Source organism: Mchenga conophoros, linkage group LG15 (assembly GCF_057382185.1).
Source record: "Mchenga conophoros isolate Kocher_MC1m ecotype Shallow Benthic linkage group LG15, M_conophoros_male_GT1.1, whole genome shotgun sequence".
Taxonomy (NCBI): Eukaryota; Metazoa; Chordata; class Actinopteri; order Cichliformes; family Cichlidae; genus Mchenga; species Mchenga conophoros.
Window position 1 is genome coordinate 42,475,232 of NC_140540.1, and position 71,403 is coordinate 42,546,634.

A 71,403-nucleotide genomic window follows, 5' to 3' on the forward strand; every position below is an offset into this window, starting at 1 on the left:
TACTGACCTTACTTTGAGTTTGATTCCATAAAAAGTGACAAAAACATTAGTGTCCGCTGTGCGTGGGAAGAAAACTTCTTTTTACAGCGAAAAAACCCCTAAACTTCCAAGCAAGCACCGAGTAGCTACGACGTAATGGGAAACTCACAGAGAAACTCGCGGATTCTTCCACTGACCGCGGCACACCTGCACCAGGGTAACCCTCCGCCTACCCCACTCCTGCTTTACAGGTGAAAATAGAGCAACAGGAGCGCTGAGTCTTTGACTTTATTTATTTTCTGCTGTGTTTTACTTGCATCTATTTGAAAGACTGAGTGTAAACACACACAAAAAATATATTTTATGTGCTGGAATGTGCAGAAAATAGGTTTAAATATTAAACAAATTTCTTCCAGTCACAGAATGTTGCATATAATTAAATTTTTGCTTGATGCATAAAGTTAAAAGGTTAAAACTGATAAAAACAAGTTTTAAAAAGAGACTTTTCCATTTGATTACATTTTGTACGATGGATTATGTAGAAAAAGTAGAATTGGGCTGAAAGATCTATCGCTTTATCACCTATTCAGGTTGTAAATCGTGTTTTTAAAAAGTAACTAAGTAACTAATTACTTTTGAAAATAAGTAATCAGTAAAATAACGGGATTATTTTTTGGGGGAAGTAATCAGTAATTAGTTACTGATTACTTTTTCAAGTAACTTGACCAACACTGGTTATGAGTAAAAAAAAAGGGTGATTTTATTGAGTGACAAGAAGCACAACCCCAGGGTGAACCCAAGCCAAAATAATAAACAAAACCAACCAAGTCCTGTCAGTGAAAACTAACTAAATCCTAAGAAAAAACAAAACAAACAAATGACAATAGCCCCCTTGCTTCCTAGCCCAGAAACAGGAGAAAAAGTGGCTCACCCCTTCAGCTTAAACACACGCCTTTGGCGGCTCTCAAAGAGCACGCATACACATATAAAGGATTACACAACGAATTTGGAAGCCAGGACCAGGTATGAGTCTGCTGTCAAATCGGTTCACTGTCGCACTCACTCGCTTCTCTCTCCCGGAAGCTGTCAGAGCGGCTTTAAACCCTGGTCACATGGTCATGCTTATCCAATCTGCAGCCCGGTGCTCTTCCTGAGAGGAATAACCTGCAGAGACTCTTAAACATAGTAAAAAACACAAAACAGCAGCTACACAAACATCTTATGGCCTCGGGCCGTGACAGCCTGATTTCCACTTACGAGGACATTACACTGCCACTGTTCTAACGAAATTTAAAGAGAATGTCCTAATATGTGTGGATATCAAGATCATTCTTTGTTTTTACATTCACCAGGTCCCAATTAGCCCAAATAGCAAAGAGAAATTAAAAATGTATGTCATGAAAGAGTCATCCTCACTCCTCTTAGAAATGAGCTCATTTACAATATAAAAGGTTTGTCATTAAAAACAGCTTTCAGTGCACATGTCTGTGTGCATGTTTCCATGTGAGTGCAGCGTGTTTTCCACATGCCTTGACACGCTTCTTGTGTATTTGTAATATTTCTGGTAGCAGCTGTTTATCATTCCAGGCTGGAGTGTGTGTGGTGGAGGTTTCCAGTAACTACTGGTGACTCAGGACTGGAACAGTCGGTTTTCATGGTAAACGGGCTGGTTCTCAGAACTCTTTTCCACTCTATCTGAGCACTCAAAGCATTTTATACAACTAACACATTCACCCACTCACACAAGCACATTTTTCTAAACTGTTTAGTGCTTACTGTCATTGGAGAGTGTCTTGCCCAAGGATATTTGGCATGCAAACTGGTGGAGCCTGGGATCGAACTGCCAACCTTCCAGTTAGTGGCTGTAGCTCAGGTGGTGCTCTACCACCTGAGCTACAGCCACTCCGCTTTTTGTGGAGCGTTTAGTTGGAGCATCACAAGAACTTTGTTTTGGCTACAATAGGAGTTTCACATTCACCGCCAAAGCAGCAGCCCCCACACCATGCAGGTTGAATCATTCCAGCCCCTCTGTGATGCTGCTTTCCCTTCGCCAGCTACGGGAGTAAAAGTTGTTCAGTCTCCCGCCTGTCTCCATGTCCATCCCGCAGCAGACAAGTGCTGCATTTTCCTCACCGCAACCGGTGGCTGCTTCCAGCCATAGCAGCGCCAGGCTCCACGACCACGGCTTCCAGGAGGAGGCGACGTCCACGTCGCCACCACAGCTTACAGCAGCATGAGCTATGAAGAGACTGTTCATGTTCATGAAGTGAATAAGACTGAGAATTTACCCGCCAAGTCTCCCTCGGACTGTCACAGTATGCAGCACTGTATGAATTTGTGAAGAGGACCCAAAATGCAGACATCAAGGAAAGTGTAACAAAACTTGAATGTTAACAAAAAGTGAGCTGTTTAATAGGCGGATAAAAAACATTACAAAACAAAAGGCACACGGACACTGGAGGAAAGCTAACAGAACTAAACTGGGAAAACTGAATGCTGACCACAAAATACAAAGAGCAAAACCTTAAACGTAGAAAATCCTGGCAACATGGAGACATGAAAACACGATGACCACAACAACAAACACACAAACATGAACCACACACACACTCATCTTCATCTCCATCTTTATTACAGAGTGAACCTGAAGCAGAAACAAGCAGGAACGAGCAGGAGATCATACAGGAAACAGGAGCTTTTTTACACAGTTTGGTTCTAGTGCAGGAGCTGTAATACAGAAATGAAGCACATCGTCACAGTCTGGTAACCTGACAGCAGACAGATTAAATATGCTGATAATGAACAAAAAAAAAACAACCTTTGTTTCTTTCTGAGTTTCAAAATAAAGTTTCCTGGAAAGAGCATGTGGATATTTGGCAAAAACATTACAGAAAACAAGAATTTCTGCCAGAGACAGAAAGTTCTTCCTAATATTTTGTTGTTAATGTGATGTTTGTGCGTCATTCGCCAGTTTGAACCCAGAATTTCCTGTTAATTGTTTCCAGCTTGTTGGACAGAAACGCGTCCACAGATTTCAGGGTTGTCTCTGAAGGTGAAAAATGTTTTTCTCCATCATGTTTCCACCTCCAATTCATATAAAGTGGAAAAAAACAACTTTTTTTTTACTGCCTTCAGGTGATCCTGTGAGTTTCAGGTTCTTCAGGTCATCTCTCAGGCGAGTTTCAGCCCTCAGCTCTGACTGTCAGGACAAACAACTACATGACTGAAGGTTTGTGGATGCTCACTCTACATAATCCAGTGTTCCTCTGACCTGTGAACTTCGGTTAGGTGGTGAAGGATCTGAGCCAGGCTCAGCGAGTAGCTGTTCCTGACACTGACCTGCTGATGTTTGAGCCTTCATTCATTTTCTATGTAAGAGAGTTATAATACATCTAGGAGGTCATGGCTTTCACATTCAGTGCATTATGTTGGAGTATTTAATACACAGAGTGTGTCAGAAACAGGTGAAACCTCAGTGAGTTAAAGCAGCTGATCGGAGCAGCGCTGACACGTTTAGTCATGCTGTCCACAAACCTTAGTGCTGTCTTTGTTTTGATTACTTAGAAACAGCAGAGCATGAAGAAAAGTCTTTTTTTATAGATACAAATGATTACCTGATGGCCAGAACGTCTTTCTGTCACCAGTCGATCCAATAACATACGACGTGTCAGATAGGTGTTAGGATGCATTCCCGAGTCCTAAAAAGCTTCTAATGACGCAAAAAGCATTCCCAAGAGACATTGGCCATTAGGTCAATAACCCATCCAGGAATCACAGCTGGTGCGGTTCACCTGGCTCAAGCTGGAAAAGACTGCAGCTAGCACTAGCAGATGGAGGAACCGACTGCAGGTCCTGAACGAGTTGAGCCAGCCCAGTCCATTAAAACTGCTAAAGCACGTACACCCTAACCTGGTGCAGGTCTGAAGGCATACTCGTCGTTGCTGTAGTAGTTCCTCTGGATGAAGTTAGGTGTGCCACCAACAGGGGTAGGTGGAAGTTATTTACAAGTCTTTGAATGAGTCCTGGAGGGCTCTGAAGTTCACATCGGGCTGTCCGTGGTCATTGCTGAATACTCGGTTTCTGAGACATGCGAGGCATCGATGAGCCTGGTGAGCCCGGTCTTGGTGGAGTACTTGAAGATGAAGGCCTTCATGAGGTCATAGCGGTAGTTCCTGTTCAGGGAGTTGTACAGGATGGGGTTGACACAGCAATGGACCAGCGAGAAGCACTGTGTTAGGTGCAGCGACACGTCCAGGAAGTTCTCCAGCCGGCAGCTAAAGGGCAGGAGATTCAGCAGGGACAGGGTGTCCAGCAGGAGGACAGTGTGGAATGGCAGCCAGCACACCAGGAAGACTACAATGTACGTGAGGATGATCCGCCGGCTGACGCGCCGCTCCTGGTCTGAGGTGGGAGGGATGGCCGTTGCAAGGAGTAGGTAGAAGATGGTGATGACAGGGAAGGGGATGGCGAAGCCGAGCGCAAAGAAGCTCAGCTGGATGCCCACCATCCACTCCTTCGGGTTGCTGGGCGGGTACACTGGACGGCAGATGGCGCCATCATAGTGCGCTGACTTCACCGCCTGCAGGAAGTAGGTGTCTGGGATGGAGGCCACCAGCGCCATCATCCAAACCAGAACACAGATCAGCCGGCGCACCACCTTCTTCCTGCGGCTGTCGGGGGTGTCGCCAAACAGCGTGACGGACAAGTAGCGGTCGACACTCATGCAGGCAAGGAAGAAGATGCTGCTGAAGAGGTTAACGCTGAAGACCAGGTGAGTAAGTTTACAGACGGATTCTCCAAACGGCCACTGACCGCCCTTCAGCAATGAGGTCACCCAGATCGGCAGCGTGGCCACGACGCACAGGTCAGCTATGGCCAGGTTCAAGATGTACAGGTGTGTCTCATAGCGGTTCATGTCGGATCGCAGGTTGACCCAGACCACCAGGGCATTGGCGGCGAGGCCCACCAGGAAGATGAAGATGTAGAGGACGGAGAGGGTGTGAAGGAAGGCGGTTTGGTTGACGGTGCCCGAACACCTCAGCGCCTCCACGTGGGACAGGTTATGGTCAGCGGAGGTCAGGTTCAGCTCCTCCCACAGCTCAATGAGCTCAGAGAGGTCGTTAGCACTCAGACTCATGGCGACGAGGTTACACCTGGAAAACAGGGAAAGTCAGAAATATTAAATAAAAAACAAAGATGTATTTTTGATAAAAATACATTTAAATTAATGCACTGAATAAATTTCACATAATAAAAATAATAATAAATAATATGAAAATGTCATAATGAATAAATAAACCCCCAAACAACATAATTCATAAAATGTAAAAACTGTGTATTTGACTATGTGAAAGTAAAGTTTTCTGAAAGTATTCAAATTTCAAATTAAAATCTTGATGTCCATTCAGCCCACGGACCTCAGGCTTGTTTATAAGAGCAGTGTTTCCCACCAAACTCCATTCAAACATTCTTTAATTTAAGAATTTTCTTTGCGCTCCCAAATAAAGATTAAAGCGGACAAAGCTGAACGGGAGGTCGTATCAGGCGTATTGATTACAAGCAGGTTCAGGACTCCTGCTCACAAACTGTGGCTCTCCGTCAACTCGACCACACAACGAGAACACCAGCAGCTGGACAGACAGACGGAAGTCAGAGCAGGTCAAACATCCAGACTTCATTAACAAATTGAAGTGACTGAACCAACAATAACGTCAGTGTGTGATCAATAACATGTGAATGAGCTGAGAGGTCTGAAGGTTTTACTGCTGCGTTCTTTTTCCTGCTCCCGCTTGAGCAGAAAAAAGATAACCACGTCTTCCTGTTTTAACCCTCGGGAAATTCATCAGGTGCAAAATCACTAACTGAAGATCGATAAGTTTGATTTGGCAGTGAACACAGATTTAACACAGGAAATAATAAAAGACTAATATTGGAAACAAGACACATGCTGATTATTTGCATCAATAATCTGTTCTTCTGCTGCGAGTGAAACTCTCACCAAACTCCATTAAAAAATTCTCAGATTTAAGGGTTCTTTGACTTTTGGATGTTTGGGAGGGAATAAAACCTATAAGATATCAGCTTATTCCTGACAAAATGTTAGTGAAAATCAAAAACCTGTCATATTTTATTAGTTAAAAAGTCATTATGAATAAATGGTCTTAAACGTCTCATTCTTCTGCCTCTAAAACTCCTACATCATAACATCGAAAGCTTTACTTTCTCATTTTAGTTCATTTTAATCAGATCAACATTACTATGAATAATTCTTCCTGTGGATTCAGAGCATATTTTAAGATTAAAACTGATCTTTATGAGTCCACGTTTGTTTTGAGAACATTAAAACCAGAGAAGAAGAAGAAAACTGAGCCCTCAGACAGCAGACGGAGGATGAAAAGGAGGAGGAGTGTTTTATTGCTGCTGCACATAAAAACTCTGTAGGGTGCTTTAGACTGAAAGGTCATGACCTTCAAAATCAAATTTTACCGCAGCGCTGTGACAAAGAGTCAATTAGCTCGCCAATAAAACTCTAACCGGTGTCTTTTAGACAGAAAGTCTCAGATTTTACCAAAAAAAAAGCATCTAAGAGCTGAGCTCAGCACCAGTCCCCACACACACACACACACACACACACACACACACACACACACAGCTGATAATTATAATGAAGACAGCGGGCCTCGGTAGGCTTTAATGCATTACAGTAAATATGAGCTCTTTATCATGTGACTTACACACAGGTGTGCATACAGTAAGCACCAGCTTTGATGCTTTAAAAGAGTGGAAGCCAACAAGGCTCAGCGCAGCTGTTTGAAACATCTGGATGAACCTCCAGCCACAGACACACTGTTACATCTGTAATAAGTGACAGCGTGTCTGTGTAATAAAGCAACGTGGGTCACACCTGTGTTTACCTGCCGGGCTCGTGCTGAGTCCTCATACATACAGTCAGCACGGAGCTCCATTCAAAGGAAATCCAGGTCCCTGAACGCAGGGTGAGCCACCAGTCAGAGGGCCATAAATTGGCCTCAGCGCCCTCAGAGCCAGAGTCCGTTCAAAAATCCCCTACGGTTCGTTTGGAGTTTGAGGCATTTCAGCATGAAGTGTGAGGCCTGAGCGCTCGCACCGCCCCCTTTGTAACTCGGCTCAGGCGCCGTGGACACAGCTTTGCACGGACCCACTCTTTAACCCTTTAATCCCCGGATCTTCCTACTGCAGGCGCAGATCTCACTAAGATCCACGACAGTTCACGTGCCTGCGCGCTGAAATCATCTCACCTGCAGGCACGTGCACGCTACAAAAACAGCTCATGTTGGCGCGTGCACACGTTAGCTACCTGTGTGCACGCGCGCTGAGCTGACTGAGTACTGCGGGTTAAAAATGCGTTAAAACGTCCGCTAAGTAAAGTTTGCTGGTAAACACAAACTGCCTAATGCAAACACGAGTGTTCGCAAACGGACAAGCTGCGTGCCGAAGGCACGGCGCGACTCCAGCGGCTCGTGGGAACTTTCAGCCGTCCGCATGCATGAGACCGTGCACGTGCCCGCACAACTAAACTTAAATAGGACATTTTTTAAACCGAGTCTGGCTAAGCCGCTGCAGAAATAAGCTTTTCCGATCAGCTTTAGTGGAGCACAAACTGGAGCAATAACGAACTCCATTTGAAAAAACGCCTGATTTAAGAATTGTTTGCTCGATGGTGAAAAGTAAAGTAGAGATATTTAAGAAGACTGATGACAGGCTTCCTGTCGGCGCAGAGTCCGCTCTGCTTCATTGCCCGTTCATCTCTGAGTCACACCTGATGCTATAAACAGCTTTTACCTGTATCCCTAACCTGTAAAAACATCTCTTTTCCCAGCGGACCCTGGAGCAGACATCAGCCTGAACGCTGCACAACTTACAGCACAAGAAGGGCGGCTCGGTCCGGATCAGTCCGGATCCACGGCGGGTCAGAGGGCACAGAGTCCGGCAGAGGGTCGCAGGCGGTCTCCCCGGGTCCCCCCACACTGCGGTTTAAATGAGAGAAGAAGAAACGCCCACAGAGGCAGCCCCACTCTGCGTGATTTATTACAGCTTCAGCTGCGGAACAATGAAACTGCGGAGGCGTGAGAGAAAGCGCCAAAAACAAAGAGGAACGGAGGAAAGGAAGAAGGAACGCCACTAAACTTAAATAGTACATTTTTTAAACCGAGTCTGGCTAAACGTGACAGCCGCTGCAGAAATAAGCATCAGGAAGAAATAAAACATCCACTATTAAAACTGGTCAAATAAAATATAACAAAATAAATAAATTCATTACAAATAAATGCATAACAATCTTGTTTTTATTAAAAGTGAGGTTAAATTTCATAAAACATGTTTAAAATTGAATACTATCCAAGAACTACATGGTAATATTAAAAAATAAAATAGATATGATTGTATTCTTTCAGTATCATCAATAATTTACCGCATATTTATTCGTCTTTTATTTTCACATGTTAAATGAACCTCATTAATAAAGCTCTGATGGCGTCTGTAGCTTGGACCATCAGTCACAGAGGCCTGTGGGCTTCGAACCTCTCAGCAGTCCCCCCTCTGCTGTGTTGGCTCAAACCTGAAGGCCTTCCCTGATAAACATGTCTGCACGCAGCAGGTGTTTCTCTAAAACCTGTTCACTCCTGTCAGCACTAGCCTTTCCAGATGTGCCAGCTGTCAGCACCATCAGCAGCATCTAACACTGATCCCTGCACACAGAGATTCCTCCAGATTTTCTGTCTGTGGATGAAATGACATTCTACAGATGATGAAACTGAAACTGTTCTATCTAAGATGCTCTTCTTATACCCAATCACAGTATGGACCTGCTACCAAATAACCTTTTCAGCTGCTAAATGTTTCTACAGCTGTTTCTCCTTCGTCCCACCTACTTTTACAAGTTTATGTTGCCTGGTTACAACTTTCTGAGACATTTTTCAGCCACCAAGCTCAGTTTTCTTTGTTCTAATGTGAATAAAATGTTCTCTGTTATTCATGTTTGAAACGTTTCACAACTTTTTCAGGACTGAGTTGAAAAACACCAAATTAAACCAGGTTCTGTGTGAACCACAGTGTGGAGTGATGTGGGTCAGAATTTCAAAGTAAAGTCCAGACTGTATTTTAAAGATGGCTATCACTCATAGACTCTGAGCTGTACTCAGACACATCCAAATAAAGTCCAAGAACTTCACCAAAACGGAGCTTCAGACATTCAGGCTGTTATTGTGAAGGAGCTAACACTGTTGCAGCTTTAAAAGTGAAGGATTTTAAAATAAAACCACAGGCCCTGGTGTGCTGTGGTGTTAAAGGCATCTGAGGCAGGTTTGAGTGTAAACTCTACAAACAGGAAGCCAAACAATGAACACAGCTGAGTATTTGAATTCACAAACTTTATTCATAAAAATAGTGGGCTTCCTCCTCCTCGTCTTCCTCCGCTCCCTCAGAGGAACAAACACCGAGGATTCCCACAGACGAGGAGGAGGAAGGGGGGGCTCCCGGGCCTGCTGGTCACTGTGGCAACAGGCCGAGGTCTTCAGGTATCCAGATTCCAGGGCTCAGTTTGACCACAGGAGCTTAGCGAGCCCTGTCTGACCTTTGACCTGCAGCACACTGCTCATGTCAGCAGCAGCAGTTTGACCAAACACAGCCAATTAACTGTAGCTATAGACAGCAGCAGGAAGGTCATGCCCCCAATAATCAATGATCAATAATCATCAGTCATCATGAAAATAAATACAAATATTTACAGAAAGAAGAAGAAGTAAAACATTTAAAAACATAAAACAGATAACAATAAAGAAATAATAGAAAAATAATTATTTATAAATGTATAATGAATCAAATAACGTAAAGTAAAACAAATAAATAAAAAATAACTGACAAAAAGTCAATAAAACCACGAGAAAAACACAAAATAAATATAAATATTCAGGAACTTTAAAAATAAATAAAACAAACACAGAAAACAGAATAAATAAAATGACAATTAAAATAAGATGATAATAAAAATACTTTACTACTATGATTAATAAGAACAACAATAACAATAATAATTTTAGTCATGATGATGATGATGATGCTGTGCGAGGTCGCCTCAGGCTGTCTCGGATGTTTTTTGTTTATTATTGTGATTTTATCGTCCAGCTGCACGCCGTCCTTTGCAGGAAATTGACGTCTCCCAACAGGAAGTGCTCATTCAGCTGCACCTGGGGCACTTCCTGCCTTGTCCTGAGAAAATGAAGCTTCACACACACACACACACACACACACACACACACACTTCCTGTGTGAGACAGGAAGTGGAACAGAAGTGCACACAGAGCTGCCACAGACTCACCTGACCTCACCTGTTTGCCTCTGACCCACCAAGATGCTAACAAATACTTATTATACCACTACTAGTACTCAGTACCAGTACTTCACACAGTGCTAACAGCACCACAGGTACTACTGCTGCTGCTGATCACCACTTGCACTCGTGTATATATCATGTATATATCTATCTATCTACTTAGCACTTTTAATTCTTATTCTCATTTTTATTTTCATGTCTATTTAAGCTTAATTTATAACAGTATTTATAACAGTATGTTTGCACTGCTTTATTACCTATTCAGGTTGTAAATTACGTTTTTAAAAAGTAACTACCGTATTTCCAGGACTACAAAGCGCACCTAAATATTAGCCGCACAAGCTAAAATCAGGGGAAAATCCTGTTTTGTACATACATTAGCCGCACCTGACCAAAAGCCGCAGGTGTTTCAATGTTGACTTATCATATGTAAGAGAATATGCACAAAGGGAATTGTCAGGAAAGAGATGGCTGTTTGGAGACATCACTTTTATTAATATTTTGAAAAACAAGTTATGGGTACATATTTGCACATGTAGTACATAACAATAACCTACAGCACACCAGAACAATAGATTCGGCCTACCTTTTAGGCTCAGGTGCAGTGACACAGCTTTAACAAGAAGAAAAGTCAGTCATTCACCACCATCTTTCTCTTCTTCCTACGCACTAAAACCACCAAAGTCCTCTTCTCCAGTGTCGGATACAAACAGGCTCATGATGGCTTCGTCATCCACTCTTCTTCTCTCCTTCGTTGTCACTTTCAAAACCAAAGAAATCCTCATTGTCAGTGTCAGAGTCGAACACCCTCAGAAGGGCCGTGGCGGTGTCCTCCTCTCCATCATGCAGCAGTCCAGCCCTTCAAAATCCGTTGGTGATCGTGGATGTTTTCACACTTTTCCACGCTGTCAGAATCTACCGGTGGAGTTGGGCATAACTTGCTTTTTGGGCATAACTTGCAAGTTTATCGCCGCTCATCATCCACGACTCCCGCTGAACGCGTAGCGCTACTTTGAAGTTTGTTTTTCGCGCTACTTCGTACGGCACTACGTTGCCTGGCGGACGGACATGTGACTAACATACCACTCTTGAACCCCGATCCTTCCGCCAGGCAACGTAGTGCCGTACAACAGCGGAACACACAAAACAAATCGTCTTACGATATGACAAAAATCACGGACAATCCATAGAAAAGCCGCACCTGACTAAAAGCCGCAGGGTTCAAAGCTTGTGCAAAAAGTAGCGGCTTATAGCCCGACATTTACGGTAAGTACTTTTGAAAGCAAGTAATCAGAAAAGTAATGGGATTACTTTTGGGGCAGTAATCAGTGATTAGTTACTGATTACTTTTTTCAAGTAACTTGACCAACACTGCCCGTGAAAGTAGAAAAGCTCTATATAAGAATCGGTCCATTTACCATTTCATTGAGAGGAACTACAGTTAAAACTCACCAGTCACAGAGTGTCCCTGACTGCACACTGAGAGGTGAGACAGGCAGACCGCCATTACTGTGTCAGAGAGGCATCTCAGTGGATCGGACTCACGGAGCTCTGTGGGTGGTGTGGATGCCACCCAAGTGGGATACATTCATCCTCTCAGGGCTCCTCACTGTGTCAGCTCAGGATCTGTGGGACGGAGAACAGTCGTGTTTCAGGTCCAGACACATCCTGAAGGAGAGTGATTTAATCAGAGAGTCAGATGAGGAGAACAGAGGAGGAGTTCAGAGCCCTGCTCCAGTAAACAGCTTCCACAAACTCAGAGTCAACAGTCAACAATCAACATAAACGAACTCTGGTTGATGTTGATTGTTGACTTTCTCCTGTGGAGACCTCTGTGTGGTAGGACTGTTTCATTTTCTCATACATGTTTCAGTGATTCCACTGACTCCCTCCTCTCATGCTGACAGGGTGTCTCGGTCCTGTTAGACACTTTGTTTTCTTCACTCTGCTGATTTTTCTCCACCAGACTGTGAGTCATTTTTCATGCTGGCCTCTATGCTGAGGAATGCTCATGTGAGTTTATCTCAGACATCACAGTCAGAGTTCATGTCACAGCAGTTCCATAGTTCAGCGAAGCACACGGAGACACGAGGCAGCCACCCCCCGTTTAAGACAACAAGATTACAAGCAGCTGTGGATCAGAGGACTTGGAGGACTCGAAAGACTGCGGTCGACCTCAGCAGTCTTCAGGAAACCAGGTCTCGGTGTCACTGCGGTAAGTCTCTGATGATTCTCTATCGGTCCGTTAGCATCAGACTGTGAACCAGGACAGAAATATTAACCATGAAAGCCTGAAATTTTCAATTATTAAATGTATCCTTTGGGACAGATGCATGAAAAATGTTGGAGTACTGAAAGCGTCCAGCACTCTTGCAAAGTCCCAGGTGTGAGCAAACGCACTAATAAAAAACTTCATACTGTAGAAGATACCTAGTGAAATCATTTTGAAATATTTATATTTCTCAGTGGTGCAAAAATAAAGAATACTTTGTTTACTCGGATACTTTGTTACTTTGTTGGATGGAGCAAATATGACCATCTGTACCACAGAGATCATCAGCACATAGTCTGATCCCAGATTCCAGATGACACTCTGACTCTGAAAATAATCTTGGTAAATAAGTGCATGTGTGTACATATTTGTGCATATCCTTCATGTTTTATTTGGGAATATTAATGAATTGTAGCTCATTGAATTATCACGAATGTGGATTTTTTATGAATATGCCTCTGATATGTTTTAATGTCTCTCACATTACAGCTCCGCATTCACTTTGATGCTGAGAGCAGAGAAAATGTCAGATCTTTATCTTTGTTCCTTATCAGATATATTTATGCTCCAACATACGCCCCTCTGACTCCGCCCCTCGTCTGTCGCTTCCTGGTTCACACAGCTGATGATCACATGAGAGCGCTTCACTCTGCAGCAGACCATCTTCATCTATGACGCTCTTATCTTCAGTCTGTCAACGGTGTGGGACAAAGATGCCACCATCGTGGTTTGATCTGTTCCTCTGATTGGATCACAGAAGTTCATTCCTGTTATGTTTCAGGCTCAGACTGTGATCCTCCAATCACAGCACTCTGATATGACGATGTGATCTTCACTGTGGCGTGCTTCTGTCACCGCTCTTCTTTTTTCCTAGCTCCTTACTGCCGTTCCTGCCCCCCTTTCTGTATTGTCAGGACTCAGGATCACTGCTGGGAGTCTCTGATCATTCAGCTCTCATTTTGAACAGCAGCAAACCAAGCTCAGTGCTCACTGAGACCACAGACTGCTGACACTTTACCATAAACAACACTCCAGCTGTCAAACATGAGAGGCTAAAGTGAACTTTATCAGAAAACCACTCAGATCTGAAGTTTCACTTCCAGAAATGAAGCAGCAGTAAAACAGTAATGCTGAGGACAATCAGCATGGACATGTTTGATCAAAGAGTCCCTGAAACATCATAGACAGATGTTCACGTTAAACGTTATAAATGAAGGGTTGGAGTGGCGACCTTTGGCTTTGTGGATATGTTACCTTCCTGATGAAGCCCTTTCTGTTATTGTTGATGTGAACAGTCACATTATCCCAGCACACAGTCAATATTCATCATAATGAATCCAGATCAGGCTTTCCAAACATCACAGGACAGATCCAGAACAGGCGCAGCAAAAATAGGTACACCGTTTGCTTTACTTGAACACATTTCATTGATCTTAAACTGAAAGCAGGTTAAACCACTCTTCTCCTGACATATCTGAGGGTTTCTTCTGCGATAACCTAATTATTATGGAGACCGGGATCTCTCTTTCCAGACTATGGTTCCAGTTAACATACTACCAAAGCTTCTCGGGTAATTCAAATTTGAGAGGTTTGCAGATTCCTGCTGTTTCTGGATTGTTTTTCCGCCTCGTGTCAGATTATTTAAATCTTTGAATTTTCATTTGCTGGGAACGTCTAGCAGAAGCCCCAGTCCGCGAGGTCTTCAACGCACACCTCCGGCAGAGCTTCAATAGCATTCCGAGGGAGACTGGGGACATTGAGTCTGAATGGACCATGTTGTGGTTGCTCCATTTTCCTTTTGTTTTGCTTTGTTCATTTGTCTCTTTTAATTCTATTTTTTTGTACATTTTCAAAATGTTCAAAATAAAGATTCAATCAATCAATCAAACCATGTTCAGCGTCTCCATTGCCGAAGCTGCTGCATTGAGCTGCAGCTGGAAGGTGGTTGGTGCCTGTCGTGGTGGTAACACCCGAACCAAATGGTGGACACCAGAGGTGAAGGGAGCCACCAGGCTGAAGAAGGAGTCCTATTGGGCTTAGCTAGCCTGTGGGACTTTGGAGGCAGCTGACAGGTACCGACAGGCCTAGCAGAATGCGGCTCGGGCAGTGGCTGAAGCAAAAACTCAGGTGTGGGAGGAGTTCAGAGAGGCCATGGAAAAAGACTTTCAGACTGCCTCGAAGAGATTCTGGCAAACCGTCAGGAGTCTCAGGAGGGGAAAGCGGTGCTCTACCTGCACTGTGTATAGTTGGCTGAGAGCTGCTGACTTTGACTGAGAAAATTGCGGTGGAAGGAATACTTCGAGGACCTCTTTAATCCCACTGACAATCCCACCTCATCCGAGGAGGAAGCAGAGTCTGGGGATGATGGGGATGACCCGCCAATTCCCGGCCCCGGATAAAGCTGTCATGGTCCTGGGTCGTGTGACCCAGTGTGTTATGCTTAGCCTATTTTGATGTTTATTATTTTAGGTTCTCTAAGGTAGTCCAGCCATTTGTATATATCACCCCTGCATTACGTCTCCCTTGCCCTTCGTGTGTTTATGTCTGTGTGTCTTGTACTGTCAAGTTCATGCTGTCAGTTATGTCACCTCCCCCTGTACTATGTCTCCCCGGGTCATGTCTCATGTTTCCTGTTTTACTTTGAAGGCCTGCATTCACTGTCAGTGTATTCAGTTTTACTCCTCCTGTCCTGTCGTTAAGTTCATGTGTGTCAGCTGCGTTCCCATGTGTGGTCACTTCCCCTGATCATCCCTCATGTGTATTTAGTCTCTGTGTTTCATACAGTCTGCGTCGCGTCGTCTGTGTTCCCACCCTCCGTGTTTCCATGCCTGGTCTGTTGTCTTCCAAGCCATAGCCTCACCATCGTTTGTTCCCAGTTCAGGTTTCTGTTTAGCCACGTTATCCCTGCTGTATTTGTACACCTTGTTTTCAGCCATATTAAAGGCTCGCCTTCTCTTAAAGCTCACTCCCGTCTGCTCACTCGTGTACGCACCTGGGTCCATTACACGCATTCTCCACTCGGTCCGTCACAGCGGACCGTGACAAAAGCGGAAGAAGATGGATGGATGGATGGAATTTTCATTTGCTGATGTGGGAGCAGGAGGAGGTCGGGGGTCCATGTTATTAGCTAAAGTCATTTTAATGTCTTCAGGCACTGATGTTCCACAGCCCGGGGTAGGCAAGAACTAAAAACATAAAAAAGAAAAAGATAAGGACTTAGTAACAATAACTGAAGGGACACTGGATTATATGGATGGATGGATGGATGGAGCGACCATGGTTCAGGGGGTTGGGAAGCTCATCTTGTAACCGGAAGGTTGCTTGTCCGATTCCCAGCTCTGTCTGTCCTGGTCATTGTGTCCTTCACCCAACCGCCTACTGGTGTTGGCCGGAGGGGCCGATGGCGCGATATGGCAGCCTCTCTTCTGCCAGTCTGCCCCAGCGCAGCTGTGGCTACAACTGTGATTTGCCTCCACCACTCTCACATTCCACCAGTGTGTGAATGTGAGAGTGAATGAATAGTGGTGCTGTAAAGCACTTTGAGTGTCTAGAAAAGCACTATATGAATGCAGTCCATTATTATGAATGGAGGGATGTATAGACCAGTTTCAGGCCTCAATGGTGTTCACTTAAAAGTATCTGAACTCTCTTGGTGTGTGAATGCCATTAAAATAAAAACCCCTGTGGGCTTACTTTGTGTTTGGATAATGGTGCTGGTGGAACATGCTGTCTAACATGTCACTCCAAAATCTCCCACAGGTGTTCAGCTGAGATCAGCACTTCATCTTCCTGCTCATCAGAGCATTCAGCAGTTCTACCGACATCCACCTCTGCATTAGAGTTCCCACTGGATCATCCTTAGGTTTATGTTGTAAGGATGGATGGACCTGTAGAGGAGAAGAAGATGGGATCTGCAGGTAGGAGATAAGTTTGTCTCAGTACATGTTAATGAGGCAGAAACACATGCAGTCCAAGCTACCCAGTCATAGCTGTTGTTGTTTCCATGGAGAACCTGCTGCTCTTCATCACTCAGACCCTTAATGTCAGGGTGGCCGGACTGGAGATGCGCTAACTCCATAGAGGGTGTCACACGGTTTTCTCATAGAAACTCTGAGAAGAAAAAAAATCTGATCTGGATTAAAAGAGATATTCATTCAATTCAATTCTGTCCAAATTTATTTATAAAGCGCCAAGTCACACAGTCGCCTCAAAGCACTTTATATTATAAGGCAGATCCTACAACAATACATACAGAGGAAAAACCCAACAATCATATGACCCCTATGAGCAAGCACAATGGGAAGGAAAAACTCCCTTTTAACAGGAAGAAACCTCCAGCAGAACCAGGCTCAGGGAGGGGCGGGGCCATCTGCTGTGATTGGTTGGGGTGAGAGAAGGAAGACAGGATACAGACATGCTGTGGAAGAGAGACAGAGGTTAATAACAGATATGATTCAATGCAGAGAGGTCTGTTAATACATAGTGAGAAGAAGAAACACCCAGTGCATCATGGGAATCCCCCAGCAGCCTACATCTATTGCAGCATAACTAAGGGAGGATTCAGGGTCACCTGGTCCAGCCCTAACTATATGCTTTAGCAAAAAGGAAAGTTTGAAGCCTAATCTTGAAAGTAGAGATAGTGTCTGTCTCCTGAATCCAAACTGGAAGCTGGTTCCACAGAAGAGGGGCCTGAAAACTGAAGGCTCTGCCTCCCATTCTACTTTTAAATACTCTAGGAACAATAATATGTATATCCATATTGTTGTGCTGTGCACTGAACTAGTGATGGTAAATTTGATTCTTTTTACTGAATCGAGTGTTAATGAGTCACTCACCAAAGTGAATCGGATTTTTTGAGTCATTTGATTCACTGAGTCAGTTGACCAGAGAGTGCGAAAATTTTACATTTTCACTCAAACTTAATTTGTTTCCCTTTTCATGTAAATCCCACTGCTAAGACGAATGATTAAAAAAAAAGAACACACCTATTTTATAGAGAAAAAAAGAGCAAAAACATTTCTAAAATTAAACAATTGTCATGGTCCTGGGTCGTTGACCCAGCGTTTTGTGTTTTGTGATTATTTCCCTCTGTTCTAGTTATTCTGTGTCCTCCCCCCTTGTGTCCGGTTCGGGTTCTAGATTTCCTGTTTTGTTCTGAAAGTCTGTGTCTGTTGTCATTGTGTTCAGCTTGTGTCCTCCAGTCATCATGTGTATTCAGATCAGCTGTTCTTCCCTCCTGTGTGTGATTACCTGATTACCTTGTGTGTGTATATTTAGTGGGTGTCGGTCTGTGTTCGTTGTCGGCTCGTCTGCATTCATCCGTGTGTCTCTGCGTTCTATGGTGTTCCTGTCTCTGCGTCTCTCTGCCCTGCACCCTTTTGGTATGGTCCCAGGTTTGTCACTTAGTTTCTCCCAGTTTAGGTTTTCGTTTGTAATTACTCATGCTTCATTGCCTGTTTTTGCCACTACCACCCTGTAAATAAACGTCACTCGTATCATCAGTTTGCTTTCTACTTGAGCTCTCAGCTAAGGCGGTCGCACTTTTCTCCTCTCCTCCTCACCCTTATCTTCCCTGCTTAGCCTCTATGTCCTTGTCTTGTCTTGTGTGCATTTACTTTCCCTGGAACAGTCTCTCACTGTCGTTCTCTAAAACCTAAAAGAGAATTATGGATTTGATCAACTGGTCTCTGAGTGCTATTGACACCCTTTTCCCAACGAGAAGTCTGGGCTCGGGAGAGCCTGAGTGCCCTGGAGGGACTTTCCCCGCCGGTTACACGATGGACGGGTGGCAGAACTGGAGGACCGTGTTCCTGGCGGGACTGTCGATCGAGGACGCTGAAGATATCTACCTATTCGGAACCATGATAACAGGGTTCATGCTGATCGGCGTTGGCTTAGCCCTGGTTTATCAGAGAAATAAGAGAGCGGAACCGGCTGTTCAAACCCCCACAAGGCTGCCCGCTGGATTCGAAGCGACGGGACGAGGCGCGACCTCTCACAACGAACGTAATATGGTCAACACCTTGGAGACGCTTACAGCTGCTGTGAAGGCTCAAAACAACACCATTGAGCGTATGAGGGGAAACATCAGAGAAAGGCCTGCTCAAAATGACACCCTTGAGCGACAGTTGGAAAACATCGCGGAACGGATCACTGCAGTTGTGAGGTCTCAGAATCAAAAGACTGACAACACCATGGAACAGAAGTTTGATACCATCATGGGGAGGCTCGCGGCTCTCCAACGGGAGATCGAGGGACCAGTGTCAGAGGGCTAAATTCGAGCTGCTCACAAAGGAGAAATCAACAATATTCAACATTTGGACACCACGGCGCCAGCTGCTAGGCCCAAGGCTGGAGCCCACCAAAACAACTCCCTGATAACGACTGTGTGATGACTATTCTTCCCGTCCCATGAAGGCCACCTGGGTTGGCTGGCAGACTGTTTACTTAGCCTGATAGAGCGAAGGACACTGTCTCTGCTGAACTATGGACACGCACACACATACACTTACACTGATAGGCACTCACTCATCCCCCCTCCCTTTCCAACGCCTTCGATGCTTGTTTCCGGCGAGGGAACACGGCGGGTCTGTGTGCCGCGCTGGAATGATAGCGCTGTGCAGGGTGGCTGCTGTGTTTCTTCGGATTACTCCTCACCCCCCACCCACCCCTGTGGCTTGTCATGTCTTCACAATGTTGTGCTGTGGACATTTATGTGCTTTTTTGTGCAAAGGAGTTTTTTTGTTTCCTGTTCTCATGCTGTCCTACCATGGAAGCACAGCATGAGTAGGGGTCTCTTTTTTCCTCTTGTACTTTCCCCACTGTAGTGTACATTTCAATGTTTTTTCCTGATTCTACCAATCTCCGACCTGTATCCCCATGTAATGTTTGTGCTATATGTGTAAGGTCGGGGGGGGGGGGTCCCATTTCACTGCAGGGCAACCTGCATGTGACGAATAAAGCTTTGATTGATTGATTGATTGATTGCTGCATCTTGGGTCCTCCTTTTCCTCCACTCCACACGGCTCACTCCGCCAGCCGTGACAGTACGAGCCGACCAGACATGGACCCAGCGGCATCCGCACCTCCCGAGGAGCTTCGGGAGGAACTAATTGACTCTGTTTCCAGGTTGGTTAACCTATGGCTCGAGCATGAGGGGGAAGAGTGTCTCCGCGCTGTAGAAGCCAGGCTACAGCAGCTCATCTCTGCTCACTCCTGGCTGCTGGACTCTCTTCACCCGCTCGCACAGGACTTCATACTCAATGAACTGCACCTTCACCCACCAGCCGCTACCGCTTCCCAACTCAGCCCGGCGGCGAAGATTTTGCCCGGCCCGCCGGAGGTTTTGCCCGCCGGAGGTTTTGCCCGGCCCGCCGGAGGTTTTGCCCGGCCAGCCGGAGGCTTTGCCCGGGAGGAAGCGACGATCGCGCCGTCAGCGCATCACCCCACAGCCGAAGACTAGGACTTTGGAACTGCCAGCTGTGGTGAGTGAAAAGGACCCTTTTTCTGTTTTGGACTGTGTGTCTGTTTATTCCGGGGCTGTGTTTTTTGAGTCGGCTGCCCTGCCGGTAGCTCAGTTAGCTGCCCAGCAGCCACTAGCTCAGTTAGCCGCTCAGCCATCATCTTCACCAACTCCTCCTGTACAACAGGTTAAGTCCATCCAACCTGAAAAGAACTATTTTTCACCTGTTCATGTCAAGCAGAGAGACACACCACATAACGCAGTAATCAGTCCCCAACAGAATAGAATAGAATAGAATTCAACTTTATTGTCATTGCACATGCACAGGTACAGGGCAACGAAATGCAGTTTGCATCCATCCAGAAGTGCTTAGTGATATAGATATATTACAATATATATTAGCAATAATATAGATATGTAAGTATATTACAGAAATGGGTCTATTATGTTATAATGTACACGGTATGAAGTATGTTGTGAATATTCTATAACTATAAGTATGTACAGGCTGTAGTGAGTACAAGCTATGTACAGGATATGGACAGAATATAAATATGAAAAACTATACAGAATATGAAATAAATAACTTTACAGGAATCTGAGATATACAGCTATACAGAAATGGGAACTATGCAAGTTGTAAACAGTTGTAGGGTTAAAAATTATCGTATGTACAGAATGATTGTTTACACAGGGCTATACAGTAGTGCAGTTAAGGTAAGTGAGGGTGTGGATAATTTCTACAGAGGCTATATAAAGTGCTAGTGGTTGTGAGTGGTGGTTCACTCCATGTTATTATTGTGTGTTTGAGGGTACAGTTGTCCATTGTGTGTGTGTGTGTGTATGTTCAGTCCATGAGTTAACGTGGGTCAGATGTCAGGAGGCAGAGTTCAGGAGTCTGACAGCTGTGGGGAAGAAGCTGTTCCGGTACCTGGTGGTCTTAGTCCGGAGGCTCCTGTAGCGCCTCCCAGAGGGCAGGAGGGTGAAGAGTCCATGTGATGGGTGACTGGGGTCTCTGATGATTTTCCCAGCCCTTTTCAGACACCGCTTCCTGTAGATGTCTTTTGTGGCAGGAAGTGGTGCTCCGGCGATGCGCTGGGCAGTTTTCACGACCCTCTGCAACGCCTTCCGGTCCGAGGCAGAGCAGTTCCCGTACCAGACTGTTATACAGTTGGTCAGGATGCTCTCGATGGTGCAGCGATAGAAGTTCACCAGGATGTCTGAGGACAGGTGGTTCTTCCTCAGAGTCCTCAAGAAGAAGAGGCGCTGGTGAGCCTTCTTGACCAGCTTGGAGCAGTTGGTCGTCCAGGTGAGATCCTCGGAGATGTGGACTCCCAGGAACTTGAAGCTGCTCACACGCTCCACAGCCGTCCCCTTAATGTGGATGGGTGGATGTGGGTCAGCATTCCTCCTGTAGTCCACGATGAGCTCCTTGGTCTTCTCGGTGTTAAGCAGCAGGTTGTTTGTGTCGCACCACTCAGCCAGACGATCCACCTCCTCCCTGTAGGCGGCCTCATCGTTGTCACTGATGAGGCCAATCACCGTGGTGTCATCTGCAAACTTAATTAACAGCTGGCCAGTACAGAGACTGTGACGCACTCCAGGGCCTCCCCAGAGGCTGGGTTCCAGCCCCTGATCGACTCTGGACCCCTGGAAGTTAAGAAGCCAGCTGAGGACTGCATCCGGCTGTCGCTGCCTGAGCTGAGTCAATGCTCCGTGCAGCTGCAGTCTGCCTTGTGTTTGCCAGAGGCCCGTGCGCCTGCTGGTTCTGACCCGTTCCTGCCAGAGGCCCGTGCGCCTGCTGGTTCTGACCCGTTCCTGCCGGAGGCCCGTGCGCCTGCTGGTTCTGACCCGTGCCTGCCAGAGGCCCGCGCGCCTGCTGGTTCTGACCCGTGCCTGCCAGAGGCCCGTGCGCCTGCTGGTTCTGAACTGTGCCTGCCAGAGGCCCGCGCGCCTGCTGGTTCTGACCCGTGCCTGCCAGAGGCCCGCGCGCCTGCTGGTTCTGAACTGTGCCTGCCAGAGGCCCGTGCGCCTGCTGGTTCTGAACTGTGCCTGCCAGAGGCCCGCGCGCCTACTGGTTCTGACCTGTATGTTCCAGGGGCCCCGGTGCCCACTGGTCCAGAGACTGTTTTCGCTGGGGGGCCCGAGGAGCCCGTCCAGCCTCCTGCTTCGCCTGCTGGGGGGCCCGAGGAGCCCGTGGAGCCCGTCCAGCTTTGCCTCCTGGGGGGGCCCGAGGAGCCCGTGGAGCCCGTCCAGCCCCAAGACTCGTCAGCTGGAGGGCCCGAGGAGCCTGTCCAGCCCCAAGACTCGTCAGCTGGAGGGCCCGAGGAGCCCGTCCAGCCCCCTGCTGCAACATCATCATCTGCCTCGCCTGGCCCGGCTGCAGCATCATCATCTGCCTCGCCTGGCCCGGCTGCAGCATCATCATCTGCCTCGCCTGGCCCGGCTTCGGCATCAGCTTCAGCTTTGCCTGGCCCGGCTTCGGCATCAGCTTCAGCTTCGCCTGGCCCGGCTTCGGCATCGGCTTCAGCTTCGCCTGGCCCGGCTTCGGCATCGGCTTCAGCTTCGCCTGGTCCAGCCTCTGCTTCGGCCTTGCCTGGTCCAGCCTCTGCTTCGGCCTCGTCTGGTGCTGCGACGGCCACGCCACCTTCGGGTCCCGAACTACCGCCTCGACATCGGCGGTCATCTGCCAGGCCGCTGGTGGAGCGTCATCGTCAATATGGACGACCTCCTAGATGCCGCCGCTGCCTTCCGCGCGGTCGGCCTCCAGACTTGTGTCATCGCCGCCGTTGCTGTCTGCACGGTCGGCCGCCTGAACGGTTTCCTCGTCGCCGTCGTTGCTGTCCGCATGGTCGGCCGCCTGAACGGCTTCCCCGTCGCCGCCGCTGCCGTGTGCACGGTCGGCCCCCTGAACTGCCTCCGCTCCGCCACCGCTGCCTTCCGCTCGGTCGGCTTTCGGAGCTGTGTCGCCGACGTGGCCGGCCTCAGAAGATGAACTGTCCTGGACTTCTGAGTTGTCAGCCTCCGGGCCGGCCTCCTGAACTGTGTTTTGTTCTCGTGCTCCAGCATGTGTGTTTTTGTTTTGGACAATTCCCTCGGTTCGCTGGAGCTTGTTTTGTTCGGTGTTGGTCCCTCCGTCCTGGGCCCCCGCCGCCCGCCCTGGGTTGGTCGTCTGTTTTTGTTTTGGGCTGTCTGGAGCCAGCCCTTGGAGGGGGGGGTACTGTCATGGTCCTGGGTCGTTGACCCAGCGTTTTGTGTTTTGTGATTATTTCCCTCTGTTCTAGTTATTCTGTGTCCTCCCCCCTTGTGTCCGGTTCGGGTTCTAGATTTCCTGTTTTGTTCTGAAAGTCTGTGTCTGTTGTCATTGTGTTCAACTTGTGTCCTCCAGTCATCATGTGTATTCAGATCAGCTGTTCTTCCCTCCTGTGTGTGATTACCTGATTACCTTGTGTGTGTATATTTAGTGGGTGACAACTGTGTTCGTTGTCGGTTCGTCTGCATTCATCCGTGTGTCTCTGCGTTCTATGGTGTTCCTGTCTCTGCGTCTCTCTGCCCTGCACCCTTTTGGTATGGTCCCAGGTTTGTCACTTAGTTTCTCCCAGTTTAGGTTTCCCTTTGTAATTACTCATGCTTCATTGCCTGTTTTTGCCACTACCACCCTGTAAATAAACGTCACTCATATCATCAGTTTGCTGCATCTTGGGTCCTCCTTTTCCTCCACTCCACACGGCTCACTCCACCAGCCGTGACAACAATTTCCTATCAAAATTGCTTAATAAACATTTATTTTGTTTATTTGTATTTTATTAGTATTTTCCTTAAGTGTGTTAAATATATATTTTCTCATCTAAATGTCCACTGCGCTGTGAGCCAGGGGGCGGTAATGCGCCTTAACATTGGTTGCCAACCAAGAAGAAGAAGAAGCTGTGAGCCAGGAGGGAGGGGGTGAGTGAGTGATTCGTTCGCTCGCTCTATGGCTGTGTCCCAATTCAGGGTCTGCACGCTTGAAGTACGCGCACTACGCGTACTACGTACGGTGCGTACTATAAGTACGAGAAGTGCGGAAGTGAGAGGCTTGTGAAATGGGACGGTATACGCTTCGTCACGCTGTTCAGGTTGCCTAGTAACCATGATACTAACCGCGAGACACGTTACATACAGCTTTGATTGACAGAAATGAAGGAGAAAAATGTTTTGTTGGTCATTCATTTTTGTCATGACATCACTTTAGTTGAGTATCTGAGGCTGAGACCACGGGACTGTGAAACATGATTGTTGGGGTTCATTTCTGTGCTGAACAGTCATTTAAGATTAGTTAGTAAATAACAATTAGTTAATGTTGTTCATGAGACTAAAGTCATCTCACTGTGGTATTGTAAATATAATATGGCCAATATTATAGGGCTTTGGAGCGTGATGTCACGGGGGTGGGCGTGGAAAGGATTTTGGCCCGATCCTCCATTTTGGGGGTCTAGCGCAAGTGAAAAGGGAGCGAAGGCACACACAACAGCCATGGTTCGTATTTGCCGTGTGGTCGGCTGCAATGTTCGATCACACGACCGGCAAGAGAATAAGCTTGAAAATTGTTTATCTTTTCATTCTTTCCCAACCTGGAAGCAACACGAGGCAGCTCGTGTATCGATGTTAGCAAACGAAGGCGTCTAGCCTGGATAGCAGCTGTGAGACGAGCTGACGTGCAGTTCTCTCCCATCTCCAGATATCTGTTGGTGCTCCAGACATTTTCATTCCAGTAAGTTCTAAATATTTTCATATCACTCTTTATAGCCTATTAGTTTTATTTTCGATGCGCTCTGAGGTCATAGCAAATTAGAACAAACATCCTACTGAGTGATTTTGCAGAACTACCTTCTATGTTTCACGGAGACATGGCTGACCCCCACCGTGCCGGACCAGGCCGTAACTCCGTCGGATTCATTCTTTGTGCTCCGCGTGGACAGAATGGCAGAGTCGAACAAAACCAAAGGTGGAGGAGTGTGTTTCATGGTAAACAGAAAGTGGTGTGATGCCAGGAGCATTTCTACTCCAGCGGCTGCTCGCCACATCTGGAGTTCCTGAGCATTAAGTGCCGCCCTTTCTATCTGCCCCGTGAGTTCACCTCGGTCATCGCCACGGCGGTCTACATCCCACCCCAAGCGGACACAGGTATGGCTTTGTCCGAATTACATGATGTGCTGAGCTCGCTTCAAAACAAGGACCCGGGCGCAGCCCTCATTGTAGCAGGAGACTTTAACAAAGCGAACCTCAGACAAGTCATGCCAAACTTTTACCAGCATGTCTCGTGTCCAACAAGAGGGGATCGGATTTTGGATCACTGCTACACGCCATACAAGCAGGGCTACAAAGCTGTCTCACACCCAGCTTTTGGGAAGTCTGACCACAACGCCATCTTCCTCATCCCCCAGTATAAACAAAGCATACGGAGGGAAGAAGTAACCACGAGGGAGGTAAAACGGTGGACTGCCCAATCAGAAGCTACGCTACAGGACGCACTCAACGATGTCGACTGGGACATGTTCAGAGCATGCGCAGTCGACATCAACGAGTTTACGGAAGTAGCAGTATGCTTCGTCAATATGCTAGCGGAGGAGATTATTCCCACTGCGAGAGTCACCACATTCCCAAACCAGAAACCGTGGATGGACAGATCGATCCGCACTGCAGTGAACGCCAGGACCGCCTCCTACAACGCGGGTCTCGCCACTGGCGATATGAGCGCCTACAAAGCGGCCTCATACGGCGTGCGGCGCGCGGTGAGAGATGCCAAACGCCGGTACCGGGAACGTGTGGAGTCCCGCTTCCACCAGGGCGACACACGGAGTATGTGGCACGGACTACGCACCATTACGGACTACAAAACCAGGGACACTGCGCTGATCAACGCTGACTCTGCATTCACCAACGAGCTGAATCGGTTCTACGCCCGTTTCGAGGTTAGCCAGGCGGCTAATGCTATCTACCGCCTGACTACCGAGGACAGTGACGTCATCAGCGAGAGACCGGTGACCAGCATCGCGGAGCATGACGTCCGAGCGGCACTGAGGAGAGTGAACACAAGGAAAGCGGCGGGGCCAGACGGCATCACCGGCCGTCTGCTGCGCTGCTGTGCTGACCAGCTAGCAGGTGTGTTCACTTACATCTTCAACGAGTCCCTGGCGAAGTCTGTGGTCCCCACATGCTTCAAAAGATCCACCATCATCCCTGTGCCCAAGAACAGCAAACCCTCATCCCTGAACGATTACCAGCCAGTTGCACTGACCTCGGTAGTAATGAAGGTGTTTGAGAGGCTGCTGAAGAACATCATCTCCTCCTCCATCCCAGACACCACAGATCTGCTGCAGTTTGCCTACAGATCCAACAGATCCACAGAGGATGCCATCGCCCACGTCCTACACACCACTCTCAGCCACGTGGACAAGAAACAGGGTAACTATGTGCGAATGCTGTTTGTTGATTACAGTTCAGCGTTTAACACAATAGTGCCCTGCAGACTGTTCACAAAGCTGAGGGATCTGGGACTTAACAGCCGTCTGTGTGCATGGGTGTTGGACTTCCTCACTGGCAGAACTCAGGTGGTGAGGGTGGGTAGTAGTAGTAGTAGTATAGTATTTATTTATTGTCACTGTCAAGAACAATGAAATTGCGTTTGGGGCTTCCATACAACCCAAAAAAAGAAGAAAATAATAAATACCCCTTAAAACCCAAGTGTACATATTTAACCCAGTGTGACTCCAATGCAATAAGACAATCCTTAGCAATAATGTTCGTAGAAATTCAGACAAAGACCTGAGAAACATGACAAAATACAACAATGCAACCCATTCAATATTATTGTACTGTGAGATATGATATCAGATATGATAGTTATCTATTTAAGAAAGAGGGGGGGGCAGGAGGGGGAAGAGAATAAAGATATGATGCACCAATGCAGACCAGTTCATTGCTATTAAGAAGTTGGATATGGTTATTGTCCGTGAGAGGGGGGCAGAGAGTTCAGGAGCCTCACAGCCTGTGGATACAGGCTTTTGGCCAGTCTGGATGTTCTGGCCTGTATAGACCTGTACCTTCTCCCTGAGGGCAGCAGATGGAAAAGGTGGCGCGCAGGGTGATGTTGGTCCCGCAGGATACTGTGCACCCTCCTCAGACAGCGAGTGGGGAAGATATTACTGATCTCTGGCAGACTTGTTCCAATAATTCTGCCAGCTTCTTTCACCACCCGCTGGAGTGCTTGCTGATCGGCCTTGGTGCAGCTGGGGAACCACACTAGAAATCCATATGTCAGAACGCTGCTGATGGCACAGTTGTAGAAGTTCAACATCAGAGATCTGGGAATGTGTGCGCTCCGCAGTCTCCTCAGGTAGTAGAGGCGCTGTTGGGCCTTCCGTGCAACTGAGGTGATATGGTTGCCCCAGGACAGGTCCTCGGTCACAGTTACCCCCAAGAATTTAAAACTGCTCACCCTCTCCACCGCCTCACTGCCAATGAAGAGAGGCAGATGGTTGTTATGACCCCTCTTCCGGAAATCTACAATGATCTCCTTGGTCTTTTTGGTGTTTAAGACCAAGTTAGTAGATGCGTCTCTAACAGCATCACCATCAACAGACGAGCACCTCAGGGATGTGTCCTCTCGCCACTGCTCTACTCCCTCTACACTTCAGACTGTGTGGCCACCCATGGCTCCAACACCATTGTGAAGTTTGCTGACGACACAGTGGTGTTGGGTGCCATCTCCAACAACGATGAGACGGCCTACATGGATGAAGTGAAGAATCTGGCATCATGGTGCCAGGACAACCACCTCCAGCTGAACGTCAGCAAGACCAAGGAGCTGGTGGTGGACTTCAGAAGAGGTCAGCACAGAGACTACAAGCCCATTATCATCAATGGAGCTCCAGTGGAGAGGGTGCAGTCCTTCAAGTATCTTGGTGTCCACATCTCCTCAGGCCTGACATGGGCTGCCCACATTCAGGCCCAGACCAAAAAGGCTAGGCAGCGCCTGTATCACCTACGACAACTGAGGAAGTTCAGGGTCTCTCCAAAGATCCTCAGGATTTTCTATGCAGGCGCTGTGGAGAGCATCCTCACACAGAACATGACATCGTGGTTTGGGAACAGCTGTGTGAAGGACCAAAAAGCTCTCCAGAGAGTGATCCGTACAGCAGAACGCTGCTGCAGGATTGCTCTCCCCCCGCTTCAGGACACCTACACCAGGAGATGCCGGACTAGAGCAGCGCAGATACTGAAGGACCCGTCCCATCCTGGCAACAAACTGTTCCAACTTCTGCAATCTGGTAGAAGGTTCCGCATCTTCCGGGCAAGGACAGAGAGACTCAAGAGGAGCTTCTATCCCCAAGCCATCCGTGCCCTAAACACACACACCCGCCCTCTCACATCATCTATAATTGACTGAGACAGGACTCTTCCAGACACTCTAAACCAAGGCACAATGTACATTTCAATTCCTTTAATTTTAAATATGTTTATGTTGTCTATCCTGTAAAATAGTCAGATGTCCATTCATATTAATGTACAGAATTCACCTGCTTGCTGCTACTACTGCACATTCACCCAATGTATATATATATATATATATATATATATATATATATATATATATATATATATATATATATATATATCTGTCACTACAGATGGTCTGTTTATGTTTTGATCAAGAGCCTTTTTTTGGGCAGCTGAAGAGGAGAAGTCTATCTTATGGCCAACCTCTGGCTGTATCTTGGTCATATTACTCAGCAAAACCCAGTATGCAGGTTCATCTGTAACAGTCCTTGTGCCACAGATCAGCACTGTTGCTTCTACATAACAGAAGAGCAGTGACGTGGCTGCAGGTCCCCACGACTCCGTCCATGCAGGTGCAGCGGGCGTCTTCAACCTTTCCTGTGATGCTCACAGTGACCCATGGCTGCAATGCTGGTTCATTCAGTCTTTGAGAGTGCAGGACCTGAAACACACACAGACAAAGTTCATTTAAAGACAAGAACTATGAGCCAAGGCCGACACAAATGTGTTTAATCTACTTTATCATAAATGTAACAAAGTGTTTAGAAAGTTAGCACATACGTGTAATTTTTCATTTCTTTATGTGTCCATCTATAGAACGCTGCACGTTATAGTGTAAATCTGCCTGTTCTCTGTCAGAAACCTGCCTGCAGAAAATGAACCTAAAGTATGTAATGCAAGGATGTAATCACTTTCAAGATGGAGAAAGCATAAAGTGACAATTAGGAATCACTTAATATGATAAGGAGATTCTGCAGGTCATTAATCAATGTATAAAACTAAACTAAAATGTATTTTTAGTGACACAGGATACAAACATGGAAGCAAGATGTATAATTAGGATTATTTATAATAAATATGAATAAATTAGTGCAATTTCTTTAACCATAAAGAATAACTAAATCCTTCAGGACAGTGTCTCATCAATGCACTGAACTCACTATGTTATTCACCTAACAGCCTCCACATGTTCTCACTGTAATTTCCCCTCATGAATGAATTTATGCTGCACTAATCTGAATGTTTGCAAGGAAATCAAACGCATTTCACTCGCAGTACTCGAGCTGACTTACCTTTGTTTGAATGACGACTTGTAGGCGCTGACTCCACAGACAAGGTACGAAAATATGTCAGGCTACGTCAATAGCGGTTGGTCTTCAGGGTTTCTACTCCACGGCCGTATTTCATACGGGTCCACATTTCCAATGCAGGCTATTTTCTGCAAGTACCGCCGCTTCGCCTCTGAACGAAATCGGTCTCTATACAGTTCATTCTCTTTTGAGCTGCTTTTAAGCATCTTTCTTGTAGTCGTTGTTCCAACACAGTATGTTGTTTCGATTCGTAGACCCCGAAAATGGCGCCCTATAGTATTGTCAGATTATTATGGAAAAAAAAACACCCAGCACGCCCCTGCGGGCGGTTTATCCTTCAAGCTCGGGTCCTCTACCAGAGGCCTGGGAGCTTGAGGGTCCTGCAGTATCTTAGCTGTTCCCAGGACTGCGCTTTTCTGGACAGAGATCTCCGATGTTGTTCCCGGGATCTGCTGGAGCCACTCGCCTAGCTTGGGAGTCACCGCACCTAGTGCTCCGATTACCACGGGGACCACTGTTACCACTGATATATATACAGTATATATATATATATATATATATGTATACACACACATATATATATATATATATACACACATATATATACATACACACATATATATACATATATATACATATATCACTGACTTTCAGCTTGTTGTGTTTGTGGCTGACTTTAATTATTAAACATTCGCACATAAATAAGTGACGTCATATTCAGCACTTTTGACAGTTCACTCTTCGGCCGCTCCATCTTATTAGGGAAATTCCATATACATAAATGTAAATTTCAAAACTCAACCCCATCATTTAATTTGTTTTTGATTGAAATTAAACATTACTTAAACTCTCTTAAATTAACTTCCAATAAAAAAGGTTTATCATTGATTGAAATTCATTCAGAAATGTTTAAAGAATGAGCTGTCACAACTTTCAAGTACAAAGTTGTTATGAAGTCTGTCACCCCCCCCCCTTTTTTTTTTTCCTTTATTTATTCATCCTTCTTATTTCATTGTACTGTATATTGTTACTCTTATTTGCCTTGTATGTCTACTGTACAAACTGAACTGTAATGACTGACTGTTCGCTTTATAATTTCAATAAAGTTTGGGGGGAAAAAAACTTCTTCGGCTGCTCCCTTCTGCCGTATTTTGCGGCAAAATTCTCCACACCCACCGCCGCGCTATGAATTGTGGGATATATGGGACCACGAAGCGTGCACCGGACCACGCTTGATATTTGGGGAAATCGACGGCGCATTTGGAGTATGCATTTGAAGTACACTTCGAATTGGGACAGCCGTCGTCGCGTGGCGGTGACGTAACCGCACTTAAAATGCGTACTTCAATCGTGCAGACCCTGAATTGGGACACAGCCTATGATTCAGCACAGGAGGGAGGGGGTTAGTGACTCCTGAGTGATTCGTTCGCTCTTTGATTCAGCACAGGAGGGAGGGGGTGAGCGAGTCCTGAGTGATTCGCTTATGCTTACGATTCAGCACAGGAAGCGAGGGGGTGAGTAGCTCAAATGTGTTGTTAGCATGTTAGCAGCGTGATGCTACTCTGAACCGAGGAGCTATTTTCTTCCAGTTCAGAGCAGAAATGCTTTTGTTATGAAACTGGCTGTTGTTTTTCCCCCCACAATTTTAATTATAAGCTAGATATATTTCTACTAATGGAATTAGTTTGCTAATAGCAACAGGGATGAGTCAGTGAGTCAGTTGAGCTTGTGAATCATGATTCACGAGTCAGTAAAGTGATTCTCGAGTATTGAACGATTCGTTCACGAATCGAACATCACTACACTGAACCCTGTGGAACTCCATAATTAACTTCAGTGTGTGAAGAAGACTTTACATGCACAAATTGGAGTCTATTAGGTAGATATGATACAAACCACTGTAGTGCAGTACCTGTAATACCTAGAGCGTTCATAAGACCATGAGTTAATGTTTTACTTATATATTTGTATGTATTTAAATCGTGTCTTCTCACGTTCTAGTGACTGGTCTGTCTGTTTTTCTCCTATGAATCTCCTGTGAATCCATCGTGTGTTTTCCCTGCCGTCCACCTTCCTATGCCTCCATTCATCCTCCGTCATGTTCGTGTTCATGTTTGCTGTTTAGTAGTTTAGTTTGTCCCAGTTCAGATTATCTTTAGTCTCGTTTGCCATTTTCACCTTGTGTTTTACTTTTCAATAAACCTCCTTCGCACCTCCATGAGTGCCTGCACTTGGATTGTATAACAGGGTTAGGTTTGTGTATGAGATTTCCTATGCCCCCTGAATGCACCATACAGTGGGGCAAAAAAGTATTTAGTCAGCCACCGATTGTGCAAGTTCCCCCACTTAAAATGATGACAGAGCTCAGTAATTTGCACCAGAGGTACACTTCAACTGTGAGAGACAGAATGTGAAAAAAAAAATCCATGAATCCACATGGTAGGATTTGTAAAGAATTTATTCGTAAATCAGGGTGGAAAATAAGTGTTTGGTCAATAACAAAAATACAACTCAATACTGTGTAACATAACCTTTGTTGGCAATAACAGAGGTCAAACATTTACTATAGGTCTTTACCAGGTTTGCACACACAGTAGCTGGTATTTTGGCCCATTCCTCCATGCAGATCTTCTCGAGAGCAGTGATGTTTTGGGGCTGTCGCTGAGCAACACGGACTTTCAACTCCCGCCACAGATTTTCTATGGGGTTGAGGTCTGGAGACTGGCTAGGCCACTCCAGGACTTTCAAATGCTTCTTACGGAGCCACTCCTTTGTTGCCCGGGCGGTGTGTTTTGGATCATTGTCATGTTGGAAGACCCAGCCTCGTTTCATCTTCAAAGTTCTCACTGATGGAAGGAGGTTTTGGCTCAAAATCTCACGATACATGGCCCCATTCATTCTGTCCTTAACACGGATCAGTCGTCCTGTCCCCTTGGCAGAAAAACAGCCCCATAGCATGATGTTTCCACCCCCATGCTTCACAGTAGGTATGGTGTTCTTGGGATGCAACTCAGTATTCTTCTTCCTCCAAACACGACGAGTTGAGTTTATACCAAAAAGTTCTACTTTGGTTTCATCTGACCACATGACATTCTCCCAATCCTCTGCTGTATCATCCATGTGCTCTCTGGCAAACTTCAGACGGGCCTGGACATGCACTGGCTTCAGCAGCGGAACACGTCTGGCACTGCGGGATTTGATTCCCTGCCGTTGTAGTGTGTTACTGATGGTGACCTTTGTTACTTTGGTCCCAGCTCTCTGCAGGTCATTCACCAGGTCCCCCCGTGTGGTTCTGGGATCTTTGCTCACCGTTCTCATGATCATTTTGACCCCACGGGATGAGATCTTGCGTGGAGCCCCAGATCGAGGGAGATTATCAGTGGTCTTGTATGTCTTCCATTTTCTGATGATTGCTCCCACAGTTGATTTTTTCACACCAAGCTGCTTGCCTATTGTAGATTCACTCTTCCCAGTCTGGTGCAGGTCTACAATACTTTTCCTGGTGTCCTTCGAAAGCTCTTTGGTCTTGGCCATGGCGGAGTTTGGAGTCTGACTGTTTGAGGCTGTGGACAGGTGTCTTTTATACAGATGATGAGTTCAAACAGGTGCCATTCATACAGGTAACGAGTGGGGGACAGAAAAGCTTCTTACAGAAGACGTTACAGGTCTGTGAGAGCCAGAGATTTTCCTTGTTTGAGGTGACCAAATACTTATTTTCCACCCTAATTTACGAATAAATTCTTTACAAATCCTACCATGTGAATTCATGGATTTTTTTTTTCACATTCTGTCTCTCACAGTTGAAGTGCACCTCTGGTGCAAATTACTGACCTCTGTCATCATTTTAAGTGGGGGAACTTGCACAATCGGTGGCTGACTAAATACTTTTTTTCCCCACTGTAGGTGTGCATGTCCGAAGCTTCAGTTCAGAGACAAACGGCAGCTGAACAACGGACAGTGTGCACGTTCATGAAGTATTTGCTGCCAGCTCAGATTTCTTTAACCCTTCTAAACATGGATCCTCCTTTATTTTTCTCACACGGCTCATCCCTTTTGCCATGACACTAAAAGACACGTTGATGGTTTGGAGGAAGTAATTACTGAAGTTAACTCAGAAAGATCAATTGGAGAAAAAGCATCTAAATGTCATGATCCTAGGCCATGTTGGCCCAGCATTCTTAGTTTTCATGTATTCTTGTATTTTGTTCTTCATTTAGGCCATGGTTCCTGGGTTGCTCTGTTCAGTTGTTCCTTATTTGATTTCCCCTTGTGCCTTTTACCCCCTGTGTGCCCTATGTATCTGTGAGCCCTCGTCTCCCCTCCTTGTGTTTCATTCAATGTTTTACCCAGCCCGTTATGTCTGTGCTCTCTCTCTCTCTCCTCCTGTCTGAACCTCTGTGTACTTCCTGTTTTACTTTGACAGTCTCTCGTCAGTATGCGTCATGTTGTGTTCACTCCTGCCCTGTCTCGTTACGATTATCTGTGTCTGCTGTGTTCCCCGTGTGCTCCCACTTCTCTCGTTAAACCTCTGTTTATTTATGTCTGCGTCTCCCTCTGTTCGGTGTCGCATTCTCCCTCATTCATGGCCGTGTGTTTCTCTGTGTGCTAGTGTGTTGCTTCCCAGTGTAGTTTCTTATCAGTTTGTTTCGCCGTTTCCCTCCAGCAATAAAAGCTGTGTTTTGAGTTCATTCCTGCCTCTGTGAGCTTGCTTTTGGGTCCACTTCCTGCCTGCCACACAGCCGAATCATGACATAAATGAATATCAATGGTACTGAAAGTATGTGTAGATAATGTTACATCTGTGAGATGATTTTGAATTTTTCTCTAAAGGTTAAAATGTTATTTGTGAAGAAGTTCATGAAGTCATTACTAGTTAACGTTAAAGGGATGGTTGGCTCAAAAGAGCTCTGACTGTTTGTCAGCCTGGCTACAGTGCTGAAGAGAAACCTGGGGTTGTTCTTATTTTCTTCAATCAGTGATGAATAGTAAGATGTTCTGGCTTTGCGGAGGGCTTTCTTATAAAGCAGCAAACTATTTCTCCAGGCTAAATGATGATCCTCTAAATTTGTGACACGCCGTTTCCTCTCCAGCTTACGAGTCATCTGCTTTAGGCTACGTGTTTGAGAATTATACCACGGAGTCAGGTACTTCTGATTAGAGGCCTTCGTTTTCACAGGAGCTACAGTATCCAGAGTTGTACATAGTGAGGAGGCAAAATTATTAACAAGATAACTGATCTCTGTTGGAGTAGCGTTCAGGTAGCTGCTCATTGTGAGTTTGAATCTGCTCCATTAATATAACTACAACCTAAAATCCAGCCTTTCACAGAAAGCTCTTTACTCTTGAGACGTTGTCAGAATTTAAACTGTGTGTTTTTCTTCTATATTTTGCTATTGATCAACTATTTTGCTGCCATCCCATATACAATATTTTGGTCTCAGTGGAATTACCATCCCCACCCTAAATGACCATAGCCCCTCCACCCTTATTTATTTATTATATTATATAACTGCCCTTGTATACAGCCCCACAAAGTTTCTGTTTCAATGTTTCTACACATACACCATGTATATAGTTTACTCACATATATGTATAGATGCCAAATATCCTTGGGCAAGATACTAACCCCATGTTTGCCTACTGGTGGTGGTCAGAGGGCCCGGTGGCGCCAGTGTCCGGCAGCCTCGCCTCTGTCAGTGCGCCCCAGGGCAGCTGTGGCTACAATGTAGCTGCCATCACCAGTGTGTGAATGGGTGAATGACTGAATGTAGTGTGAAGCGCTTTGGGGTCCTTAGGGACTAGAAAAGCGCTTTGTGTTCCAGCTACCTAATTTCCCTGTGCAAGATGTCTGTGAAGGTTCTCAGTCATCCAGGTCATCGTAGTCAAAGGAGCTTGCAAAGAAAAGCATCTGGACTTCTTTAAGTTGCTTGAAGACCTTTCACCTCTCATCCGAGAAGCTTCTTCAGTTCTACGGTCAAAGATGGTGGCACAGAAGAAGAACAGAAGAACACAGAAGAGCCACCTCCACAGGACAAGACTCAGCAGTCCATCTGCATCTAAAGGTCAAAGGTCACTCTTTCGAGGATGCCAATGTTCACATTTTGGACAGAGAGGACAGATGGTTTGAAAGAGGAGTGAATGAAGCCATCTATGTCCACTGTGAGCGACCATCTTTGAACAGAGGCGGGGTTTACGACACCAACTCTCTGCCATCTATAATCCAGTTTTGAGATCCTTCCCAGACGCCTTAACGCCCACTCACATCCTGGGCCATCTGACCTCAGGAATTCGCATGATAAGGTGGGGCCAGGTTTCACAATGAACACACCCGAAACTCTGGCTGATTGGGACCCACACCCAGTTTCACACCTTGGCTCAGGCGATTAGAGGATCATCAGGGGGTCCTTTTGTCCCTCTGTGGGGGGAAACTCCCACTAGGTTTATATCTGGGACTCTCCACCATTTGACCTTAGAACTGAAGAAGCTTCTCGGATGAGAGGTGAAACGTCTTCAAGCAACTTAAAGAAGTCCAGACGCTTTTCTTTGCAAGCTCCTTTGACTTCCCTGTGCAAGAAACCGCACAATGATGATAAAAGGTCTAAGGTCTAAAAATAATCAGTCTTTTCTTATTCGGCCCCTCACAGTTGTTCACTTTAACCAGAAAATGCTTGACTCTAAAGTTGCTACGAAGTTTTGAGCAACTGGTCAGGAAGCAGTAAATAAATCACAGGGAAACAAATTTAGGACATGTGGGGAGTTAAGAAATGTTACCAGAGTTCACTCATATTGAAGAGTGAGTGATCAGTGGCTCATATTCAATGTGTGCAGATTTCTGAGTGTGATGCATGTTTATGTCTCCTTCCTGTAGAGGAGAAGCTTGGGAAAATGCGGACAGAGTTTGTGTGGAGGGTGTCAAAAGAAATCCTCATACAGCTCCTCGAGGCCCTGGTTGCAGAAGGTGTGTTTAATGATTTGGAGAAAGAGAGCATTATGGAGAAGAACCGGGTTACAGCAGATAAGGCACGCTGTATCATTGACGCAGTGAAGAAGAAAGGAGACAAAGCCAGCGGCATAATGATCAGACATCTTCAGACCAGAGATCCAACTCTCTCCTCTCAGCTGGGTTTATGCTCCGGTCCATCAGCTAAGCACGGTGAGGTTGATGGCATCTTCTCAATAATCAATCAATAATCTTCTATTAGAGGGATAAGAGCATGCTGCAGTGGTTTGTATCATATCTATTTAATAGACTCCAGTTTGTGCATGTAAATGGAGAGTCCTCTTCACACACTGAGGTTAATTATGGAGTTCCACAGGGTTCAGTGCTAGGACCAATTCTGTTTACATTATACATGCTTCCCTTAGGCAGTATCATTAGAAGACATAGCATACATTTACACTGCTATGCAGATGACACCCAGCTCTATCTGTCCATGAAGCCAGATAACACACACCAATGAGTTAAACTGCAGGAATGTCTTAAAGACATAAAGACCTGGATGGCCGCTAACTTTCTGCTTCTTAATTCAGATCAAACTGAGGTTATTGTACTCGGCCCTGAAAATCTTAGAAATATGGTATCTAACCAGATGCGTACTCTGGATGGCATTACCTTGGCCTCCAGTAACGCTGTGAGGAACCTTGGAGTCATTTTTGACCAAGATATGTCCTTCAACGCACATATTAAACAAATTTGTAATGTATTTGCAACTACTGAAGCTTCGGGACCTTCGGGTCAGGTAGTAATGCTTTTAATGTTTCTGGCCATTGACAGAAACATTAAAACATTAAACCTCTCTTCTTTTATTCATTTAGAGGCTCTTCAGAAGTGTCAGATTAACTTCAAATCAAAACTAAAGAAGAAGTTCCAGTGTGTGTTTGAGGGGATCGCTAAAGCAGGAAACCCAACCCTTCTGAATCAGATCTACACAGAGCTCTACATCACAGAGGGAGGGACTGCAGAGGTCAATGATGAACATGAGGTCAGACAGATTGAAACAGCATCCAGGAAACCAGACAGACCAGAAACAACCATCAGACAAGAAGACATCTTTAAAGCCTCACCTGGAAGAGATGAACCAATCAGAACTGTGCTGACAAAGGGAGTGGCTGGCATTGGGAAAACAGTCTTAACACAGAAATACAGCCTGGACTGGGCTGAAGACAAAGCCAACCAGGACATCCAGTTCATATTTCCATTCACTTTCAGAGAGCTGAATGTGCTGAAAGAGGAAAAGTTCAGCTTGGTGCAACTTGTTCATCACTTCTTTACTGAAACCAAAGAAGCAGGAATCTGCAGCTTTGAAGACTTCCAGGTTGTGTTCATCTTTGATGGTCTGGATGAGTGTCGACTTCCTCTGGACTTCCACAAAACTACAATCCTAACTGACCCTAGAAAGTCCACCTCAGTGGATGTGCTGCTGATAAACCTCATCAGGGGGAAACTGCTTCCCTCTGCTCGCCTCTGGATAACCACACGACCTGCAGCAGCCAATCAGATCCCTCCTGTCTGTGTTGGCATGGTGACAGAGGTCAAAGGGTTCACTGACCCACAGAAGGAAGAGTACTTCAGGAAGAGATTCAGAGATGAGGAGCAGGCCAGCAGGATCATCTCCCACATCAAGACATCACGAAGCCTCCACATCATGTGTCACATCCCAGTCTTCTGCTGGATCACTGCTACAGTTCTGGAGGATGTGCTGGAAACCAGAGAGGGAGGACAGCTGCCCAAGACCCTGACTGAGATGTACATCCACTTCCTGGTGGTTCAGGCCAAAGTGAAGAGGGTCAAGTATGATGGAGGAGCTGAGACAGACCCACACTGGAGTCCAGAGAGCAGAAAGATGATTGAGTCTCTGGGAAAACTGGCTTTTGATCAGCTGCAGAAAGGAAACCTGATCTTCTATGAATCAGACCTGACAGAGTGTGGCATCAATATCAGAGCAGCCTCAGTGTACTCAGGAGTGTTCACACAGATCTTTAAAGAGGAGAGAGGACTGTACCAGGACAAGGTGTTCTGCTTCATCCATCTGAGTGTTCAGGAGTTTCTGGCTGCTCTTCATGTCCATCTGACCTTCATCAACTCTGGACTCAATCTGCTGGAAGAAACAACCTCCTGGTGGTTTAAATTATTTAACACACCAAAACTTCAATCTCTCCACCAGACTGCTGCGAACAAGGCCTTACAGAGTCCAAATGGACACCTGGACTTGTTCCTCCGCTTCCTCCTGGGTCTTTCACTGCAGACCAGTCAGACTGTCTTACGAGGTCTGCTGACGCAGACAGGAAGTAGCTCACAGACCAATCAGGAAACAGTCCAGTACATCAAGGAGAAGCTCAGTGAGAATCTGTCTGCAGAGAAAAGTATCAATCTGATCCACTGTCTGAATGAACTGAATGATCGTTCTCTAGTGGAGGAGATCCAACAGTCCCTGAGATCAGGAAGTCTCTCCACAGATAAACTGTCTCCTACTCAGTGGTCAGCTCTGGTCTTCATCTTACTATCATCAGAAAAAGATCTGGATGTGTTTGACCTGAAGAAATACTCTGCTTCAGAGGAGGCTCTTCTGAGGTTGCTGCCAGTGGTCAAAGCCTCCAACAAAGCTCTGTAAGCAAGGACATACTTCTCATTTTATTTTTAAAATACAGTCATTGAGTTTTGTTTTAAATTGATGGTCCATAGCTGCTGCTGATAACATGTTTTAGCTTATAATTTATTTGAGGTATTGTGGGATACGAATGATGAGCTTGATCACATTCTTCACACCTTTATTACCAGTTGTTGTACCTTATACTTTCACGGCTGCAGCTTTCCAGCCCCCAGCCAAATGTAACACGGTTAAAGGACCAGGGCGCCTGACTGCAGCCTCATAGACAATGAGCTATCAGAATAAGTTTCGACTATGGAGCCTGAGGGTGTGAATAAAACACAGGAAATCAAAGTCGAGCTCAAAATATATGTATTATGTTTGTTATGAGGAATATATAGACAGATGTACAAAAAAAAAAATGCATATATATCACAAACAAAATAATGTTGACAATACAAGACAGCTTATTGGGTTCCAAAAGGAGGTGGGATGAGGTGTAGTCCAGTATGTGATTTATTTTAGTTCCATGGACCTGTGATAGGTCATGTGTCAACAGTTTGATTCAGTCCATAGGTTCATAATTCCTACCGCAACGTAGCGGTGGTCGGGTGGCTCGCCATCTCGCGCTGATCAGGGCTGATCGCGGGAGAAAAAAGAAACCTGACCGTTGAGTCGATTGTGAGGTAGTGTAAAGGTGAATGAATTGGCCGGGTTATTGCACGCTGTCAACTGGTCTGTAGTGTAAAATTTGTCGATATCTGACAAGTACGCCAACCACAGGGACAACAGCAGCCAGAGGAGCAGGGACATGCAGCTGATTGACCCGGAACTTATACAGGGTTCATTCCCGCCACAATAAAGGGACTGGCGGAAGTGGGGTCAGAAGTTACCGTGGTTACACAAACACACACCAATAACAACAGTATGGACCCAGTTCAATCCGTTTTAAGCCAGCAAGGCGTGATTGCGGATGCCGCTCGGTCTGCCATTTGTCCCACAGCGATGATGAAGCTGATCTGGTGGCCACCGTGTGGACCAGAGGATGCCTGTGTGGCAAGTGGAGGTGGCACAGCAGTCACGGCATGATCCGAGGCTCCCAGGCGGCTTGGCAGGCAGCCGTTACGCAAGACCACACAGAGCCCCAGGTGGAAGGAAGCCTGGTCTAGACAGCACGCCAACCTCAGGCTTGGCAGGGTCCTCGCGCACCCCATCCCGGCTGGGAAGGGCTCTTGTGTGCTCTGACCTTTGGAACCTGCTGAGCAGGTCCCTCACGTGCTCCAACCTCAGCAGCCCTCTTCCGGGGAACAGGCACTTGTGTAGGCATCTGCCGGGCACCAGCCGCTTCCACCCGCGGAGTGGGTAAGAAGCTTTAGTCAGAAGCTGCTGCAGAGCAGGGCCAAACATTCCTACTGGCCAACTACTATAACTACAAATCCTATAGTATAACCAATCAAATTAACCTAAATATTTCCTGACTACAGAAGTTTTCCACCTGATTTGGCATCAAATTCATCTCTTTAATAGATCACGGGGGCAGCACCCTAAGCAAAAAAAACCATTCCTCCCTCTCCCCAGCCACCTCTTCCAGCTTGTCCGGGGGAACACCACGGCGTTACCCAATGTGTCCTGGGTTGCCCAACAACTTATCGGGAGATATCTTTGTCAGATACACGAACCACCACAACTGGCTCCTTTCCATGTGGAGGAGCAGTGGCTCTACTCTGAGCCCCTCCCGGTTGGCTGAACCTCTCACGCTATCTCTAACGGTAAGGTCAGCCACCCTTCAGAGGAAGTTCATTTCTGCCGCTTCTATCTGCACTCTCATTCTTTCAGTCACTACCCACAGCTCGTGACCACAGGTGAGGGTAGGGACGTAGATCCCCTCTGCGAATCACTACCTTATGGTGGTGGAGGAGTTTGTGTGTCCCAGGGATCCCAGGGGCTATTTTGTCCGGGGGCTTCTGCCCCTGGTAGGGTCTCCCATGGCAAATTGGTTGTAGGTAGGTGAGGAACAAAGAGCGATTCAGAAGACCCCTATGAGTAGAACACCAAGAGAACAGTTCACCCTGCCAAGCATCAGGTGGGCGGGCCTTAGTCCATGGGGCCTGGCCCTGCACAGCCCAAAAAAGGGACCTTTTTGGGCTGTGCAAGGAACCTGCTGCCCACCACCCGCAGGTGCCGTAGGGGTTGGGTGCATTGTGTGCCGGGTGGCGGGCTGGAGCAGAGGCCCTGGTGGATCAATCATCAGTTACCAAAGCTGGCAATTGGAACATGGAATATCACCTCTCTGGTGGGGAAGGAGCCTGAGTTAGGCATGGGGTTGAGAGGTACCGGCTAGATATAGTTGGGCTCATCTCAACGCATGGCTTGGGCTCTGGAACCAGTCTCCTGGAGAGGGGCTGGACTCAGTTGCCCCTGTCCTAGATAACTCTATAGATATTTGAATTATGAAAGTGACCAGCAGAACTGAATGCCTGTGACTGTAGAAAACATGGACGACGCGACAGCTCCCCCAAAATGAAGCTAAAATGTCTCTATTGCCCCTTGGTTTTTGGCTGCAGGGCTGCAGTAAAGGTCATAAACTCCGCCTACTCCATGTTAGCGGATGGGATTGGGGACAGACAAAAGTAAATTAATTCTCATCAGATACATTTTTTCAGATACATTTTTTCCAAAGATTCTTTCTTTTGTTATCAATAGTTCTTATCACGCTGATTTGTGTCCAAGGGGTCTCCTTTCCCATAAGTTTGATTCTGTCGCGGTGATGTTAAATTGGCGTGTAACTTCATCATAACAGTTTTGACTGGCAGCTGCAGTCACGGAGAAACTTGCGTATCTCTGTTCAGGAATAGCAGATAGAGTGTAGGCTCTGAGAGAAGGGCCAGAGTTTTTGTTACAAAAACACGAACGACTGTTTTAACCTGACAGCCTGAGGTGTTCTTCAGTAAACTGGACTACCCGACAGAAGGACTCGAGGCCCCACTGCACCTTTTTGGTAAGTTAAACGTGTTTGTAAGCTAATCCATAATTACCGTCCTTAGCTCGGTCCTGAGACCTAGCTAGCTAACATGAGCACTCGGATGTCGGGGAAACTTGTTTTGTAAAATTCGTTTATCTAATCCTTGCAGGTGAATGAATTTATCCTGGATAAAAAAAATCAAGAGAAACGCCCCGGGCTGCTCAGTCATTAATTACCGTTACTGTACTTTTATTACAAGTATTATACTGTAAAAGTGACAGGCTGCACTCTGCTTCAGCTCCTGTGCAGAGCTGATTATTAAATATGTGCAAACAACAGTTTTCAGTCTCTTGCCACATCTGTAAAGACAATAAATACCAAATTTAAAAAAAAAGCTTTTACTTCAGTCACTCCTCATTAATCAGTATTTATGGATTAAACTGTAGAACTGAAAATGTAAGAGAAGAGCTTCAGATCCTGAGTGTGTGAGGACAGAAGGATCAGCTTTATTTCAGATTTGAGAGATAAACTTTATAATTCAGTTTGTGATGGTTCTGTTGTCTTTGTGATTACAGGAGCTGCCCTCAGATTCAGACCTCAGCATCAGATCATCCAACATGTTCACATGTTAACTGCAAAATGAACTGATGAAAACAGTGCAAAGGTTAAAGTACCACATGTGCTGTAGCGAAAGCTGCAGCTTTATTGATAAAGTTAAAGATAAAAAAAGAAAAGGATTAATCACCCATGTAACTGTGTCACTATATATCAGCATTAACAGGACCTCAGTTTGGTGTTTTACAAAGCTGCTGATCTCAAACCTGCACAGCTTCCGTTTTAAACACTTGATGTACTCAGCTGCATGAAGAGCACATTTTTCTGACACAATTAAATAAAACCTGATGAAGGTCAAAGGTTGTCACTTGTATTCAAACTACAACCTTGTGATCTGGAATTCTTTCACAGTTTTTTGCCGATAGTGTGTTATTTACCATAAAGTAATTCAAAGTTATTTATACCAGAGTAACTAGAGAGGATCATATATTTTTAAATATATAACTTTCTACCGGACTGAGTATAATATCTCTATGTAAAAGTCCGGAGCCTCTGGGGAGTATCCGAGTATTTATAACATTACACAAAGCAAAGGTCTCCATCACAGTGTTCATGAAATGCTGGGTTTATCCATCTCCTGGGAGGAGTGCGGAAGATTTCCCTGTGAGGGAGCTGCTGGTGAAGATCATGAGTCCTGCTTGATCAGTGCAATGAGCTTCAGTCTTCCTGGTGTTTCTTAAATGATGCCTCTCTCAGTGGGTCAACAGAACTTCTGGAACAGGACAGCTGTGATGAAAGAAAGGGAAGAAGTTTCTCCAAACCTCTGGACCCAGGAAACCCAGCTTAGTCTTCATGGTATCCCTCACTAGTTTCTCCCCAGGGTGAATGTAGCTGTTGATATAATATGGACTCTATTATTAAATGAAAAAAACAAATTAGACTAAACTACTGAAACGTTCTGCTGCTGTTTTTAAAGTTTCCATGTTTCCATGTTACCAGGAAGGGTTCAGAGGGCTCTGAACATTTAAACAGTTTTAGATCTATTACACTCAATCTTAAATGTTAAAATCTTAAAGGACAACGTTACATTTTTTTATATTAACAGTAACTCTGGGCGTGGAGTGTGCAGCTGATCTCATCGCTGTCTAAAAATGGATAACAAAACCTAAGGAGTGCTGAACAGTGTTGGTCAAGTTACTTGAAAAAGGTAATCAATAACTAATTACTGATTACTTCCCCAAAAAAGTAATCCCGTTACTTTACTGATTACTTATTTTCAAAAGTAATTAGTTACTTAGTTACTTTTTAAAACATGATTTATCCCCTAAATAGGTAATAAAGCAATAGATCTTTCAGCCCAATTCTAATTTTTCTGCATAATCCATCATATAAAATGTAATCAAATGAAAAAGTCTTTTTAAAACTACTTGATAGGTTTGAAGCATAAACCTATTCGCTGGAACGTTAAGGACAATTAACTACACAGAAAAAGCAAGACACAAGTAGGCAAAATTCTTTGTGTTACTCATGTATGAGGGAGAGAACCACGACAAGCGCCGTTCCTTCGCTTGACCCCAGTAGCTCTCGTCCGCTCCCCCATAACATTGTTCTTTTATTGAGCTCACATGAATATACATAGTTTCATTAACATAAGAGGTCTACATACACACCAAGAGTACCTTGCCTGTGCGTTGTGTAAGTTTGTGTGTGTGTGGGGTCAAGATGTGACCCTGTGAAGACTCCCCAAAGCTGGTGCCAGGAGTCTAGCGGGTCCATCTAAACAAAAGGCTCTTACACTCAAACAGATATACGTGTGTTTGCTATACCATATATCAGCAAGAGAAGATACGACCTCTCCAAGGAGGTGTGTGATCTATGCCAGAACACTCTGTAGAGGAGTGAACGCACCCCCCTCTTCATGCTACACAGATATGTTACAGAACTCCTAGGATGAGACATTCTTTCAATCTACAAATGATTATATACTTCTAAGCATATATGAGTAAATATTTCTAAGCATAAATGACAATAAACAATATTAGTTTTAATCTTTTAACTTTATGCATCAAGCAAACATTAAATTATATGCAACATTCTCTGACTGGAAAAAATTTGTTTAACATTTAAACCTATTTTCTGCACATTCCACCATATAAAATAAAATCGTTTTTTGTGTTTACACTCACTCTTTCAAATCGATGCACGTAAAACACAGCAGAAAATTAATAAAATCAAAGACTCAGCGGTCCTGTTGCTCTATTTTCACCTGTATAGCAGGAGTGGGGCAGGCGGAGGTTTACCCTGGTGCAGGTGTGCTGCAGTGGTCAGTGGAAGGATATGGCAGTTTCTCTGTGAATTTCACATTCCTGTGGCAGCGTATTTGGTGCTTGCTCGGACCTTTAGGGGTTTTTTTGCTGTAAAAAGAAGTTTTCTTCCCACACAGTGAGCAGCAGACGCTAATGTTTTTTTACTTTTTACAGAATCAAACTCAAAGTAAGGTCAGCACCTCCACGCTTTAAATGCTGCACGGTCATACACTCTCCCGCACTCGATATATTATCCATTTGTGATCTGCACGCAGCTGTTGCCACGAACGTTGCACTCGCTTACGTCATTGTCATGAGACACTCTCACAAAAAAATAACAGTTTTAGTAACACAGTAACGCAGCGTGCTTAGGCGAAAGTAACAGTAATCGTTACTTGTAACGGGTTACTTATAATGCGTTACTGCCCATCTCTGGTGCTGAATCATTCAATAATACAGACTATTAGAGTAATAGGTGTGTAGCATCACTAGCAACAAGCCCCCAACACATTGCGTGTGCTAGCGGCTAATTTAGCAAACAACTTAACAACAGAGTGATTTTAGATCTTTTAGAACTATAAGATGATAAGCTGTGTGTCTTTTTCATAATAGTGACATGGTTGTAGTTACCTCAATTGAACGAGTCGTCAGTCGCGGTAAACCCATCAGCAAATAAACTGGGCGTGTTTGCGGTCACGCCCAGGGGGTGTGTGGGCGGGAGCGTTACACAGTCGCTCCACCTGAAGTCACTACCGCGCAGACTCTGGCTCCAAAAATGCAAGATGGCAGCCTCGGCAAGCGCGATATTTTGGCTTAATGTGAGGAGGTGCTGTAGCGTCGTCCATGTTTTCTACAGTCATTGGTGTCACTCTGTACTAGTATAAGTAAATCTAGTAGCTATTCACTGGTTTCCCTTTAGACTTAATAGAGGTCTAATTTACTTTTCTGTTAGGAAATTTAACTTAAAGTGTTTTATTTGTCCCAGGGCAAAATCTCAGTTAATTATTTTTTTTTAAATTAATTAATTAAAATCTGAACTGTGGTGCAAACTGAGATATTCATCTTGAAATCTAGATTCAACATTAAAATTATTTTTGTTTGATGAAAAATGTCATTGTTTCTTTAGCCTGAACAGGTGTAACCTCTCTGAGAGAAGCTGTGAAGCTCTGTCCATGGTTCTCAGCTCCCACTCCTGTAGTCTGAGAGAGCTGGACCTGAGCAACAATGACCTGCAGGATTCAGGCATGAAGCTTCTTTCTGCTGGACTGCAGACTCCACAGTGTATGTTGGAAATTCTCAGGTTAGGATTTTTTGACTGATGATTCAGAATTATATAAGCTGACAGCTTTTACATGTACCTTTAAAATGTGACAAATGGTCTTTGATTTGATATAAATGATCAATTCTCACAATAAAGATCTGAGGACATACAGTGGGGCAAAAAAGTATTTAGTCAGCCACCGATTGTGCAAGTTCCCCCACTTAAAATGATGACAGAGGTCAGTAATTTACACCAGAGGTACACTTCAACTGTGAGAGACAGAATGTGAAAAAAAAATCCATGAATCCACATGGTAGGATTTGTAAAGAATTTATTGGTAAATCAGGGTGGAAAATAAGTATTTGGTCAATAACAAAAATACAACTCAATACTTTGTAACATAACCTTTGTTGGCAATAACAGAGGTCAAACATTTACTATAGGTCTTTACCAGGTTTGCACACACAGTAGCTGGTATTTTGGCCCATTCCTCCATGCAGATCTTCTCGAGAGCAGTGATGTTTTGGGGCTGTCGCCGAGCAACATGGACTTTCAACTCCCGCCACAGATTTTCTATGGGGTTGAGGTCTGGAGACTGGCTAGGCCACTCCAGGACTTTCAAATGCTTCTTACGGAGCCACTCCTTTGTTGCCGTGTGGCGGTGTGTTTTGGATCATTGTCATGTTGGAAGACCCAGCCTCGTTTCATCTTCAAAGTTCTCACTGATGGAAGGAGGTTTTGGCTCAAAATCTCACGATACATGGCCCCATTCATTCTGTCCTTAACACGGATCAGTCGTCCTGTCCCCTTGGCAGAAAAACAGCCCCATAGCATGATGTTTCCACCCCCATGCTTCACAGTAGGTATGGTGTTCTTGGGATGCAACTCAGTATTCTTCTTCCTCCAAACACGACGAGTTGAGTTTATACCAAAAAGTTCTACTTTGGTTTCATCTGACCACATGACATTCTCCCAATCCTCTGCTGTATCATCCATGTGCTCTCTGGCAAACTTCAGACGGGCCTGGACATGCACTGGCTTCAGCAGCGGAACACGTCTGGCACTGCGGGATTTGATTCCCTGCCGTTGTAGTGTGTTACTGATGGTGACCTTTGTTACTTTGGTCCCAGCTCTCTGCAGGTCATTCACCAGGTCCCCCCGTGTGGTTCTGGGATCTTTGCTCACCGTTCTCATGATCATTTTGACCCCACGGGATGAGATCTTGCGTGGAGCCCCAGATCGAGGGAGATTATCAGTGGTCTTGTATGTCTTCCATTTTCTGATGATTGCTCCCACAGTTGATTTTTTCACACCAAGCTGCTTGCCTATTGTAGATTCACTCTTCCCAGTCTGGTGCAGGTCTACAATACTTTTCCTGGTGTCCTTCGAAAGCTCTTTGGTCTTGGCCATGGCGGAGTTTGGAGTCTGACTGTTTGAGGCTGTGGACAGGTGTCTTTTATACAGATGATGAGTTCAAACAGGTGCCATTCATACAGGTAACGAGTGGGGGACAGAAAAGCTTCTTACAGAAGACGTTACAGGTCTGTGAGAGCCAGAGATTTTCCTTGTTTGAGGTGACCAAATACTTATTTTCCACCCTAATTTACGAATAAATTCTTTACAAATCCTACCATGTGAATTCATGGATTTTTTTTTCACATTCTGTCTCTCACAGTTGAAGTGCACCTCTGGTGCAAATTACTGACCTCTGTCATCATTTTAAGTGGGGGAACTTGCACAATCGGTGGCTGACTAAATACTTTTTTGCCCCACTGTATATGATGATGTAAGAAAAAAGTGATATAAAATAAGACTTTTTTTGCTGATACAAAAGGTTAACAAAACATGATGAATCAAGATAACTATATTATTAATAATTATTATTATTACTGAGCTAGAAGAGATGGGTAGAGTCTGGACTTCTCTGCTGCTCCCATGAACCGAACCTGGGTAAGTGGTGGACAATGGACAGATGGATTCTCCTTCTCAAATATATATAAAAAAAACCCTCTCACCCCTGCGGACTGTCTATCCTTCAAGCTTGGGTCCCGTTTGGTTCTTTTGCCATCAGAATTATTGTCTGAAGGTCAAGAAAGATACCCAACAGGTTTACTATACCAAGTGGACCATCCCGGCCTTGCCATGTTGGTCCATTTGATTGACCTTTGTTTTTATTGTTTATGTATTTAATTTTATTTTTCAGTTGCTACATATGGAACAGACATGACTATTGGAAAGGAAATGGAGAAAAAAGAGTGGGAGGGAAAGAAAAACAGCGGGGAAGAGGGTGATAAAGGGCACAAAAAAAAAGGGGGGGGGGGGGCGATACAGCTTAAAAACACTACAAAAGACCAAGAATAAAAGGATTAGATCTGCCTAACTTTCAACACTAGTTACGCATCACTATTTACACAACACTTCAATTTATCTCAGGATGGCTAAAACATACATTATTAGATTACTCTTGGCTAGATGTAGAATAAGCAATAATCTAGAAATTTCAGATCTACTATTTATCAGCTCAAACATCAAATGACATGAATGCCCCAGGGAGGGGCCACTTGCCCCTACTTTCCTTCCCTCCCCATCCCCAGCTGCCTCCCTCTTCCCGCTCCACCACAATCACCCACACATGCAGGGCCTTGGGGTGCAGGTGTGTCACCAGGGTGCAGGGGAGCCATTCATGCCCTGGGGGACAGGGCTACCTTAGAACACACAGGTACCTAGACCGGGAGTATAGAGTACGTCTGGGGAATGTGATTGTGTGTACAGTGTCTACTTATGTCTGTCTCCACATTGGGTGAGTGCTGAGTATTTGCATATGTGTGCATGGGGGTGGGAATGGATGTTCGTATCTGTGTGTGCCTGTTTGTCTGTGTCTATACAGGGAGTCCAGAATTATTAGGCAAGTTGTATTTTTGAGGAATAATTTTATTATTGAACAACAACCATGTTCTCAATGAACCCAAAAAACTCATTAATATCAAAGCTGAATGTTTTTGGAAGTAGTTTTTAGTTTGTTTTTAGTTTTAGCTATTTTAGGGGGATATCTGTGTGTGCAGGTGACTATTACTGTGCATAATTATTAGGCAACTTAACAAAAAACAAATATATACCCATTTCAATTATTTATTTTTACCAGTGAAACCAATATAACATCTCCACATTCACAAATATACATATCTGACATTCAAAAACAAAACAAAAACAAATCAGCGACCAATATAGCCACCTTTCTTTGCAAGGACACTCAAAAGCCTGCCATCCATGGATTCTGTCAGTGTTTTGATCTGTTCGCCATCAATTTAATGTTTCCCTAAAAAGAATGAGTTCTTAGGACCCATTCTTTATTTACTTCCATATGCATATATTTTATACCTGGAGTACCTGGAAAACTCTAATGTAAAATAAAATAAAATACATTAGAATGTATTTATTTATTCACTTCCTGCAGTGTCCCTGGTTGTATGATAACAGAAGAAGGCTGTACCTCTCTGGTCTCAGCTCTCAACTCCAACCCCTCCCATTTGAGAGTGTTAGACCTGAGCTACAATCATCCAGGCATTTCTGGAACACAGCTGCTGTCGGCTGGTCTGAAGGATTCACAATGGAGACTGGACACTCTCAGGTATGGATATTTGTATTGTGAGGTACAGACCATACAATGATACAGACAGGATGAAACCTTTGGCAGAACCAGGTTCAGGAAGGACAACCAGTTGAAGGGGAGGGATCAGTGGAGCCAAATGTCTTTTATAAAAAGCAGTTAACATGAATGGGTAGTCTTAAATAATCACAAGAAAGTGTGACAAAGGGTAAAATGCATAAGGGTCTAGTGCAGTGTAATTTTAGAGATGTTGCACAAATGGAAGAACGCAGTCTTACATATTTGTTTAATATGTGCGTTGAAGGACATGTCCTGGTCAAAAATGACTCCAAGGTTCCTCACAGTGTTACTGGAGGCCAAGGTAATGCCATCCAGAGTACGCATCTGGTTAGAGACTATATTTCTAAGAATTTCAGGGCTGAGTACAATAACCTCAGTTTTACCTGAATTAACAAGCAGAAAGTTAGCGGCCATCCAGGTCTTTATGTCTTTAAGACATTCCTGCAGTTTAACTCATTGGTGTGTGTTATCTGGCTTCATGGACAGATAGAGCTGGGTGTCATCTGCATAGCAGTGTAAATGTATGCTATGTCTTCTAATGATGCTGCCTAAGGGAAGCATGTATAATGTAAACAGAATTGGTCCTAGCACTGAACCCTGTGGAACTCCATAATTAACCTCAGTGTGTGAAGAGGACTCTCCATTTACATGCACAAACTGGAGTCTATTAGATAGATATGATACAAACCACTGCAGCGCAGTACCTGTAATACCTACAGCATGTTCTAATCGCTCTAATAGGATATTATGGTCGACAGTATCGAACTGAGGTCTAGCAGGACAAGCACAGAGATGAGTCCACTGTCAGAGGCCATAAGAAGATCATTTGTAACCTTCACTAAAGCTGTTTCTGTGCTGTGATGAGCTCTGAAACCTGACTGAAACTCTTCAAATAAGCCTCTGCAGGTGATCTGTTAGCTGTTTGACAACTACTCTTTCAAGGATGTTTGATATGAAAGGAAGGTTGGAGATTGGCCTATAATTAGCTAAGACTGCTGGGTCTAGAGATGCTTTTTGAGTAAAGGTTTAACTACAGCCAGCTTGAAGGCCTGTGGTACATAGCTGATTATTAGAGATAGGTTGATCATATTTAAGATCGAAGAATTAATTAATGGCAGGACTTCTTTGAGCAGTTTTGTAGGAATGGGGTCTAAAAGACAGGTTGATGGTTTGGAGGAAGTAATTATTGAAGTTAACTCAGAAAGATCAATTGGAGAAAAAGAGTCTAAATGAATATCAATGGTACTAAAAGTAGCTGTAGATAATGTTACATCTGTGATTTGGTTAAATGATGATCCTCTAAATTTGTGACACGCCATTTCCTCTCCAGCTTACGAGTTATCTGCTTTAGGCTACGTGTTTGAGAATTATACCACGGAGTCAGGTACTTCTGATTAGAGACCTTAGTTTTCCAGAGTTCCCCACTTGTTACGTTCCCCTGAGGGGTCTAGGCGGTGAGGGGGAAGTAACAAAAAGTGTCCGGGTCAGAAAAAGGAGTCAAGGAGGCAAAAGGGTTAAATTAAAGAGTTTTATTAAAGTTTCTATTAATACTAACTAAAAGAGATGGACAAGCCGCTATTACCGTTTAAAGAAACAAGCAAAACTCAAGCGTTAGTCAATAAAGTACAAAGTATGTCAAAAAGAGTGCAGCTCACTAGCTGCAAACACTCAGCTCACTAGCTGTAACCACACTAATGGCACTCTGGAGCTACAGTATCCAGAGTCGTACGTAGTGACGAGGTAAAATTATTAACAAGATAATCGACCTCTGTTGGGGTAGCGTTCAGATAGCTGCTCTGCTCTGTGTTGGTACAGGGCATTGAAGATGATAACAGTGGGTGGATTATATTCTTAAACTTAGTTACAGCGCTTTCAGAAAGACATCTACTTTGATAAAGTCTACTCTCCACCGCTGTGTAATCAATTATTGTAAATGTAAATGTTATCAGGAAATGATCAGACGGGAGAGGGTTTTCAGGAAACGCTGTTAAATGTTCAGTTTCTATGCCATATGTTAAAACAAGATCTAGAGTGTGATTAAAGTGGTGGGTGGGTTCTTTTACATTTTGAGAGAAACCAATTGAGTCTAATAACAGATTCAATGCCATGTTGAGGCTGTCATTTTTAGCATCTACATGGATGTTAAAATCACCCACAATAATGATTTTATCTGAGCTGAGCACTAAATGAGATAAAAAGTCTGAGAAATCAGACAGAAACTCTGTGTAAGGCCCAGGTGGACGGCAAAGCTGTGCAAGGAAATCACACATTTCTTTTCTAATACATGTTTCTAATAAATAATCTATGGAATATTCCCTCGTATAGCAGCACCTCTTTAAAAGTAATGACTCAGATGGAAGGATCCTGGTGATCATAAAATATTCTCTCCACTTGAAATGTTCTTCTTAAGATCAACTTACATGCTTACAGAATGGTGGAGCCACTCTGTAATGTCCATGTGTGCATGCTGACTGTGCTGCTCTGACCCCCCTCCTCCTTTCAGGGTGGAGCCTGCTGGAGTCCGATGGTTGAGACCAGGTCTGAGGAAGTGTAAGTGTGTTTTTAATGTGATTCATGAAAACAAAGCAGCACACATTCAACCATCTTCATCATGTCAGGAGTCATCATCAAAGTGTCAATCAATGAACAGATGATGGATCAATAACTGCAGCTGGATTGTGTTTGTTCTCTCCATCAGATTCCTGTCAACTCACAATCGACACAAACACAGTACACAAAAACCTCCAACTGTCTGACAACAACAGGAAGGTGACACGTGTGAAGGAGGTTCAGCCATATCCTGAACATCCAGACAGATTTGGTTATCGTCTACAGCTGCTGTGTAGTGATGGTCTGACTGGTCGCTGTTACTGGGAGGTCGAGTGGAGAGGAGAGGTTCGTATAACAGTGAGTTACAGAAGAATCAGAAGGAAAGGAGTCAATAATAACTGTGTGTTTGGAAAGAATGACCACTCCTGGAGTTTATTCTGCTCTGATGATGGTCCTTATTGTGTCTGTCACAATAACATAAAAACATCCATCTCCTCCTCCACATCCTCCTCCTCCTCCTCCGTCTCTAACAGAGCAGCAGTTTATGTGGACTGTCCTGCTGGAACTCTGTCCTTCTACAGAGTCTCCTCTGACACTCTGATCCACCTCCACACCTTCAACACCACATTCACTGAACCTCTTTATCCTGGATTCAGAGTTTATTCTGGTTCCACCGTGAGTCTGTGCTGAGTTTAATCATTTAGTCTAAAGAGTGTCCTCCTGTTAGAGAAACAGGTTGAACAGATTAGGATTCAGATTCAACTTTATTGTCATTACACATGTATAAATACAGGGTAACGAAATAAAGTTTGCATCTAATCAGAAGTGCAAGAGCAGTAAGTGCTCTTGCACTTCTGATTAGATGCAAACTTTATTTTTGATTAGAAGTGCAATAAGAGTAGATTATATACAGGTAAGTGTAGAAAAGGTCGGAATAGTTCTGAACAGATTATGTACAAATAAGTTAAGTCTACAGATGTGTCATGGTCCGGAGTCTGTGACTCCGTGTTTATGTTTAGTCTATTAGTATTCTGTGGTTTTGGTTACCTTGGGTATTTGTATTCTTCTGTTCATGTTCCTATGTTCTGTGTCCCCCAGTCTGTGTTAAGTTGGTGTGTTATGTCATTGCGTGTATGTGTTTCCTGTTTTATTGTGAAGGTCTGCGTCTTATGTGAGTGTTTTCAGTTTGCCTCCCTAGTCTCGTCACGATAATCACTCCCAGCTGTGTTCCCCACCTGCGTTTAATCTCCCTGTGTTCTCTGGGTGTATTTAAGTTGTGTCTTCTGTCATGGTAGTTGCTGGTTCGTCTGCGTTATTTTCCTCGCCGCCATTCTGTGTTTATTTCCTCCAGCTTCCTGGTCATTCTCCCTGCAAGGTACCCTCGTTAGTGTTCTGGTTTCGTGTTTAGTTTAGTTTTCCCAGTTTAGAGTTATTACCGTTCTGTTTCTCGCCACCCCTTTTGTTGTTCTTATCCGGTTGTAAATAAAGCTCATCCTCCACTTAAGCAGTCTGCATTTTGGGTCCTATTTCATATTCCACAAGATGTTTATATTGCTATACAGAGAGCAAGTATACATATGTGCTACATATATACAGCTGTACCGGTGTGTGGTAAACAGATCTACAGAGTGCTATGAATATAGTACTCTGAACGGACTATAACAGTGAACCATGTATGCACTGTAACAGAGACTACACTATCATGATCATGGTCATTGGGAGGGATAAGGGGGTGTGGGTGGAAAGGTTCAGCGGGGACTGACTTCAGTAGGGTGACAGCTGTGGGGAAGAAGCTCCTCCTAAACCTGCTGGTTTTAGCCTGAAAGGTCCTGTAGCACCTTTTGGAGGGGAGGAGCTGGAAGAGTTTATTGGCAGGATGAGAGGAGTCTCTGAGAATGATGCGTGCTCGGCGTAGACATCTCTTCTTGTGGGCATCCTCAATTGCAGGAAGTGGAGTCCCTGTGATGCGTTAGGCAGTTTTCACCACCCGCTGCAGTGCCTTGCGGTCAGCAACAGAGCAGTTCTCATACCAGACTGTGACACAGTTGGTCAGGATGCTGTCTATCCCATAGCGACGCAATCACGGGTAAGAGGCAAGTGGAACCAAGCTGACTTCTGCTAAATGGGTCAAACTGGGCAGAAAGTCTACAAACACATAACATCCTTACAGAATATGATGTAACACTATAGATCAACTTAGCTCAGAATATATAAAGCATATAAACAATTACAGCAACATGATGCAACAAACACAGCAGCTACTGATCCAAAATACTCAAAGCTTCATAGAACTGAAACCAACATTTATTTTAGCTCCATTCTGCTGCTGATACATACTTTAGGTTTCTGAACATTAAACTTGTTTCTGCCTTTCATGGTGTGTAACCTGAAGGCCCTGAGTACTTTCTCCCACACTGAAAACACTGGGATGATAACATTATTTGAACATTACCTAATAAGACTGATTCAGCACAGACAGTTTTGTTAAACTTTCCTAGCAGTCCTTCACAAACAGGGAACAGTCTGTCTATTCTCTCCATCTGTCAGCTGCTGCTGGCTCTTCCTCCTCCTCTTCCTCACACACTGCTGAGTTTGTCCTGGTGGATCATCAGGGCTGCAAAGCCTCACAGATGATGTGCAGCAGTGGGTCCCTCAGTCTGTCCTCACTCTGGACACTTGCAGTCGTCACACATGGAAATCAAATGTGTGATAAGCTGCAGGATTCAGACACAAGTGTAACTTATAAACACATGTTCATACTTTTATTCCACAATCAGAGAGAAAGAAACAGAGAGAGAGTGCAGGACAGACAGACAGGTGACAGTCTCAGGTGTACACACTGCTACACAACAACACCAGAGAAGCAGGATTTAGTGTTTGTGTTATTACGAGTGTAAACAAGAAGAGTTCCAGATGGTGCAGTGGACACATGTGTGACTGCTGTGGTTAAAGCATCTTTCTTTCAGCTTAACGAGTGAACCGTCAGCTCGTTCAAACACACGTTAAAGTCCGTTTGGCTCGACACCACCAAACAGAGGCAGCAATATAACATAGCTCACATTAACAGTGCAGTGGATCCTGCTTGTGCCGTGATGTTCAGGACTGCAAACCGAGCAGCATCACTGACTTTCAGCTTGTTGTGTTTGTGGATATATGACTGACTTTAATTATCCACAAAATCATCACATTCTCTGTAAGATTAAGGTCGACTATTGAACGGCGTAAATTTTAAAGGCTTTAAAACCAAGTTAGTACAAACGTCACTAATGTCACATGACTTTCCCGACATAAATAAGTGACATAATATTCAGTACTTACTTTTGAAAGTTCACTCTTCGGCCGCTCCGCTTCAGCCGTCTGCCGTATTTTTCGGCAAAATTATCCACACCCCCCGCCGCGCTATGAATTGTGGGATATATGGTACCACTAAGCGTGCACCGGCCCACACTTCAAATTTGGGGAAATCGACGGCGCATTTGGAGTATGCATTTGAAGTACACTTCGGATTGGGACAGCCGTCGTTGCGACGCTGTGTATAATAGGTCTCAAAATGCATACTCCAAAGCGTGCGGTTGCTGGATTGGGACACAGCCTCAGAAACACATTATCACTCAGATATTTAACTGAACCGCAGGTGTGATCAGTCCTGTGTGTTTACGGGCTGAAACACAAACCAGAGTCCATTTAAAAAAGTCCATATTTAATGTCCCGTGGGAAAAAATGAGTGGATAATGATGAGCGGGAGAAACTGTCACGGCTTTAAATTTAATCAGGTCTCACATCATTTTCTTTCTTTTTCTTTTTTTTTGTAAATAAAGTAAATACAATTTTATTCAAGATAAGAATAATATTACAGTCCTTTACAATGAAATGCTAAAATAAAGACAGAAAAAAGTCTCCTTTCATCCTCAGCCTTGTATTTTGCACAGCCAGTGGGTCCTGATCACATGACCTCAGGGATCTGCTTTGAGTGCATTGATGTAAGTTCACTGATGTAAACTGATGCTTGTCCATGCTTAGCTCTAGAAGTCAAAAGTGAATCTGGAACCAGGATCTCACAACAGTGTGATTCGAGTATTCATTACCATAGGCACAAATCTCTTTAGGAGACAAAAACATTTGAGTTATTTGTTTTTATTTATATTAAAATAGCATAATAATCTATGCAAGATTTGTAACTTAGAAACATCTTAGGCCTTTAAAGAAACACATAACGTTCACGTAAACGAGAACGAACATCTTGTAGATTTGCTGGAACATAGATAAGTTCGGAGGCGTGGTCCGGCTCCTGAAATTCAGATACTTTATTTTCTTTTTTTCTTTTTTTTTGCTTGCCTGTCCCGTTTGGCTCTTTTGCCATCAGAATTGTTGTCTAAAGGCAAAGAAAGATGCCCAACGGATTTACTTTACCAAATTGACCATCCCAGCCTTGCCGTAATGGTCCATTTGATTCACCTTTTATTGTTTATTTTATTTTCACTTACTGAATACGGGACAGACTTGACTGGGGGAAAGAAGGGGAGAAAGAAAGAGGGAAAGAGAAACAGCTGAGAAGAGGGACGGGGGAGAAGGGCAAAAGACAAAAACCAACAGAACTGGCAGAGAAAAAAAAAATGCATATATCAATCACCTGGATCACCTGCTGAGAAAGAAAAAAGAAAACAAGCAGAAGAGAACAAGAGTAATAGAATAAACAACATCACAATGATATATGGGAATATGACAGTAAATATTAAATATTAAACATTATTGTGCAGCACATAAGATCAACAGAACACAGTGTGCTTTGAGGTAGGAGCCAAAAAGGGTGTAGTTTGTGGGTGTGATCACCCGTGTGTACACCTGTGAGCATGGACGCGCTTGTTTTTTTTAAAAGGTTCCTTCATGTAATGATCTGCTAGAGGGTGTGGGGGGGCCACAGCCCCGTCCTCCAGGGCATGAAGCAGGACTGGAGGAGATCAAAACTCCAGACATCCAGAGGCCCCCAGAACACAAGAGACCAAGGAAGACCAACAGAGGGGCAGCCGCGCCACTGTCCCAGAAAGAGCTGAGGAGAGTCCCAGATGAGGGCTCACTCAGCAGCCGCGGAGCAGAAGCCAGGGGGAGTTGCAGTGACGCGCCCGTGAGCTCCGCCGGCAGCCAGCCGTGCCTGAGTGACCGAGCCCCAGGCCGAGAGGCCGGGGGCACCCCACCTCCGAAGTGGCCCGAGCGAGCCCCAGGCTCCAGGCCCGATAAGCGGCCGCCAAGGAGTGAGCCGTTGTGTACCTGGACGCCCATCCCCGGACACAAAGAACCACCAACGCACCGATGTCTGAGGGGGTCCGCCACTGGCAGGGGAAGTGGTGGTAGGGGGAGATAGGCCTCCAAACCTTGGAGGGCCTGAGATGTCCCCAGAGAGGTGGCGCCTGACACCCAACCTGACATATAGACACAGACATACAGGCACACACAGACACAAACATCCATTCCCACCCTCATGCTCTCATATGCACTTACTCCACACTCAACCAACGTGGAGACAGACATAAAGAGACACTGTACACACGATCACACTCCCCAAGCGTACTCTAAGCCCCGGGTCTAGGTACCCTTGCACCTGGAGGGGGGAACTGCACCCAGACCCAGGTGGTGTTACCCTTCTCCCTGCGGTGGGGGGAGGCAGACCGCCCCGACTCCGCAGCAGCAGGGAGGCCCCATACTCCAGACCGCAGTCGGACGGCCAACTCCTCCTCCTAGCCCCCCCGCTCCAGCAGGTCGCAGAGAACGGGGGTGAGAGAAGACTCCAAACCTCCCTCCACCCGCTCATTGTAGTGTTGATGCATGTGTGTTCTAAGGTGCATTTAAAACCCAGGAGGGCATGGAGCTACCTGCCAGAGAGCAGCAGGTAAGCGCATAGTCCCTCCTGCTAGCCCTCAATGTCTACGTGTATTTAACATTGAGAGGTGGGCAACGACGCCAGGGGTGAGGTGTACACCCTGATGGTACTTTGGATTCCGTGTATCGTGCCCACCCCCAAGATCCTATATGTATGTGTAATGAGAGTGTGAGTAATGTGAATGTCTAAGTTGTGGGATAAAATTGAGGCAGAGGCAGCCAGAAGGGGACAGAGGGGGGGGGGGGGGGGGGGGTAGCCTCCTCTGCACCCTGGTGACATACCCCTACTCCAAGGTCCTGCATGTGTGGGTGGTTGTGGTGGAGCGGGAAGAGGGAGGCAGCTGGAGATGGGGAGGGAAGGAAGGGAGGGGCAAGTGACCCCTCCCTGGGGCCAGCTCCCCCGCTGACCCCAGTAGGCACCCCCATACTCCGCGACCCGCCAGGGAAAGGGGGCCCAGGCCCATCCAGACCGGGGCCCAGTGCAGCAGCGCCTCCCGGCCCCACAGAGCCCAGGACAGTCCACCCAACCCCACCACAGAGAAAACTGCACCCACCCCACCATCCACTCATCTTCCAGACTACATAACACCCAGGCTGAGATCTTCCTCCACCTCTCCTGTATCTCCCCCTCCTGCAGAGAGAGCTCCTGAGGAGAGGAAAGCTCCTGCAAGATGTGACAATCTCCCCTCACATCATTTTCTGACCTGATGCAGGTTAAGAACGATGCAGTAAAACCTCAGTGATCGTCTCACAGCAGGTCAAAACTCTGATCTTCATGCTGCTCATCCGTCCTTCCTTTAAAGTCCAAGAGAAAAAAAGGAAACTAGACTTCAGTTCAGCAGTGAATGGACTATACAAACATACAATACACCTGAAATAAGTTCACACTGCACACAAAACAAACCAGATGACTGTGTTCAGTCCACAAGGCTTCGCACAGCAGTTAAACAGTCCTGTAGAAATAAAATGAGCAACTTCCTCTGTTCTAGACTTTCCATCTGCTAGCAGACATCACAACAACCCACCTGAATAAAGAAAACTGGAATTTACACCTCAATGGAGCTCTGGTACCTGGATTCACCATGGCAACAAGTAAATAAGAGCAGAGCTTCCATCGCCCGGTACGTCTGGTATATTGTAGTAAAAGACAACATCGATGTTACGGTCCACAGGTATGAATCATGTGATACCAGCATGTATATCAGACAGAGGATGTTCTCAGTGTGTGAAGACCTGAACCACATTAACATGATCACATGTCCAGAAGATCACATCTTAGGCCTTGTGGTGTTCCTGGTCAGCAGAGGTGAGGACCTACAGAGCTAGGGTTGCCAACCGTCCCTTAAAATACGGAATCGTCCCGTATTTAGAAACAAAAGTACACGTCCCGTATTGAGCTAATAAGGGACGCACTTTGTCCCGTAATACAGTGAGAATCAAAAGTAGTCTATAAATGTTTATGGAATTAACGCTTTGTTTGAAAACATAATTCCCAGCCCCTCTCCTGCTTTGTGACCAATGAGCTGACAGCACACTTATGACAATTCGAGTATGACAATTCAGATTACCGCTCATCTCATTGGTCGAGGAAAGGTCGCTTACGGAGAAAATACCGGAAGACAACAGATGACCACAACAAGAAGCATGGCCAACAGGGAAACAAACGCCGTCACTGCGGTGCAAGTCTCGGACGACAGTACACCTAAAGCTGGGCAGACACTGTGCGATTTTTTCAGTCGCGTTATTCAGCTCCTGCTCAAACTGCACGATTGACTCGCAGGGGTTAGACGTTGGTAGGTCACGATGCAGGTCTCACACTATACCGCCCGATGCTCTGATGCGACCTGAGTGCTCACACTGTGCCTCCATAAAATGAAGGTTATAACAGAAAATCTGTCGCTCGCTCTCTCTGTCTCTCACTCACACAGACACACCACCACCATCAACTTTGCTAAATTGCTAATGAAAAACATGATCAGGCAGCTGTGATTGAGCAGCATGTAAATCCAACTATTTTCACGGTTGTTGTGGTCGTGATAATTTTGTGAGGCCACATCGAAAAGGCTCGGATGAGCTTTTCAAAGTTCTACAAGTTGTGCCTCCATCGCTTGTGTCCAGATCACACGCTGCACAGCCGTGCTGCTCCGTCTTTTTCACGGCGTTTACGTGTTTGCGCGCGAGCAGTGTGAGCGGCTGTGGTGAGACCCTCACGAGCGATTGATGATCGGGAGCTGGTCGTGAGGTGTTAATCACTTCTCGTTACCCCACGTATACTACACGATGAAGGCCAAAATCGGTCCGATCACTCAAAAATCGGCTCAAAATGGGCCTAAAACCGCACAGTGTGAGCCCAGCGTTAGAGCAGCAATGTTTGTTCGCTCAGAGAAAGGGAAGAATGGGAAAAGGAAAACACCTGGCTGGAAAAAGTTAATATGGGCATGTGCAGTGAATATCAGCGCTATGTGGCCAGACGTGTGATAATATAATTTATTTTGTGTAATAAACGACTGCAAGGATAGATGATTACAACAAATAGATGACTAATACATAAAAGTAATACATAGATGAATAATGATGATGAGTTAAGATGCGTAATCATGGGAACAAGCGGGTTTTCAAACGGGAGCAGCTGATTAGCATTAGAAAAGCTGAAATAATACCTCAGCTGAAGCCAATTGTACTAAATGCACTAAATGTGCACTGTTACAAGAATGTTTTTCTTTCTATTGTTTTCTATTATTTTAAGTTAAGCAGGACAGAGTTCTTTTAAAGAAAGATTTACTTATATTCTCAAAAGTTAAGCATGACAGGCTTCTGTTTAAGAAGGAGACCTGTTTTATGTGTTAATGTTGTCATTTTGAGCTAAAAATAAATGGCTAAATGATCATTTGTTTCACATGTGTTCATATCACAAAGAATACACATCTACTTAAATCAAATTCAAGTCAAAGGGTTAAAAAAATAATTTCACACACAAAAAAAGAGCTAGAAAATTCACCACACTGGGAAGGGTGAAGACAACTGGGTCGCCCGGCCCTGGCCACGAGGTGTCCCTTATTTATTTTTCAGGGAGTTGGCAACCCTATACAGAGCAGAAAGCAGAATATTCATGTTTTCTTTTTACAAGGATCGGATTAATTCATGAAGAATGAATTGAAAAACAGAAGGCACAGACAACACTAAAGCTTTAATAATCGGGTTATGTTCACACACACATAAGATTCACATTCCTCAGTGCATCACAGCACCAGGTTAAAATAGACTGTAGTAAAGTAAAATTATAATAATTCTGGTATTCTATGGCAAATGCCAGTCAGGCTCCATGGTGCCGGGCAGTGAGCACAGGGGTCAAACTCCAGCCCTCGAAACTTTTACCTGTTCCTGCTGCAACACACCTGAATAAAATTAGTAGGTCATTTGCAAGACTCTGTAGAACAGGGGTGGGAACTCCAGGCCCCGAGGACTGGTGTCCAGCAGGTTTTAGATAGACCACCTAAGTGATTAGTTCATTACTTCAAGACATGTTGAAATGGTCATTTAGCCCTTTAAATCAGCTGTGTTGGAAGAACAGGACACATCTAAAACCTGCAGGATGCCGACCCTTGGGACCTGGAGTTGGACATACCTGCTATAGAACTTGCCTGCATGCTGAATGGCAGTTCAGTCATTTGATGCATGTCACAGCTTGTCATGGTGCAAAAGGACTACTTTTGACACCACTGCACTAGAGGATGTCGGGCCCTCAGACCACCCTCATGAAGTCTGGTCAGGAGAGACAGAGAGGGAACATCAAACACGAGAAACACAGGAGGCAGTAAAGATGGCAGACATGATGACATAAACCTAAAGATTACATAACAAACCTAAAAGCAGAAAATACAAACACTAAACGTAGAAGAAATACAGTCACGACAACCAGAAAGATCAACATACATAAGTCTGGGTCACAGAGATCCAACTGTGGGTTTCCTGTTTTATCTTCAAGGACACAACAATGACGATTCATGTTGATATTGATGAGACATCCTGTTAACAACTATGTTTATCAGTGTCTGCTGGCACTCACTTTTTAAATAAAGTTTAAATAAATCACCGCCCATGTGTTCCCGGTGAACAGTCACTAGAGGGCAGCAGAGCTCCCTCACACTCACCTGAGACTCAGAAACATGTCATCACTCAGGTATTTACCTGAACCACAGGTGTGATCAGTCCTGTGTCTTTACAGGGAGAAAACAAACCAGGTACCTTAAAAAAAAAGTCCATATTTAACATCAGGGAAAGGGAAAGTCTGGAAAGGCCTTCAACTTTGGCTACCAAGGATCTTCCACTGATGGATAAATCCCTTTGAAGCCAAAGATTAAATCTTTGTTATATTGAAGTTATGAGGGACTAAATGTTCAGATAATCTAGCATCTTGGTCTTTTTGAATGATAATACCAAGATATTTAGCCTTATCTTTAACAGGAACACCTGATATAATAGTATCTGTGCAGCATTTAACTGTGAAAAGATCACATTTTGGAATGTTGCGTTGGAGACCAGAGGCTATTGAGAAATTTTTGATGACTTTGAGAGCTTCACCAATTTGAGATTTATCCTTTTAAAAAAGTATTGTGTCATCCGCTAGTTGAGTAATAGATAAAGTTCTGCCAGCAACATTACACTGCTGTTTTTAAAATGAATAGAAAGTCTGCATAGGAAGAAGGAAAAGATATGCCGAAATCGGACAACCTTGACGGATCCCACGGTTGATATCAAATCTCTTCGTTGTACCATACAGGAGTTTGATTGAGCTTTTTGCATCTGCATATAAAGTTTGAATGGATTTTTTAAACATATTTCCAAAACCAAAAATATCAAGTGCGCTGAACATGAATTCATGTTCAATGGAGTTGAAAACTTTATAAAAATCCAAAAAAAGAATGAAACTATTATCTGTGATTAAACCTGAATGACCAAAAATATTAATTATTATGTTGTTTGTTATGTGTCTGCCCAGTCATAAAACCAGAATGTGTTTCATCAATAATATCATTAAGTGCACATTTTAATTTTTTAGCCAGACATAGCAATTATTTTATGATCATTATTGAGCAGTGAAATAGGTCCAAATTTCTATCAAAAGGACGTCTTTTTGAGGCTTGGAAATCAAAGTAATTAGTCCCTGAATCAAGGAAGGAGGGACTTTTTCATTAGCAATGCTTTCAATATATACTTTATGTAAAAGCGTGAGAAGTCCTTTAAAAATAATTTGTAAAATTCACAAGTCCACCCGTCATTCCCTGGACTCTTATTAAGTTGCTGTGATGAGGGCATCAGACATAGTTTTATTATTGTCAATAATTGTTTTAATATTACCTAAGGAATCATAAAAAATGTTCATGACTTCTGTAGAAAAAATTGATTTATTTAAAGTTTTATAAAAAAGTTCACAAGTCTTGGTAATCACTTGAGGGTCTTGTGTGATGACCCATCTGAACACAGTTTAGTCATGGTGCCAAGTGTGTTGTGATGTTTTTCTAATTTGAAAAAATAGCTGGAGTTTTTGTTCTCCCTCTTAGACCCATTTCCTTCTCACAAAGGTACCTTTTGCCTTTTAAATATATATATTTTCTAATTTAATGTAAAATTTGAAGTCTGTTCCTGTTATCTTCAGATAAATTATCAGGTGATCTTGACAAAGCCATAATTTCAGAAGTTATTTCCAACTCTTCTTTTTTTCTATTTTTAACTATTTCAGCTCCTCTTCTCATTAAGAGAGATGTCAATTCAAATTTCATGAACTCCCAATTTTTACTAAAAGCATTTTCAACACATGCCTTTTCCAATACTCATCTATTTTTGTTTTAATTTCCTTTACCAAAGAATCATTCAGTATAAGAGAATTATTTAACTCTCAATATGAATTCACTCTTTTAGACGGTAGTTTTATGATCTGTTAAGGGTGTTGGCAACATTTTTAATATAGAAACATATTTGGATAAAGGATCAGAAATTAACCAATAATCAATACGAGACTGTAAGAAACTTGATCTATTTTTTCATGAAAATTCCTTAATTGTTGGAGTTTTAAGTCTCCAGTTATCAATTAGGTCTCTTTCCTTTATAAAATCCATCATATAATTGCTACTTTCCTGACTTTTACTCGGCCATCTACCTATCATGGTATTGAGTGAATGATTCCAGTCCCCTCCTAATATAATCTTTAGATTAGCAAATTTACTCATTAAAGACTGATTTCTTTTCATTTACTATAAGTATTAGGTCAGTATTCTCCTGTTTGTTATTGTAGCCATAAATGTTTCCCAGTAAAAGGGTCTGATCATCAGCAAAATAAAATGTCCTCTTTCGGATCAGTTTCTGAAGATATATTTTTTCCTTAAACTTATGTTTCAGAATCAGTTCCCGCTGGATGGTTGGTGCCATGAGACATCCATAAATCTTCACCCCATTGGGATTTCCAGAAGTTAGCGTCCTTAGGTTCAGAATGGGATACTTGTATGAGACAAAAGTCAGTATTCAAACGTTTAGCATATAAAAACAGAGCCTTCCTTTTGGTATTGTCCCTTAGTCCTCGAGCATTTAAAGAATTAAAGGATAGAGATGAAACTTTGAAAAGTAAATTAACTTTTTACCCTGAGAAGAGTGTGTAAGCTTCAGAGAGAACAGAACTACTCTGTCTAAAAAAGTGCTTCAAAAACGTTTTTAGCAACAACAGCTTATTATAAGTCTTTAGAACAATAAGGAAAAGAGACCTTGAGGCACATCCGCAAACAGGACTGAAAGGGATTTCAGTGAATTTCTTTTCTGTTCACGAAAGCACGGGCTCCGACGAAGTAGACAATTTCCCCCTCCTTATGTGCTTTCTCCACCTGTGGCCATAAGTGGTTGCATCTCTCTCGGTTCTCAGGAGAGAGATCTTCTTCGAAATGGAGCTTCCTTGTCTTCAGGTAGTCAGATCCCTTCAACGCCTTTCAGGTGATGACTCGAAAGTGTCTCATGGTAAATTGCAAGATTATGGCACTGGGCAATGGCACAGAAGAGGACTCACGTCGTTGTCCGATCCTGTGGACTGAATCAAGTACCTCCGGGAACTTTAAGCAGAAGTCAGCCTGTTTAAGGCTCTGATGTCTATTCTGTATGACTTAAAGCAGTTATGACATGGTCTGATTTTCTCACCCAATAAAGGAATATTTCATATATCAGTCTACTCTTCATTCTATCAGACACAGTTATCACAGCTCGTACATTTTCTTTTTACACATAAAATGGTAAATGGCCTGCATTTGTATAGCGCTTTTCTAGTCCCTAAGGACCCCAAAGCGCTTCACACTACATTCAGTCATTCACCCATTCACACACACATTCACACACTGGCGATGGCAGCTACATTGTAGCCACAGCTGCCCTGAGGCGCACTGACAGAGGCATACACATGTATGTAAGCATTGAGCCAAATTTAGTAATGCCAACATATTAAAAGAACAATATTTGTCTCTCATATATAATACATCTATATATACACTGTCACAGATACTGGTCTTTGAGTGAAGGTATAAGGTGATAGGAAATATAAATAACTTCCAATTTTACAAGCCTCGCACTTCTGGCCTTAGCGGTCTTTGAGTACGCGGCCCTTGTGGACTGTTAAGGCTGCGTACTCTAAGGCTGCAGACCCTGAACTGAGATATAGCCAGTGTTCCTGCAGCTTCCTGAGTCAGGGTCAATAATCATGATGTTCAGCCTGAACAGATCTGCAGCTGAAAAAAACCTTCCCTGTTTTACAGTTTCGATGGAAAGTGAGCAGCTTATCCCGCACACATTTAAACAAGTTTTCTGCACTGTCACAGTAAAATAATTGCTACTGATAATATCAATAAAGATGAGGTAGAGCCAGGTGGAGGCGTAGAAAGTTTTATTAAACGTGTAAAATCAACTGTTAAAAAGTTTTTAAATAAAGCAGAAAAAGAAGGAAACTCATCATTAATCATTATCATATCAACATTTACACTATAAAGATTATGAGGCTTTTATTTTGTTAACAGTGACTCAGGCTGTGATGTCACATGTGACATCACATGGTGGCGGCGGCGTCCTCACAGCGTGGTGAATTGGCTCAGAGCTTCTCTCAGCTTATCTGCGATCTGACCAATCAGAGAGCAGATAGGAGACGACATCACAGACCTAAACACGCAACCAGACTCCGCCCACCCCGCCTCCCGCCTGGCGCTCACCTGCTGGTAGAAGGTGACCTGCTGCTCCAGGTAAAGCTGCATCACTCGGTTGTAGTCGTAGATACGGTTGCTATGGAAATGGTTCATCTCAGCTGGAGGAGAGCAGACAGCGGCGAGTTACCCTTGGACATTTTTTTATTTATTACACATACAAACATTAACTTTATACTATTGTGGTATCATTTTATTTACTTTATTATTTAGTTCTTAGATCAGTCGTTCTTGGATTTTTATTTTGGTGGAATTGACATGAACCCAACATTATCATCTCTTCATACACATGTGGTATGTAGGTGGTGGCTGCAGCTCAGGTGGCACAGCAGGTCAGCCACTAATCAGAAGGTCGGTGGTTCGATCCCAGGCTGCCTCCTGGCTGCATGTCAAATATCCTTGGGCAAGATACTAACCCTATGTTTGCCTACTGCTGGTGGTCAGAGGGCCCGGTAGCGCCTGTGTCCGGCAGCCTCGCCTCTGTCAGTGCGCCCCAGGGCGGCTGTGGCTACAATGTAGCTGCCATCACCTGTGTGTGGATAGGTGGATGACTGAATGTAGTGTAAAGCGCTTTGGGGTCCTTAGGGACTGAATAAAGCACTATACAAATGACATTTACCTTTTTTTTTTTTTTTTTTTTTTTACATGTGAAACAGAAACAGCTGAAACTATGGCCGGTGATGAGGTAACGCGATGACATCATGAAAAGGCAGCAGGTCACTAAAGCTGAGTGTCTGACGAGACGAGCTGTGCAGGAAACACCCTCACAGGGTTTGTACATGTGACCGTCTACTCTGCTGTCAGACAGAGCAAGACAGTTTTATTTTGAAGGGTTGCATGAAGTCCCTGAATGATCCTGTGATGCTAAAGGTCAGCTGTGTGTCTCTGTCTCCTGAGTGACCGCGGCCCCTTCTCCTTCTTCTGAAGCTCCTCCAGATGTGATGTGTCCTGATGGGGATCTTGGTCTTCGGCTCAGGCCAAAGATTAAAGTTGGGGCTCTGAGTGGGTGGTGGTAACGCCCATTCTGGTCTCCTGCAGCATGTTCCTCAGCAGGATCGTCGTGGTTCTCTCTGAGTTTCTCCTCACTCCTGTTGTCCACACTTGGAGACACTGTGATAACTTTCACTCTTCTCCTCAGGTCTGAAGTGATTTATAAAGTGTCTTTGGATTTGGGACGCTGCTTTCTCAGATCAAACCCTCACAGATGTGTTTATACCAACTGTAAACTGGAGAAATTCCTTGGTTTGGTCTTAATTTAACATCTTTGAGTGTTACAGAGTGAACACAGGTCATTGCACAGCAGGTCCAAGCTGTGAGTCAATGACAAGCTCAGTTCTTCAGGAGGACAAACTGACTGTGGTCATGTTTGTCTCTCTGAAATTATTCTGTCATTGTTTGTAAACAGATTTATGCTTTTTAAATAAAACAAGCATGTTCAGAAACACTGCGCAGAAAATCCATCGCTCTGCTAAAAGCATGACAGCTTTAAATTTCACCAGGGGCTGATAACTTTATCAAAGAGATTACTTTGACCTTTGGGTTTGCTGGGATTTTTGGGTGGTGTGTGTGTGTGTGTCTGTGTGTGCTGTTACCCTGCAGGGCGTAGCTCATGCAGCTGAGCCGCTGGTTCATGCACTTCCTGTCGCTGTTGTTCATTTTTCCTGCAGAAACCAAACGATCACCTTCCTTCACTTTATCTGCAGCAGCCTGAAACACAAACACACACACACACACACAGGTGAGACCACGCCCTCCTCAGCACATCTGGAGCCCCTCCCATTCCCCAATTAATGTTGCTCTGACAGCGATTGAATAAAAACCTCCAAAATAAAAGCCTCAGTTTCCAGCTTCAGTCTGTTTTATTGTCTCATGTTTTCAGACATTCTCTGTGTGCACCTGCAGTTATGTGTAGCAGTACTGTGTGTAGTATAGTCACTACACACAGTAGTTCTGCTGTACCTTGTGTACAGCGATGATGTCTGGAAAACATGCCAGCAACCCTTTGTACTCGCTGTTAGTCTCCAACAGGAAGTGGAGGTCCTTCTGAGGCTGGAAACATCAACACAACAAAGAATGCAGTAAGAGAATAAACAAATATTATTGTAAGACTGAGAAAACACAGTATACTGTGTATTTATACATAGGTGTGTGTGTTTTTACCTGCTGGGCGACGACCTCAGCAATCTCCTCGTAGGTTTTTCCAGCAGCCGTCAGAGCGTCGGTCAACGTCGCCTCGCCTGCATCGCAGACACTTAAAAGTCTGTACTTATACCACATAATAGATGTTTACTGGATATTTACGTATTTCACAATGGAAACCAGCTTTAAGGAAAATGGTTCAGAAAGAACACACTGAGCTCAGAGTCCCTGAATGCACCGCGGGAGAGCTTCAAGTCCTCCGAGAATGTAAACAAAACCGTTGGTTAGTCAATAAAGTTGTTCCTGTTTAAGTGTTGCTGGAGTCCCTGCATTGTGATTATCTTTCCATCCTTCCTCCCTCTTTCCATCCACCCTCCCTCCTTCCATCCACCCTCCTTCCATCCTCCCTCTCTTCCTCCCTCCTTTCTTCTATACTTCCATCCTCCCTCTTTCTATCTTTCTATCCTTCCTCAGTCCTTCCACCGTCAATCCTTCATTCCTACCTACTTCTATCCTTCCATCCTCCTTCCTTTCATCCTTCCTCACTCGTTCCTTCCTCCTTCCTTCCATGCTTCCTCCATCCTTCCACTCTTCTTCCTATCCCTCTATCCTCCCTCCTTCCATCATTCCCTCCTTCCTTCCTCCCTCCCTCCTTTCATCCTCCTTCCATCCTCCCCTCCTGCCTCCTTCCATCCTCCCTCCTTCTATCCTACCCTCCTCCCTCCTTCCATCCTCCCTCCTTCTATCCTACCCTCCTCCCTCCTTCTATCCTACCCTCCTCCCTCCTTCCATCCTTCTATCTTCCATCCTCCCTCCTCCACCCTCCACCCCCACACTCCTCCCTCGCTCACCTGGATATTTGCTGGTGATGAATACAGTTGACAGGTTTCTGAAGGCTTGGCCGATGCGCTCATACTCTTTAGGAAGCGCTGGTTAAAAACAGATGAACACATTACCACCCAATCACAGCTGTAAGTATTCTGTGTACATGTACACGGAATAACTTTAAATGTATGCACTGACGTCCGGTGCAGCGTTTCCAGTGCGCGTGCCCGACGTTCAGCAGCTCTCTGATGCCGTCATCCATGGACTTTGTAAAGCGGCTGTAGTGTTCACACCTCTGTTCACTGCACACACACTCAGAGGTCACACAAAGGTAAAAAGCCACAGGTAAAAACATGTGAAACTGAGCTGCTGTTTGATGGAAGAACAGTGAAAGTACATTTATAATAAGGAACAGTAATGGGCCCAGTACACCGCCCTGTGGCACTCCCAGTGAGCTACAGCTAAAAAAGGGATTGACGCCTGATGACTGGTCATGTGACATTTGACAGACACAAGTTAGACGACCCTAATGAGCAAACCAATCAGAGGTAGCCTGACAGACCAAACCCAGGGTATAGGCCTTTACGAGCAGACTGAGTGACTTACACCTGGATGACATCGAGCTCTGCAGCTTCAGGTTCAACCAAACTGAACATCATTGGACCCACCGTCTCGTCTTTCTCTGCCTTCCTCTTCCCCGCCTTCCACTCCTGAAACAACAACAAACAGCCTTAGCCAATCAGCAAGCAGCATCAGATATCATCACACCTGACTGGCTCAAACATAATCTCCATAAAAGACCATACAAACATTTATAACCTATGGGTGGGGTCTGTTCTGTACCTGAAGCCTTCTGGTTTGTGTTTGTAGTCTTTCATTTGTTTGTGAGTAAACAAAAAGTACATCCCAGAGGCTTAGACAGCAGGTTCTCAGGTTTTCATTCATTCATTCATTTATTTATTCATTTTCAGGCACAACAAATACCTATATTGAACATAAAATACACAAAACAAAAAACAAAAATTGCCTGAAAAAGGAGTGGGACGAAGAAAACGTATTAAATCCCACCCCTATACTCACTCATCAACAAAAAAAACAATAAACTTCCCGCAGCTACGCCCATCATTGCATACAGACCCATCAACAGCTCCGGGCACATACAAGCATCTAAGCGGCAGCTCGCAACCAACAATTAGAGCCTTCATAACTGAATACAGAATATATAAATTATAAATTGCATTACCACAGGTAACAGGTAGTAATAACTACAAGTAACAAACACACATACATATACATACATATATATCTACACACACAAGTACATATATGTACATACATACGCACACTTTATTTATTTTTTTTATTTTTTATTTTGGAATCCATACCAGCAATGGTAAGAGGACAGACATTACAGAGCACACTAAAACCCATCATTGAGTACCTGAAAGATGTAAAGCAGGAGGTGGAGCTTCACCTACCTTCTCATCTCTGTGGGTGAGGAAGAGCTGAAAGACTTCACTCTGAGAGACGATGGGGTGCCGACACATCCGAGTCATCCAGGCCTGCAGACCCTCCATCCTCATCCTAATGAAGTCATCATCAAACCTGCCTACAAGCACGAGTGAGACTGGTAAGGTCAAAGGTGTTTGCTGGGTCATACAGGGTAGCTATGGCGATGGCTCACCTGTCACCTGTTTGTCAGGCAGTGAGGGGATGGGCAGTATGGACCCAAACTTCTCCA

At 44.7% G+C, this 71,403-nt stretch overlaps 3 protein-coding genes across 8 annotated transcripts in view; 1 reads left to right on the forward strand and 2 right to left on the reverse strand.

The window, feature by feature from the left end:
* Positions 1–2,389: 2,389 nt before the first annotated feature.
* LOC146558988 (atypical chemokine receptor 3-like) lies at positions 2,390–11,922 on the reverse strand. Of its 4 annotated transcripts, none has more exons than XM_085247817.1 (2): positions 11,801–11,922; positions 2,390–5,132 (listed from the first exon to the last, which is right to left on the reverse strand). In XM_085247817.1, the coding sequence occupies exon 2, from the start codon at positions 5,114–5,116 to the stop codon at positions 4,019–4,021; it is 1,098 nt and encodes a 365-aa protein (XP_085103943.1). In that variant the 5' UTR covers positions 5,117–5,132; positions 11,801–11,922; the 3' UTR covers positions 2,390–4,018. The 4 variants fall into 4 exon arrangements, with proteins under 4 accessions (XP_085103943.1, XP_085103939.1, XP_085103942.1 ...); XM_085247813.1 differs by lacking the exon at positions 11,801–11,922 and adding an exon at positions 7,881–8,232; XM_085247816.1 differs by lacking the exon at positions 11,801–11,922 and adding an exon at positions 7,801–7,914.
* A 7,761-nt stretch (positions 11,923–19,683) lies between these two features.
* On the forward strand, positions 19,684–53,289 carry LOC146558989 (NLR family CARD domain-containing protein 3-like). Its single transcript, XM_085245928.1, has 9 exons — positions 19,684–19,962; positions 22,688–23,029; positions 23,547–23,661; positions 36,580–36,864; positions 37,527–39,318; positions 46,248–46,421; positions 49,837–50,010; positions 52,553–52,599; positions 52,748–53,289. Exons 1-9 carry the CDS (start codon positions 19,684–19,686, stop codon positions 53,287–53,289), a joined length of 3,750 nt encoding a protein of 1,249 aa, XP_085102054.1.
* A 13,082-nt stretch (positions 53,290–66,371) lies between these two features.
* Positions 66,372–71,403, reverse strand: part of LOC146558990 (sorting nexin-9-like) — an 11,785-nt gene continuing 6,753 nt past the window's right edge. For all 3 annotated transcript variants that reach the window (XM_085246751.1, XM_085246750.1, XM_085246748.1), the window contains 10 exons: positions 71,347–71,403; positions 71,141–71,271; positions 70,269–70,372; positions 69,861–69,964; positions 69,689–69,766; positions 68,859–68,935; positions 68,658–68,747; positions 68,291–68,405; positions 66,708–66,799; positions 66,372–66,617 (listed from right to left, as the gene is read on the reverse strand). The exon at positions 71,347–71,403 is cut by the window's right edge and continues 61 nt beyond it. In XM_085246751.1, coding sequence (XP_085102877.1) covers positions 66,570–66,617; positions 66,708–66,799; positions 68,291–68,405; positions 68,658–68,747; positions 68,859–68,935; positions 69,689–69,766; positions 69,861–69,964; positions 70,269–70,372; positions 71,141–71,271; positions 71,347–71,403 — 896 coding nt within the window. In that variant the 3' untranslated portion in view covers positions 66,372–66,569. The remainder of the gene's footprint in view (positions 66,618–66,707; positions 66,800–68,290; positions 68,406–68,657; positions 68,748–68,858; positions 68,936–69,688; positions 69,767–69,860; positions 69,965–70,268; positions 70,373–71,140; positions 71,272–71,346) is intronic.

What these genes read in the sequence shown, in the direction of transcription:
- LOC146558988 (XM_085247813.1), bottom strand. Translation starts at nt 8,158, where the DNA reads ATGTACTATTTAAGTTTAGTGGCGTTCCTTCTTCCTTTCCTCCGTTCC. An exon ending in CGAGCCGCCCTTCTTGTGCT is followed by an intron (nt 5,133 to 7,880) that starts GTAAGTTGTGCA and finishes CCTGTTTTCCAG; the next exon opens with GTGTAACCTCGTCGCCATGA.
- LOC146558989 (XM_085245928.1), top strand. Translation starts at nt 19,684, where the DNA reads ATGGACCCAGCGGCATCCGCACCTCCCGAGGAGCTTCGGGAGGAACTA. An exon ending in CCCTTTTGGTATGGTCCCAG is followed by an intron (nt 23,662 to 36,579) that starts GTTTGTCACTTA and finishes TCCTTCCTGTAG; the next exon opens with AGGAGAAGCTTGGGAAAATG. An exon ending in AAAGCCTCCAACAAAGCTCT is followed by an intron (nt 39,319 to 46,247) that starts GTAAGCAAGGAC and finishes TTGTTTCTTTAG; the next exon opens with CCTGAACAGGTGTAACCTCT.